A 60,948-nucleotide genomic window follows, 5' to 3' on the forward strand; every position below is an offset into this window, starting at 1 on the left:
GCAATTTGTGTATTAACAAGCCTTTCAGATGATTCTGATGAATGCTACAGTTTGGGACCCATGGCTCAGATAACAAATGTCTCCCCATGTTTTCGCAAGCAGAAGAAACTCTCCTGAGAGAAGACAGAGGAGAGTGCTGCCAGATTTCCTCAGCCCTCGTTCTTCCTCATATTTCATACTTGTTGTCTGTAGAGATTTTGTCTTTCTCTCTACTTCCATGAAGGGTTTCCCAGGTGACATAGTGGTAAAGAATCCATGTCCCAGTGCAGGAGACTCAGATTCGATCCCTGGGTCTGGAAGATTGCCTGGAGGAAGAAATGACAACCCAATCCAGTTGTTCTTGCCAGGAAAATTCCATGGACAGAGGAGTCTGGCGGGCTACCAATCCACGGGGTTGCAAAGAGTCAGAGCGACTGAGCATGCACACACGCCTAACCTTCGTGAGTCATTCTATGAGAACACGATGGTATCAGGGGCTGCAGCCCAGACCCCTTTTCAACCAGAAGCTCTCTTTGCAATCTCATGGCGACTTTGTGGGATGGATCATGTGATCCCCACTTTCCAGCTGAGGAAACTAAGTTTCAAAGAAGTTAACTGCCTTTTGAAAGTCCCCCTCCCTCCCTTCTGCAGTGCCATCCAGCACCAGAACACCTGGGCATGTGTCTCAGCCCTGCCACCAGCTCTGAGCCAGGGGCCCCGAACTTCACTGGTCTGAGCCTCTGTCTCCTCCTCTGTAAGGTAGGAGTACAGCTGACCTGCCCAGCCCATCTGCCTCACAGGGTCATTTGCAGAGCCAAGTGGGGGAGAAGACATTAATACAGTAGTTACCTCTTAATTATCCTCGACTGTATGTGTAGGTGGGGTAGGGGGAGGTGGACAAAAGACGGTGGCCCGAGGAGTTTGGGGTGGGGAGGGGGGCAGGGAGAGAAACCACCAAGGATGTAAGTTGCTGTGATGGAGTGTGAATGCAGGGGTTCTGAAGGGATGTCTTACGAGGACTCTGCTGACTGAAAAGAACAAAACAAAAAGTAGCTTCAGAGGGGGAAAAACCTCGTATCACTAGAGGACACAGAGAAATGCCAAGACTCAAAAGATATCACCTGTTTTCTAGATGATGGATCCACTGATGCCCTGTCTCTGTTAGGAAATCCCATTCTCCCCTGCCTAGGAGGACTTCCTCCATGAGAAGACAGACAGCTTTTATCACACACGTGTTGCACAGAGAAAGAGAGCTTTCTTCCTCTAGCATCCGTCCCCCGGGAAAGGACCCCGATTGACCCAGTTTGGGTCACATGACTTAAAAGACTTGCTCCTTGGAAGAAGAGCCACAACAAATCCAGACAGCGTATTAAAAAGCAGAGACGTCACTTTGCCAGCAAAGGTCCGTCTGGTCAAGGCTATGGTTTTTCCAGTGGTCACATCTGGGTGTGAGAGTTGACCATGAAGACTGAGCGCCAAGGAATTGATGCTTTTGAACTGTGGTGTTGGAGGGGCTCAAACCATTCAATCCTAAAGGGCATCAACCCTGAACATTCGCTGGAAGGATTAGTGCTGAAGCTGAAGCTCCAATACTTAGGCCACCTGATGGGAAGACCCAACTCACTGAAAAAGACCATGATGCAGGGAAAGATTGAAAGCAGGAGGAGAAGGGGTTACAGAGGAGATGGTTTGATGGCATCACCGACTCAATGGACATGAGTCTGAGCAAACGCCAGGAGATAGTAAAGGACAGGGAAGCCTGGTGTGCTGCAGTCCACGGGGTTGCAAAGAGTCAGACGCAAATAATAATAATAATAAATTTAACAAAAAAGAAGAGTCAGACACAAATAATAATGATAATAAATTTAACAAAAAAAGGAGAGTCGGACACAACAGAGCAACTGAACAACAAGGTCACGTGACCACCCTTCAATAGTCCTGTGGCCAGGCTGACATCATCCACAAGAGCTGGATTTGAGGCTTGAAGCAAAGCGCATTTGGACACCTCATTCGTGTAGTTTGTTTTTATTGCAAAAGACCCCAAAAATTCCATCCCACAAGACATTCCAGAGGATCTCAGGCTGGAAGCTGTTCTCTGAAGTTTTCCAGTTCTCCCTCATGTTTTCAGCTTGGTCACACTGAAACTCCAGAGTGACAAGATCAAAAACCGACCTTCAGAAAACCACGTCACCTGGATCCAACCCCTGGTTTCAGGCACAAGTCCCTCTTGGCTCTGACCCCATCTTGCTGCATCACTCCTGTGGCAAAGCCACATGGCATCCAGGCCAGGGTGGTCGTCGACCCTCATCCACCAGGTGTCTCCTCCGTTCCAGGGCCTGGAGGGACTGGGCACAGCAGGCCAGCCAGGGCCCGCAGCGCCAGGGGACAAGGCTTTCACACCAGCCAACCTGCGCTCACACACCCACTGTGGCTTGGAGGAGTAAAGTGGTATAACTGGGAGCACAGCCAGAATGCAGTGAGAGAGGGGAAGGAAAGCTCCTCAAAAGGGGAAGAGATGGTGGTCAGAAAATGCATGCACGCATGAAAATGAAAGCAGCAAGCACACCAAGGGCCAACTGGCCTCCACGGGCCTTCGTGGCGCATCTGACCTTACTGAGCCCTTCTCGCCGGTCATGTGGTCCAGTTTGACTCGCCAGCTCTGCGCAGCTGGCTTCCTACACCAGCTCCATGAAGAAGAGTTTCCATTTCCAAGACCAGAGAGAGGAGGCTGTGGAATTTTTGGCCAGAGAACCCCAAGAGCGCATGAGTCAGCCATGAAGGCCCTCCTGGGGCAGGGAGGAGGGGCTGACCCAGCAGAGGAAGGGGGAGGGGAGAACCTGGACTGGGGCTCGGAGGGGACAGGACCGTCTCTCCTGCCCACCAGGGCCACTCTCCAGGGACCCAGCTCAGGGCTGAGTCGGTCCTCCCCACGCAGGAGGGAGCGCAGATTGCCTACAACCAGGCTGAGTGAGCTGGGGAGAGGGGAAGCTGGCTAGGGAGGTGGGGATTCATCTCTGACTTTCTCCTCCAACAGCTGCCCAGTCCAGGAGCTGGAAACTGGCTTCCCCTCTGAACTGAATTCCTCACTCCCTGTCTCTTCTCCTCCTGCTGCTTCCTGCCAAGCCTGAGCCCCGACCCCACCCTTAGCCTGCTGACGAAGCCACCCCTGGCCTCTGAGGAGCAATAACCCCAACACCTGTATTACCACCAGAGTGCAGACTCTCCTGCAGGCTTCATCATCTATTAATCTGTGTGCTAAGCGGCTCGGTCATGCCCAACTCTTTGCAACCCTGTGGACTGTTGCCCGCCAGGCTCCTCTGTCCATGGAATTCTCCAGGCAAGAATTCTGGAGTGGGTTGCCATTTCCTCCTCCAGGGGATCTTCCTGACCCAGGGATTGAACCCACATTTCCTGAACTGGCCGGTAGATTCTTTACCACTGTGCCCCTTGGGTTCTCGTTAGTCTGCGTCATCTCATTAGTCCTAACCCTACATGGTGGCTTCTATAATTATCCCTACTTAGAGGTGAGCCAGTTGTAGAGAGAATATGCAGCTGTCCCCAGAACACACAACCAAGAAACGAGAGCGCCAGTGTTCAGGTTCCCGTCTACTATGGGGGTCCAAGCCGGGCCCCCTCGCTGCTCTCCTGCCACCTCACGGCTGACCCAGGAAGCTTCCTGGTCATCCCTTTATCCATTCCACAAACCCTGGAGTCAGTGTTGCTAAGAGAGCTCCCTAAAACGGAGCCAAGAGGCCACTGAGGGAGTGAGACCTACGCACGTCTCAGCCCATATGGAAACTGACCTTTCGACCTCTCATTGTCTTCACAAAGACATCCAGAGCATCTGCTCCACGTTCCAAGATGCTTATCAGACACTTACCCTAAAATAACTCAGGACAGCCTATCCCTTAAGGACAGTACTTCCTTCCTCGTGTCAGAGGACAGACCTGTGGCTTTTGTCTATGTGAGCCCCTGACTGTCTCTTCCTCAGAACACTCTTTCTGGTTGACCCCAATCTGTGCCTCCAGACTGCAGGTCTTAAGAGCCCAAATGAAGTTCTTTGTTCTTTGAGGCCTTGATACTGATTGTTTTCCGACAACCTTGACGTAACAGGATGTTAAAAAAAAAATGGAACTTTTTCAACTGTCTTCTTTTTGACTGAGGATGCAGGCTGAGGTCAAAGGGTTAAGTTTCTACACATTCTAAAGAGAGGCTCTTGACCAACTATAGAGAACTTCCTAGGAAGGAGGTGAAGCAAAAAGGCAATGTCTTTACCTATCCCTCAACGCGGGGGAAGGAAAGGCTGGGGTCAGTCAGAGACAGGAGGGCAGCAGGGTGGTGTGGCAAGGCTATTATCTGTGCGCTCCCACACCCCAAAGAGGCAGAGGGTGAGGCGCTTCTCCTTCACCTTAACCCAAGTGAGAGCCACGCAGGGCATGGGCTGTGTCCTGCGGACACCCAAACCCTCCAGGCAAGAGGCCGGCTGCTCCAACAGCAGGTATGGAAAGATGCCTGCCAAGGGGTGAGATTGCCCTCCTGCAACTATGGGGCAATTGCCAGACCCCCAGCAAAGGGGGCCTGCCTCCAGGATGGAGGGACCCCAAATGAGGGCCTGCGTGGAAACTTCTGCTGGAAGTCAGAGCAGAGTAGAGAGAGGCGAGATGCTATAAAGGATCAATGAAGGGGGGTTCTGACAAACCCACAAAAGTTACCCTCTCCCTGAGAGAGTCAGCATTTGAGCCCCATCCATGAGGACTCCAAGGCCAGCTGATGCGTGCCCTGGCCACTAAGACCTCTGTGACCCCTTGTCTCTCCTGTCTCCATCCCCCTAGAAGGGCCAGAGGTGACGTGGTGAGCAGGGAAGGAGGGTGAAAGGGTAGGTGTGACCAGTGAAGGGGCCACAACCCCCACCCCCACCCCTCTTCAGCCCCCACCAGGCAGGCCAAGTGCTCTCACTGGGATGAGAGATGGATCTCTGGACTCAACGTTTCACTTCCTGAAAATTAAGAGCTGCAAGATTTCCTCCACAGATAGAGAAGAATGAGAAATCAGGTATAACGGAGAGCATTTGGAGGGAATAGAGGTTCGGTTTTGTCTATACTTCACTGAGCGCAGTGCATTCAGTAAGCTGGTTATGTTTCGTGAATCACCTGCTGTACACCCCATACGGTGCTGGGAATGAGGGACGCAGCAGTGAACACATCCAGGGTTCCTCGTGGTCCTTCTGGCATTTCCATGAGAGTGGAATTCCAGGTCTATGCCCACCACTGCTGTGTTTCCCCACCACCCCTCAGCCATGTTTCTCAAAGGGTAACTCATGGATACCCTCTGCTTGGTATGCGCAGACTCAGGACCCACATGTTGAGCCTGATCTTGACTAATCAATTCCTCCATCCCCCTGCCTCAGAGCTGAACTTTTTCTCCAGCTTCGAGATGTGTGGCTCTGAGTTCTGTGTAAAAATTCTTGTGCAGTCCCCCATTCCTAGCCCTTTATCCCACAGCCTTCCTGAGTGTGGAAGTGTGTTCATCCATCCGACAAAGATGCACGGGACACTTATTAGGTGGCGGGCTCTGTGCTAAAATAAAGACGAGGATGGCACGGTCCCTCGTTCTGAGTAGCTCCAAGTGTGAGCACCAGGAGAGGGGATGGAAGGAAGGGGAAATGAAGGAGAGGAGGCTTATAGGCAGGTGTCTACACTAAGGTGTAGCAGGACTAATACAGACAGGTGTAAGAGGTGCTATAGGAGTTAAGAGCAGAGACCTAACATGTCACAAAGCAGGTGACACTTGAGCCTGGAGTGGGTTTCCCGAGAGACGGAAGAAATTGCCTGGACAAATCATGGGAAGGACATGGCAAGATCTAGGGACCAGGGCAGGTGTCCAGCGTGTGTGCAGTGCTCCCTTCTACCAGCAGAGGGTACTTATAAGGGCACCAATCCCATCCTCAGGGCTCCACCCCCATGACCTCATCCAAACCCAATTATTTCCCAAAGGCCCCAGCCTCCAGGTATCATCATGTTGGGGATTAACATATGAATTGAGGGGAAAGGAACATTCAGTCCATAGCAGAAGTCAATATAGGACTTTAAGCTACAGAATCAGCTTTATTAGCCAGAAAGACAAATTTGACAGCAATGTGGAAGACAAACCGGGTCTAACTCAATTTTTCCTTATACTGTAAGGCTGCCCATTAGCAGAGCAGTGTGACTCAACACTAAAGAGGAAGGGTCTGGCTTCTGATCAAGACATCTGGCCGTCAGGTTCTCCCAGGCAATCTGCTGGCCTCTCGGGCTTCCCCATATACAGGACCACGCTGCGTGGAGACTGAATGGTCGGTCAGCAGGGGGCACCAGAGGACTGGTGATTGGACTGTCTCAAGGCTGGTCAGAGCCTTCCCACCACATGGTGAAAAGGAAAACCTTCCAGGTTCCAGACTCTGGCACAGCCTGATCCCTTGGGTTCCATCATTGCCAGCCTCTCCCACCCCTCACCCCAACCCCACTCTGACCTCAAATAAGAGATCAGAAAAAGAAGGAGGTGGGATTTTTTTTTCCCCAAAATTCAGGGCAAACATGCACACTTACTTTTTTTTTTTTTAAGGCTCTTCCCAGTTTCTTAGGGAGGTTTTCACCCACCAAACTCAGTAATTTCCTGATCAAGTTTTGGGTCATACTTCTGTGCATTCCTAAACTAATGCTCTGAGCTTTGAGCAAGGACCCTCCTCAGAACATAAAATCACAAGCTAGAGCTGGGTGTGAGCCTCAGAACTAATTACAATCTGGTAATAATTCACACAACTGAAGCGACTTAGCATCAGCAATAATTCACACTCTTGAGAGTAACTCACAATTTAAATCTACATTTATTAATATATTTACCATAGGTGATCTGTAACTGGGAGGAGGAAAGGACCATCTAAATGTCCAAAATTAAGGGACACCTGGAGAAGGAACTGGCAACCCACTCCAGTATTCTTGCCTAGAGAATCCCCATGGACAGAGAAGGCTGGCAGGCTACAGTCCACGGGGTCGCAAGAGTCGGACACGACTTAGCGACTAAACCACCACCACCAGCAAATGTGGAACATCAACAGGAAGGAACTGTGTGTCACCAGTAAAATGGAAATTATGTACTTGTAGGAAAATTTGGTGAGAGAGTAGAAATGCTTATCTTTTCTTTTTATAGGGGAAGGGGTATGCACTAAAAGAATTTTGACTCAAATAGCTATCATCAAAAAAATCCACACATAATAAATGCTGGAGAGGAAGTGGAGAGAAGGGAGCCCTTCTACACTGTTCATGGAAATGTAAATTGGTACAGCCACTATGGAGAACGGTATAGTGAAGTGAAGTCGCTCAGTCGTGTCTGACTCTTTGCGACCCCACAGACATCAGGCTCCTCTGTCCTTGGGATTTTCTAGCCAAGAGTACTGGAGTGGGTTGCCATTTCCTTCTTCAGGGAACTTCCCAACCCAGGGATTGAACCCAGGTCTCCCACATTGTAGACAGACGCTTTACTGAGAACAGTATGGAGGTTCCTTTAAAAACTAAAAATAGAACTCCCCTGTGATCCTGCAATCCCACTCCTGGGCATATATCCAGAGAAAAACATAATCTGAAAGGATACGGGCACCCAAGTGTTCACTGCAGCTCTGTTGACCAAGACGTAAAAGCAACCTAAATATTCTGCGACAGAGGAACAGACAAAGAAGACACAGTACAGATATACCATGGTATATTACTCAGCAGCCATTAAAAATAATGAAATAATGCCATGTGCAGCAATATGGATAGATCTAGAGATTATCATATTGAGTGAAGTCAGACAGAGGAAAAGAACTATCCTATGAGCAGAATCTGGAAAGAAATAATACAAATGAGGTTATTTACAAAACAGAAATAGACTCAGACTTAAAGAAGGAATTTGTGGTTACCAGGGGGGTAGGGATAGTTCGGGAATTGGGGGCTGACATGTATACACTGCTGCATTTAAAATGAAGGACCAACAAGAACCTACTGTATAACAGGGGAACTCTGCTCAGAATTATGTAACAACCTAAATGGGGAAAGAATTTGAAAAAGAATAGATGCATGTAAATGTGTAACTGAATCACTTGGCTGTACACACGAAACTATCACAGCATTCTTAATCAACTATTCTCCAATATAAAATTAAAAGATTTTTTTTTGTTGTTAAGTTTTTACTCATTCCTGGAGGCAAATGTAGTCTTCCTTCCCGGAGAGAGTGAAGGCAGGCAGAGGAGTATCCTGCTTGGTTGGGAATTTGATCGCTTGCTCGTTTATTTTAAAGAATAAGTGATTATAATGCCTGTCTTATACATTTCCGTATTCTGGTACATTGTGTAATTCTTAGGTACCAAACTATTAACATTTCGTCAATATAGCAACATTAATTCAATATTTTTTAAAACCTGAAACCCTAACCATTTTCATATTGAGGTACACCTAAGAATTATAGGTTACATTAAAATTTCAACTCAAACAAAAGTTAATTCTATTAGAAAATATTTTTCTATACCTCCATAATCTGCAAAAGGTGACAGAAAATGGCAATCAAGATAGTAAAAAATAATTCTTCTTATCCCTGAGCAAAGGATGATGGACATTTTAGTACCAAAATTGATACCAGTTCCTCCAAATTATCATCCATATTCATATATGAAGTCAATAAGGAAGACAAGGGCTTCCCTGGTGGCTCAGATGGTAAAGAATCTGCCTGCAATGCAGGAGACCTGGGTTCAGTCCCTGGGTTGGGAAGATCCCCTGGAGGAGGGCATGGCAACCCACTCCAGCACTCTTGCCTGGAGAATCCCATGGACGGAGGAGTCCGGTGGGCTACAATCCATGGGGTCGCAGAGTCAGACACGACTGAGCGACTAAGCACAGCACAAGGAAGGCAAAGCAAACTGAATGTATATTCTTTAAAATGGGAACTGTACCTTACAACAAACAACCAAGACAGGAGGCCCCGAAAACAAATCCAAAAGCATCTCAAATTAAGCAAGAAATGAGGACTTCCCTGGTGGTACAGGGGTTGAGAATCTACCTGCCAATGCAGGGGACACGCGTTTGATCCCTGGTCCAGGAAGATTCCACATGCCTTGGAACAACTAAATCTGTCTGCCACAACTACTGAGCTCTGGAGCCCCCTCCTGCCTCCCCAAGCCGCAGCTGCTGACGCCTGCACGCCTAGAGGCTGTGCTCCACAGCAAGAGAGGCCACAGCAATGAGAAGCCTGCGCAGGGCAACAAAGAATGGTGCCCTCCCCCACCACCACAACTCGAGAGGGCCCACACAAAGCAATGAAAACTCAGTACAGACAAAAAATAAATAAAATTATTTTTTTTAAAGAAATGAGGTCATTAGGAGATGGAATCAGCTGCCCCTCACCCCTCGATGAAGTCTCGATGAAGATGACAGTACCTTCTGTAACTGTCAAACTGTCCACAAAATTACATTCCCAGCTCAAGGACAGCACCGTTGATGATGACTGCTTTTTTAAATTGTGTTCTTTTCTAAATTAAAGTATAACTGGTTTACAATATTAGTTTCAGGTGTCTAACGTAGTAATTCAATGTTACATTATAAAACGATTACCACAATTACTCTAATTATCGTCTATCACCATACAGAGTTATTACAATATTAGTGACTATGTCCTCTATACTGTATATATATCCCATGGGGATATAATTTCACATTTGCTTTTCACATTTATTTTCACATTATTTCTTTCACATTTTATTTTATTTATAATTTTCACATTTTATTTCACAACTAGAAGTTTCTACCTCTGAATCTCCCTTACCTATTTCATTCATTCTCTCCTGATCTCCCTCCCCTGGAAATCACCAGTTTATTCTGTCAGAGAGGAAGAAAATGTTCCCTGACCTTTTCCGTTCTTCTGGCTGGTATGAGAATTAAATTGACATGAGGCAGATTAATGGGAAAACATCAAACAGAAGTTTAATAACATGCATATGCAGGAAAGTCCAGCCTCCTGGTGTGGCCAAAATTAATTAATTAATTCATGAAAACCTACACGTATTTACTATAGTTTCTACTGAAATAATTTTTTTTCTAAAATTACCCTCATTTCTAAATAAGATAGCCAAATTAAGACTAATGTATTTGCAAAATAAATTAACTTTCATTAAAATTGGTCTGACTATTTAACATAAATCCAGCAAGAATAGCTATTGACCAATAAGCTCTTTTAAATCAGTTTGTTGGGAACTTTTCATAAGAAATCTCCAGATTGAACTTTTAAATGCCTCTGAGGTCAGGAAACCATGCCAACAACCTGCCATCAGACTTGCCTGTGATCCCTACAAATTTGGGTGAATTCCTCTCTGTCTGAGGTCCCCCAAATATCCTGAGGTTCTTGTGCTTGCCAGGAAGTGACCATTCTCACTCACCTGGTAAGACTGCTGGGAATCCTGTAAGGAAGATTCCAAACTATTTTTCCAAGGGGCTTTAAGACTCAATAACATCAATCTTAGCTCCTTAAAGCTGTCACATCTGATTCTATGCTTGTCTCCTTCAAATACGATATTCCAGTCAAAGTCTTCATAAAATAACCAATGTTTCCAATTGTGTTCTATTACAAGGAGAACAGATTCTTAGCAAATATATGAAATAATTATATTGCCAGGGCTTCCCAGGTGGCGCTAGTGGTAAAGAACCCACCGGCCAATGCGGAGGGGAGACAAGATCCCTGGCTCAGGAAGATCCCCTGGAGAAGGCCATGGCAACCCACTGCAGTATTCTTGCCTAGAGAATCCCATGGACAGAGGAGTCTAGCACGCTACAGTCCATAGGGTCTCACAGAGCTGGACACGACTAAGGCAACTTAGCACACGCACACATATTACTGTGAAAATAAGAACACCCTCTAAGAGTTGCCGACTTCTGAAAGGACCAGGGAGAGAGAAAAAAAATAAATGTTTCAATTGTCCTTACAAAGGTATAATTTACCAAATCGTTGTAAGTCATAGTTAGCATAAAAGGAAAGGTATCCTTATAACTGGAAAACAAAGATTAAAAAATCAATAATATCCCAGCTATGGTTTTTCCAGTCGTCATGTATGTGAGAGTTGGACTATTCAAGAAAGCTGAGCACCGACAAATTAATGCTTTTGAACTCTGGTGTTGGAGAAGACTCTTGAGAGTCCCTTGGACTGCAAGGAGATCCAACCAGTCCATCCTAAAGGAAATCAGTTCTGAGTGTTCTTTGGAAGGACTGATGTTGAAGCTGAAACTGCAATACTTTGGCCACTGAATGAGAAGAACTGACTCACTGGAAAAGACCCTGATGCTGGGAAAGATTGAGGGCAGGAGAAGGGGATGACAGAGGATGAGATGGTTGGATGGCGTCATCGACTTGATGGACATGAGTTTGAGTTAGTTCTGGGAGTTGGTGATGGACAAGGGAGGCCTGGCATGCTGCAATTCATGGGGTCAAAAAGAGTTGGACACGATTGAGCGACTGAACTGAAACTAAACTGAATATTCCAGACAAAAAGTTATACAAATTAGAATTGTACTCTTCAGTTCATTTTAGTCCCATGTAATTTCCATCAGCGTTTTCATTAGAGTTCTGTAATTTCTTACCTAGTTTCACTGGTATTATTTAAAAGTTATCAGTAACTTGTCCGTTTTTTTAAAAAATGTCCTATCAATGAAGCTTGAAGCATTTCCCCAAAAACATTAGAGTAAGATAATAACTGTCTATAAATGCCGAAAGACTTTAAATGTCACATTAAAGATTTGATTACAATGCAATTGAAAAAGATATTTGGTCATTTCTGTGACATACAACATTTTAACATAATAACTAGAAATATAACTGATGACATAACAGGACATATCCAACTTTTAGGGATTTTATACAATTTCTAGCATATTTATGTTAATGACATTTATCCATACAATATAACCTGAGAAGATTTATCATTATTTGTTTGATAATGTGCCACAAGTAATTTAATATGATGAATGAGACTAATTAGTTTAATATCTCTTTTGGAGATGTTTCAGGGGCCCTTTGATTCTCTAAGTTAGCTAGCGGTCAAAAGGGCTTTATTTAGAATTTGATTTGGGGAATTTTATCAAAGATTTTCTAAACACTTGGTCAAATAGGATCATAAGTCACTGTAAAACAATACTTATCCATTTAACCAAAGTTTCAATAAAAGATTTCAAAGACAAATACAGGAAGTTATAACATATTATTAATACTTAAAAGATGAAGAAATTTGTACAATTTGTTACCAAAAACAAATCGGTAGGGAATTCCCTGGTGTTTAAGTGGTTAGGACTCAGCACTTTAACTGCCGTGGCCCAAGTTCAAAATAGATCAATATTTCAAGAAAATGCTCTCCTGTTATTAGAGAGAGAAAGCCAAATTCCAATTTTGTATCAGCTTACTTCTATATTAAAACTCATTCACTTAATTAAATTCATTTTAATCTTAGCCATCTTGACCATATATAAAACTCTTTTCTCCAAGGTTCCTTTTCCACAAATCTTCTATAATTTAATTCTTTACATTCAGAATTTTGTCCCATTCTCCTCCCTCTCTCAACCTCTCTTTAGCATAAAATTACTTTCTTTTCCCTTAACAAAATGCACTTCCATAACTTTATACTTTTAAAATTTCTTTGCATATGAGAATGTTTTCCTTCTTAATTTTAGTAACTTTAATTACACATGTTGATTAGAATTATTAACCTTTAGAAATCTTAATTTCTATTTAAAAGTAGGAAGCAACCAATTGAATACTGTTTGTTATACCAGTATTTTTTCTTTGGCAAACTTATACATGTTATAATTTCTAAAAATATACATTTCCTCATAGCATAACTTTTTTTTCAGTGGTACATGACATTTTTCTAATAGACCCAAACATCTTTAGTTTTTCAATAACAAGAAAAAAGTAAGTAAATTTAGGCTTATTTAGCAATTAGTGTTTCAGCATTTTATCTTATCTGGAAATAATCTAGGCATCTAATGAATTTCCATCATTCAACTTAGCAAAACTAAAGAGTTAAGTTCCTGAACGATCTTGGAAACTATCTTTAGACCTTTAGATAGATTTACATCTTTCTAAGTCAATAAACTGTGGAAAATTCTGAAAGAAATGGGAATACCAGACCACCTGACCTGCCTCTTGAGAAACCTATATGCAGGTCAGGAAGCAACAGTTAGAACTGGACATGGAACAACAGACTGGTTCCAAATAGGAAAAGGAGTACGTCAAGGCTGTATATTGTCACCCTGCTTATTTAACTTAGATGCAGAGTACATTATGAGAAATGCTGGGCTGGAAGAAGCACAAGCTGGAATCAAGATTGCTGGGAGAAATATCAATAACCTCAGATATGCAGATGACACCACCCTTATGGCAGAAAGTGAAGAGGAACTCAAAAGCCTCTTGATGAAAGTGAAAGAGGAGAGTGAAAAAGTTAGCTTACAGCTCAACATTCAGAAAACTAAGATCATGGCATCTGGTCTCATCACTTCATGGCAAATAGATGGGGAAACAGTGGCAGACTTCATTTTTGGAGGCTCCAAAATCACTGCGGATAGTGATTGCAGCCATGAAATTAAAAGACGCTTACTCCTTGGAAGGAAAGTTATGACCAACCTAGATAGCATATTCAAAAGCAGAGACATTACTTTGCCAACAAATGTCCGTCTAGTCAAGGCTATAGTTTTTCCAGTAGTCATGTATAGATGTGAGAGTTGGACTGTGAAGAAAGCTGAGCACCGAAGAATTGATGCTTTTGAACTGTGGTGTTGGAGAAGACTCTTGAGAGTCCCTTGGACTGCAAGGAGATCCAACCAGTCCATTCTGAAGGAGATCAGCCCTGGGATTTCTTTGGAAGGAATGATGCTAGAGCTGAAACTCCAGTACTTTGGCCACCTCATGAGAAGAGTTGACTCATTGGAAAAGACTCTGATGCTGGGAGGGATTGGGGGCAGGAGGAGAAGAGGGTGACAGAGGATGAGATGGCTGGATGGCATCGCTGACTCGATGGACGTGAGTTTGAGTGAACTCCGGGAGTTGGTGATGGACAGGGAGGCCTGGCGTGCTGCAGTTCATGGGGTCACAAAGAGTCGGACATGACTGAGCGACTGAACTGAACTGAACTGAAATCACTTATTCCCGACAATTATGTTTGGCTACCCATGGAAATTTTGTGAACCATTAGACAAAGTCAGCCATCATCGCAACTATTTTTCTTGCTAACAAATTTCGTAATGGAGATAACGAATTTTATTTGACTTTTGGCAAGTCTATATATTATAAAATTTTACATTTAATGCTAATAACTCTAAAGACACTTTTATTTTAATCAAACCAATACCTTTAAACTTGCTTTTATTTACTTACCAATGATTAATCCTATATCACATGAACTTGAAAACATTTGCGATAGTTTCTATTATACTTTTGAGCTTTGGAAATATTTAATCTATAGGTGGTTGCATTGATTTACTTAGGCCATGCCACATGGCTTGATGTGCCACATGCAGGATCCTGCATGCCACATGCAGGATCTCAGTTGCCCAACCAGAGACTGAACCCAGGCCACAGCATTGAAAGCCCAAGATGCTAACTATTAGGTCACCAGGAAACTCCTGTGACTACTTACTTTTAAACCAATTAAATAGAGTACTTTTTCAAATTAATTTTGGCAATATGATTCTGAGATAGAAAAATATCATATCTATAATGTATATACCCTCTACCTGCCTAACATTCTTCTGTCTGGTCTAAGAATTAAATTGATCTGAGACAGACTAAAAGGAGAAAATCAAAAGTTTGATAACATGGATACATGGGAGAGACCCAGAAAAACTGAGGAACTCACCAAAACGGCCAAAACACTCATCTTAAACACCGTCTTCAGAGAAAGACAAAATAAGATGTTGGGGGTAGTGGTTTTGGACTTCAAAGGGGAAGAAGGTAATTCCCATGGAGACAGAAAAGCAATGTTTGGTAAACAAATATTTGCTGGGTCATTTAAAGATTAAGAGACACAGAGAGAAATTTTATCAGACTGTGCTAGGTTCCTCCCTGTCTACGCACCTAGTCCAGTGTTCCCAGCACCATTCATTACAAAGGCTGTCTTTCCCCTTTTGTATATTCTTGCTTCCTTTGTTGCCAATTAACTGACCACATAAGTGTGAATTTATTTCTGGACTCTATTGTGTTCCACTGATGCATGTGTTAACGCCCTCCAGGTCCATCCAGGTGGTCACAAATGGCAGGCTCTCCTTTCCTCTCATAGTAGAATAATACTCCGTTGTGTAAGTATATACACCGCATCTTGATCCATTGAAATTCACTCGGATAGTTTCCAGATGTTGACTATTGTGGGTAATGCTGCAAAGAACATGGGAGCACAGATGTCTCTGAGAGAGTCTAATTTCAATTCCTCAATAAATCTGTTTAAAAAAAGAGAGACACGGCTAATTTTTCTTGTAATGAAAACAGTCCCTGGGTGAGGTGCTAGCCTCTGGATAGGGGCACCTATTAAATACAAAAGTCACTGTGCTGAGGGCCTTGAAAACATATTCATTTAATTTGAAAGTATGAGAAATCTGAATATACAAATAATGCATGTATAATAATGAATCCATTTTGGTTCACATTCATCTTTACGCCAGTACAGTAGTAAAAGATGGTTTTTATTATGCTCCTGTGGAGGAAAGAGTTCACAGAGGCAAAAGTACTTAGAGCTCATGAAGTCAAAAGCAGTCCCACTTAGAGGTAATTTGTGAGGAAATCGGTCACAGCCTTCAAGTGCTGCAGGGAAAGAACCAGGATTGGCGACCCTACTCCTCGGTCTGGAACTCTATTGCCCCCCTCAACCCTGAACCCTCCAGAGAAGGCAGAGCCTGGGCAAAAGCTCTGTTAGCTCCCGAAGCACCAAGGGCCTGAATGCTGGGACACCCTTAAATAAGGAGAGCAGAGGGGTGTGCTGAGGGAGGGGTGTGACAACTCAGAGTCTGGAGGCTTAAAGAACTGTGTGAGGAGAAGAGCTCCAGGGAGGGAGCTTCCATGTAGGACTCCCCACCTGAGAGCCGTACCGTTGACCTAGAAAGTGAAAGTCGTGTCAGACTCTGCGCAACCCCACGGACTGTAGCCAGGCTCCTCTGTCCATGGGATTCTCCAGGCAAGAATACTGGAGTGTGTAGCCATTCTGTTCTCAGGGGATCTTCCCAACCCAGAGACTGAACTCAGGTCTCCTTCATTGCAGATGGATTCTTTACCATCTGAGCCACGAGAGAAGCCTGGAGGCCGGAGAATAGCCTCCTGAGCCTGTGAGTGTAGCCTTCCCAAGGAGAGATGTGAGGGAGTGCCTCCGGACCTTCCCCACCATTCCCTCTCCCTTTGAACAGAGGCCTGGGTGGCTTTCCCCTGGACTCTGGGAGGACACAGGCAGGGCCCTCAGAGGACAGGGAAAGGGTCTGCTTGGACATCCCATTGAGCAATGACCGGTGGCTGACTGGGGTTTCCCTTTCTCCCCTTCTCCCCTCCTGCTCTCCCACCACACCCTTCCTACAAGCCAGAAGAGCCACAATCAGCCCCAGCCCTGACCCTACACACTCCCCGCCACCCCTTACCCAGCTCCTTTTTCAGCCTCCTCCCGGTCTGTCCCTACTAACCACCTCGGCTAGGTTTATAAATTAATTTCCAAAGTGCCAGGAAGACTGGTGTGCTCACTCCAGGAGCGTCATCACAGGCCTCCTAGCCAACCACTGGGTGCCAACCTGGGGCATCCTAGCTTGTCTACAACTCCATCCTCACCATATATCCAGGAGATCCTACAGGATCATCTTTGGGTAACTGCCTGCCCTCTTCCTGCCACCCCACCCCACTCCAGGTCAGATCCTCATTGTCCCACTCGCAGGATTTACCAGCTTCCTGGCCTCTTTCACGGGCTCCAGATCTCTCTGAAGTCCAGGCTTTCATCAAATCACCACCTCATTCGAAACCTTCAATACCAATTGCATACCCATAGTTGAGAGGCAGGGCTTTCAAACATTCCTTTATCCCTGGAAAGTGTTAGTGGCTCAGTAGTGTCTGACTTTTTGTGACCTTATGGACTGTAGCCCTCCATCCATGGGATTTTCCAAGCAAGAATCCTAGAGTGGGTAGCCATTATCTTCCAGAGGATCTTCCCAACCCAAGGATCAAACCCGAGTCTCCTGTATTGCAGGCAAATTCTTTACTGTCTGAGCCCACCAGGGAAGCCCTTTATTCTTGGAACCCTTTCTTAAAAGGAAACATTATGGAGGAGGCTGGTCTATGAAAAATACCAAAAATAGGGCTTCCCGGGTGGCTCAGTGGGTAAAGAATCTGCCTGCAATGCAGGAGACACAGGAGATGTGGGTTCAACCCCTGGGTTGGGAAGATCCCCTAGAGAAGGAAATGGCAACCCACTCCAGTACTCTTGCCTGGAGAATCCCATGGACAGAGGAGCCTGGCGGGCTACAGCCCACATGACTGCAAAGAGTCGGACACCGCTGAAGCGACTCAGCACACAGCACTGGCTGAAATGGTAAGTGGTCAGAAGCTGCACCAAATGAGAATCACCCCACCATGGACAAGCGCCTAAATCACCTCTGAGGACCCACAAGAGCTCTTGTAGTTCAAAATCCACTAGATCCTATTAGAATAGCTAAAACTTTTTAAAATGATACTACCCAAGGCTGTCCAGGATGCTGAATCATTTACCAGTAGTGGGAAGTGGGAACTGTGACTGTCATTTTGAAAAGTCATATAGTAATAGGTATTTAAATTAAATATGTATAACCCCTTTAACCCAGCAATTTCACTCCTAAGATTCTGTACTAAATAAATAAAACCATCAGTTCTTGAAAATGTGTATACAGAGATGTTTATTCATCAATATTATTATTGGTTATAGTGAAAAAAATTGGAGGTAGAAAATGCCCACCTCTAGGGAAATAGGAAATAGGAAGCAGCAAGCACCACTTGGTGCTTCTGCACTATGGGATAATACACAGCCATTAAAAAGAAGGATTTAGACCTCTACAGACTGACTTGAAAGGATTTTCATGATATACTGATAAATGGAGAAAAATAAAATGAGAAAAACATATACAGATCATGATGCTATTTTTATAATGCAATTATACAAAATGTCTCTTATATTTGGGACTGCATTTATATATAGTAACACGGTCATAAACACGCTATGGAAAAATGCATTCTAGTTTATTAACAGTAGTTGTTTGTGTGCGAGAAAATAAAACTTCAGTGAATATCTCAGTTCCCCAGCACAAGCCCTAGCCTCCTGGTGTTGCAGGAAGCAGGACCCCTTCCAGGGCCTAAAAGTGGGCTCTTGTCTAACACTCAGAAATGAACTGTCCAAGGAGACACACGTGCTGACAAAGAGGTTTTATTGGGAGGAGGTGCCCAGGCGGAGAGCAGTAGGGTCAGGGAACCCAGAAGGACTGCTCTGCCATGTGGCTCTCAGGCTTGGATTTTATAGTGTTGGGATTAGTTCTGGGGTTGTCTTTAGACAATCATTCTGACTCAGAGTCCTTGCTGGTGGTGCACGCCTTGTTCAGCCACGATGGATGCCAGCAAGAAGGATTCTGGGAGGTGGTCGGACACGTGGTGTATCCTTCCGCCCTTTCCTGAACTCTTCCGGTTGGAGATGGCTTATTAGTTTTGTGTTCCTTACCAGGACCTGCTGTGGAAAACAACTCATGCAATGGTTACTATGGTGCCTGGCCGGGGTGGGCGGTTTCAATCAGCGTGCTTCCCCTAACACTGGGACTCTTCACATACCTTGAGAATTAAACTTGCAGGCATTCTGTACTTAATTGTTTTGCTCCAGAGCTTCCCTGGTGGCCCAGATGGTAAAGAATCTGCCCACAATGCAGGAGACCTGGGTTTGATCCCTGGGTTGGGAAGATCCCGTGGAGTAGGAAATAGCAACCCATTCCAGTATACTTGCCTGGAGAATTCCATGGACAGAGGAGCCTGGCCAGGCTACAGTCCATGGGGTCACAAAGAGTCGGACCCGACTGAGCAACTAAGACTTTCACTTTTCTTTCACTTGTCTCCCAAGTCAAATGCTTACTGTCTGTGGTAGGTCCCAAGGTTAAGCTCCAAGAAGCTCAAGAAAACAAAGCTATCTCTCTAGGTATTTATACTTCAAAAGAGGTGAAGACTCGGAATTTAGAGATCTCTAGGATCTAAAAACTGGAGACTCCCGAAGCTATCTTCTTCCTAGAGAAATTTTATTTACATTCCAAAGGGTGGTGTTAGGATTCAGGCCAGTGACATTCCCAAGGAGACCATTCCAGAAGAAGAGAACAGGTTCCCTTTCCCTCCTTACAAGTAGTGAAAAATCATCTTTCCTTGTCACTAGTCTTTGAATGTCTGGTCCTTGAATGCAACCCAGCCCAGGATAAGATCCAGGCCCAGGCAACTCTGACTCACTGATTGTTTCTGTAAATCACTTTGTACACTCTCAATACGTAATGAAAACATTTAAGAGAAAAACATGAAAAAGAAATAGCCAAAATATGTCATGATGTGATAAGCACTGAGGAACTGGCAAAGAGAATGGAGCGGCTCCAGTTCTGAACTTAAGTTTGCCCAGGGCGGAGGCACTTACTGCTTTACTGGTCTTTTCACTTGTCAAACGAGGTTAATAATTCATACTGCCCATGAATCTTGTGAGCATCACAAAAGACAATGGTAAGAAAGCGCCTTGTTAAACTAAAACGCTATACAAATGCACAGCGGCTTTATTCTCCACTGTACTGGATACGCTTGGCAGAGAACAAAGAGTTACAAGCTGTGACTCAGTCCTGAACTCCTTTGATTGGGGCCCGCCCCAGCTTACAGACATGGGCTGTGATGTTGCTGTTTCAGCTTCCTGGGAGTCAGGCTGACTAGGTTGTAGGATTAATGCCAGTTTATACATCGCAAGGGAAAAGGGAGCCTCATCAAGGGGCATGGGGGAACACACAGCCACTTCCACCAGAGGCCCAGATCAGCCTCAGCAAAGGGACACGGTATGAAGCCCCCAGCTCACATCTGAACATTTCCTTCGGCTCTAAGCCCAGACCCCTGTTCCACAGCATGAGCTAAAGGCTTCACGTCCAACCTTACACCAGTTGGAAGCAAACGCAAAAAAACATGACCAGTCTGTGCCTCCCCTCCACACCCAATCCCACCCCTCTGAGTAGAGCACCTGCCAAATTTCATTGTAAATCCTGCTGCCTCCCACTGCCCCCCACAAAAAAAAAACTTAAAAACCGTTAACTTCAAAGCTAACAGAAGACTTGCTATTTGTTTGCGGTTTTATTTTTTAAATCTGTGTTCCTATTCCCCTCCACTACTATGGAAAGACAGCTGATAAAGGACACGCCTGTTAAGGTTCGGGTGAACTGTGCGTGTATACTGATTTCCTTCAGCCTCACGGCCTGCCCACCCACCAGAGCTCCCTGAAGACGCAGGGCTGCAGGCCTTGTCTGCGCAGCCCCTCCGCCTGCAGTGGGTCTTCACCCGCTGAAATGACCCCTCCTCCCTCTTTGTATGGTCTTCTTGGCCCTGAAACTGAGGGAGGGGAGGCGAAGGGTTCAGATTCTATTTGTCTTTGCAAACGGCCTTCCTTTCTTCGACTTGCTGGTGGTAGGCGTGTCTTAGCTGAAGCTGAATTGCTTTATTCGAGGGCTGAGTTAGGTTTGCGTTTGTTCAGCCTCTGAGCCATGCCCGACTCTGCAACGCCATGGACTGCAGCACACTCCTCTGTCCTCCACTATCTCCCAGAGTTTGCTCAAACTCGTATGTTGAGTTGGTGACACTATCCAACCATTCTCATCCTCTGCCGCCCCCTTCTCCTTTTGCCTCCTTTCCCAGTATCAGGGTCTTTTTCAAAGAGTCGGCTCTTCGCGTCAGGTGGCCAAAGTACTGAAGCTTCAGCTTCAGCAACTGTCCTTCCAGTGAACTTTCAGGGTTGATTTCCTTTAAGACTTGACTGGTCTGATCTTGCTGTCCAGAGGTTAGGTTTCAGGAGCCAAAAGATCACCCGGCTGGCATTCCCTGAGCGCCAAGTGGCGTGTTCTTCTTCACTGGAAGGGCTCCACCAACCACCATCGGCCCCTCCCCAGGGGCTGGAGAAAGCCAACCCCGCCGGTCTGCAGCGTCCTGCTCTCTGCCCACAAGAGGGCGCTCGCTCCACGCCCCAATATGCTGGCCTCTGGGGTTCTGGGAAGGTACCTTTCCAGGTGGTGTTGGATGCAACCAAGGCCTGGGACCTCAGGCCCTGGGCCCCTTCCTGGTTCCCAACTGTGCAAGCCACTACACCCTGCAGGGAAGGAGAGGCCACTAGAGAAGGAGGGACACCAAAAGGTAAGGCTTCCAGTCCTCTTGAGACGGTCCACTCATCCCCACCCCAAGGAGGAAGAAGACAATGCCTCAAACCTGGGCCCCAGGGAAGTGCGGAGGTAAGAGGAAAAGGAGGATATGGTTTCCCCTTGAGGTCCCCAGAGCCTACAGGGGAACTTGCCTGGGGCCCACCAGGCCTGGAGGGGACAGAACTATGACACCTGCCCCATCACCCTGAGACACAACGTACCCCCTTGCCCCCACCCTCACCCACCACGTGAAAACACTAACGCAAACAATGAACTCAGGCAGTAATTCAGACAGTTACTCACCTTCCCTGATGGGGGCTGAGAATGAGGCTTGGCTCTGATGGAATAACCGGGGTGATTCATTCTGCTAAGGCTGTAGGGATTGGCTGGATCAATATTGACAGAAAAGCTTGAAGCCATGGTTGCCCAGCCCTGGGATCCCCACCCCATCCTGGGGACCCCCCACTCCACCCCTTTCACAAACACCCCATGATTCACATATTGACACAGCTGCCAGCTTCTCAGACCACCACCCCTAGTACAAAGAACCCTGTCCCCTGAATGCACGGACAGACTCCTGAAGCGTGCTTCCCAACTTCGACCACCCAGGGCATAGGCATCAGAACGGAACTCAAGCATCCAGTGTCCTGTCTGTCTGTGGTGGTCTCAACAGAATGGCAGAACACTCCTTGACCAGGCGCTGGGCATGTCAGTGGCACCTCCTCTGCCCCCACTTCACTGTGGTGAAAACGTGGACCAGCCCCACCTCCCAGTGCTTGTGACTTTTCCGCTCTGACCATACCCAGAGCAAAAATAAGTCTTCATCATCAGGGACCTTGCTAGGACTATCTCTGCTCCACTCTGGGCTCAACACAGCCTGACTCAAGCACCGTTTCCTCCAAGCCCATCCCAGAACCCACTCTACTGGGGACCACTTGTGTGTGTGTGTGAGTGTGCTAAGTCACTTCAGCCGTGTTCGACTCTTTGCAACTCCATGGACCATAGCCCACCAGGCTCCTCTGTCCATGGGATTCTCCAGGCAAGAATACTGGAGTGGGTTGCCATGCCCTCCTCCAGAGGATCTTCCTGACCCAGGGATCAAACCCCCATCTCTCCTGCCTCCTGCATTGGCAGGCGGTTCTTTACCACTAGCACCACCAGGAAGCCTGGGGCCCCCTTGAACCTTTCCTTAAGGCGGCTTCACCCAGAGTAGACATCTTTTCTAATCCACATCGAAGCCAGCTTATGAGCTCACAGCCACTCTGTTAGGGTACATCCACCATCCTGTGCGCCTTCCCACCAGTTTTCCTGGCCTGGTGAGTCACTGAGTCACTCCCAGAGGTAACTGTAACCTTCTGATGGTTGATGCGGCATCAAGCAGAGGAGGAGACAGAAATCACTGGGAAGCCAGGACACAGGAGTAGATTTAAACAAAAAATAATCATAATTTTATCGTACAATTACCACCATTAGACAGACAGATCAGATAGAGGGCGTCTCCACCTCCCAATTTATTTTCAGTCCCGGAGAAGTTCATTGTAGATTATAGCCAAGGCCCCCAGGAAGGTGACATATTCTTGGAAGTTCACCACCTGGTCCTTGTTCTGGTCCATTTCGTCCATTAGCTCTGCGGTTTCCGCATCCTGCATCTTTTAATGTGTCAGAATGGGAAAGCCAGACTCAATGGTGACGAGACCTTGAGTTCTCTGCATTTCCCCCTCCCAGGCAGCCCTGTCTCATACAAGTGTCTCTGTTCTCACTCGTCACCAAAGATCCAGTTCCACCTTGAGTTCACTTGGCTTTACCCCTCCTCTGTCCCTCACTCAAGGGCAGGGAATACCAGGCTGAGAGTAGCCCCAGCCCTGCAGGAGTGTGAACCAACGGTAAGGCATGAGGTCTAGGGCCCTGGAATGTGGACAAGGGTTAGTCAGATGCACCTGGCACCCCGTCCTCTCCCAATCCTGCTGCTAAAGAGTGGGAGGTGGGGAGAGGGGGCCTGGGAGGTTCACTCATCTCCCCAAGGGTGAGCTCCTTCTGGACAAGCTCTTTCAGCTCCTTCTTGCTCAGGGTGTTCTCGTCACCATCAAGGCCAGAGTACTTGTGGCAGATGACCACCAGGAGGCTAATGGCCAGATCCAGGGGGTGTTCCCATAGCTGAAGACTGGGCTCAGAGCTGCAGGCAGCGGGGCAGGTCAGCAGCCTGGGAAGCAAGGTTTTCTCACTCTCCCACACACCTCAAGACCACCGTCAAGCAATCCCTTCGACTCCCTTTGACTAGGGTGAGGTGAACCTTGGTGGAGAAAGCCCAGGGCTGGAAGGGGAGAGGAGGGCAGACTCTAGGGCCAAGAGATGAGTGTCCTGCAGAGAAGGGAACCAGAGCAGACGTGGTTCGAGGATCCTAAGAAATAAATAGGACCACAGTTGAGAACTCTCCTCTAGGGGTTCCAAGAAAGTTGGGGAGTATACTGGGAGTGCTGGGAGTGTGGGCTGGAGGCTGCACACCCAGCCGCCAACCGACCCCCCCCCTCCCCGCCACACACACACGCACACATCCTCACAGGACTACATACCGTGGCACTGACTCACCCCACGCCCGGAACGCACCCTCCTGCAGCCTCCCAGGCCCGCTGTGAGAGCTGCCCCATAGGATGCCTTAGCCTGGGGCCAGCCTGACACGGCCTGCGTCTCCCCGCCACCGGCCTACGGACCAACCCGGGAGCGCCGGCGGCTGCCCTGGTGAGAACTCACCGCCGGTTGCAGCGAAATGAGAAGGGAGCGACCGAGTGGAAGGCTGAGTGGTCGGCCAGCCCGCCCTATAGTTGCGCCGCAGGGAAGCCGGTCAGCGAAAGCGCCCCCGCCGCCCATGTCCCCCCCACGCCCCACCCTGCCGGCTCTTTACACAGTACCCAGGCCGAACTTTGCATGTCCCCTGCCCCGGCTTTTCGGGGCTCCGTGGGGTGGGTGTGAGGGGCTTAAGGAAGACCTCCTAATCTCCCAACCTCATTTTGTCCCCCATGTCTTGATGTGACAGGGCAAGGGGAGGAGGCGGAGAACCGGGCAGCGACTGTGTGTGTGTGTGTGTCTGTCTGTCTGTCTGTCTGTCTGTCTGTCCGTGTAGAAGTAAGAGGGTGGCTATGCTGGGAAAACCCTCGATGAAGGATAGAAGTGACAGGGCCTCTGGAACACCCATCCCACCAGGGAAAATAAATTCCTGCCGCCACCACCCCCTCCCTTCCCCCACCCCACCCCCCTCCCGAATTCCACTCGGAACCTCTTGCCCTTTAAAGTGCACGCACACCCAAGGGAGCAGAGCCCTGTGTCATTAGTTATTTACCCTCCACTGCAAAGTTTTTCAGATCCTCTCCTAAGAAAGGATTTTGCTATGGAGAAGTGGGGAGAGCAGAAATCTCTGGACCCCAGAGATGATGGGGGATGGGGCTCCTTGCAAAGGGGGAAATGGAGGAGAAGGAGCTGTCCTGGAGGTCAAGGCCAGACTCTGTTTTCTTAGTGTGTTGGGGTTGGGGGGGGAGGGAGAGCCTCCTGTGAGCCAGGGACAAGTCATTCTGGCCTGCCCACCACTGCCCTCAGGAACCAAATCCCAGCTGCCCCCAGTGAAAGGGACAGAATAAAGGGGCAAAGTAGTGGTATAGTTAATCCCACTAGGGGACTATAGGTAGAAAAAGTATAAGAGACCCCTATGAATTGATGATTACTCAAGAAAGTGGGTTTGCTTAGCCACAAAACCAGGCAGGCTTGCTTAGCAACGAAACAATGCGTCAGAAACATAAGACATAGCCCCAAACAACAAAACAGTGATGGTATGAGCCCCACATACTGCCCAGTAAGCTCAGTAAGTTAATGATCCCAAGGTCATGCTCTCTGTACACATAAAAAACAGTAATTTGTGGACCTAACTTGACCATGTAGAGACAAGAAAACTCCCTGCTCAACCCAGAGGAGGAGTTAACGATGGAAGCATGATGTCTTCTAAGAAAGACAAAGGTCTTCTCCCCCTCCCCACTTTCCTCTGATTGTAAAATTGTAACCCAGTAAGTTCTTAGGGCCCAGTATCTCTCACTCACCCACTTGTAAACCTCACAATCGTCCTCTTCCAATAAATCACTTCTTTTCTATCACTTAGCCTCTTGCTGAATTCTTTGCTATGCTGAGACATAAAGGGCTATGGTACCAGAGCTCTTTGGAGCTCCTGAAAAAGCACCTAAGGATTTCACACACACACACACACACACACCCCACCCCCCTCCAGCACTTTGCCTCAGCAGCTTTCTCTGCGTCCTTGCAGCATTCCCTCGAGACAAGCAAAAGCCTGGCCCCACTTCCCCATTTGTGTGTGTGTGTGTGTGTGTGGAGGGCAAGACTACGCCTGGATAAGATTAGTCACACCCACTCTGAAAGACTCAGAACCCTAATTCCCAGAGGCTGTCCATCTGCCTGGCCCCACCCCACCCCAGCGAAGGTGGAACAGAATCTACCAAACCAGCCCTGGACACCTGGAATGGAAAACCTTTATTCCTCTGCCGGAGGGGAAGGCTGAAGCAGGGTCTGTCTGGGAGGGAGGGGAAGGTGAGGGGCCATGCAGGGTTTGTGAACAGAGCTGCAGGGGCCAGGGACCAGGCCCCGGTCATTGGTTCTCCTCCAGAAAGAAGCCGTTGTAGGCCATGCACAGCGTGGTCAGGAACCCCGAGTACTCCCTGAAGTCAATCTCCTGGTCGCTGTTCTTGTCCAGGCTCTTCATCAGGTCGTCAATGCTGCTCTCCCTCATCTTCTTCGAGGGCCCAGATAGAGAGACAGGTCAGCCAGCCACCTCTCCCAGCCCTGCGGTGGCCCCTGGGAAGGTGGCCTCAGGCTGATCCCCAGCTGAGTCAGCAACACGGAGCATCTCAACCCCCAGAGGCTCCCCTCAGGCCACAGCCAGCATGGGATCTGACACCTAGCAGAGCTTCCGTGCCCTGACTCCTCAACCTGAGCAAATGACTAGAGTACAGCTACTGCAGGCACCCCTCTTCCTCTCAACAATTTCTACCATTCAAAGAAACAGCTAGATTTCCTACAACACCTCATAGAAACAGCTTGGTGACTATACTGGCCCTGAGCAGCGTCCAAGTCTTACTCTGTCCCTGCTGGGGATCGTTCAGAACGCAAGCAGATCACACATCCCTCCACGAGAGCAGTGGTTAGAGCTCTGTGTTCCCTAGCTAGGAGAGCCTGCAGGACAGCTGTATGGAATGAGTGCATGGCACCCAGGCCTGCTCTCTGTCTGGTCCCCTGCCCTCCCAGCTCAGCTCTACAAGAGGAGGGAGACAGGGCACTTGGGGGGAACAGGAAGAAAATACGGGCACGTCCTGCCCGCTTCTCTGCGCTGCCCTCCACTCCAGCTTTGCCACAGGAGACAGGACGTCGGGACATACGGAGATGGAAACAGCCTCTCTGTGACGCCGTGCTTGTCCCCAGTCTGGGCTCCTGTTAAAGCCAGGCCCTCCCCAGGGCCTCCGTCTCCCTGTAATTAACCCTGCCGGACCCACGGCCCCTCCCTCTGCCCTCATTAACTCCAAGATGCAGAGAAGTAGGCAGGAAGGCCAGAGGGGAAGCCTGGTGACACCCACACCTGTTTTGGTCCCCTGTCCACAGAGACGCATTCCCACTTTTCTCTAGGGAGGTCCACTAAGGTTCAGGATGCCACCTGAATCAGGAGAGCCCCCTGCCCCAGGCTGATTTTAAAGGAAAGAGGGAGAGTGATGCGTGGAGCTGGCCTGGAATTCCAGCCTCTCACTAGCTGGAGATTATATAATGTATCTGAGCCTCAATTTTTTTTTTAAGTGTAACAATAATGTGATGACTACCACATAGGCCTCTCCCTCTTCAGTTGCCTCCCTCCCACCATCTCCATCTGGTAAGAATCAGTTCTGCTTCCTTCCAACCTGTGTTCACAAACTAGCAGAATGGTCCTTTTGGGTCCCCCGTCAGCATCAGCTGAAAGCCCCAGCAGTGGTGGACGCACAGAGCAGGACCAGGTGGGAGCCCTGCCTGTGAGTTTTGCATAGCTGACCTGGACTGCTGAACCCCCTCACCCACCACCCACCCCATTCCTCTCACAGATTCCACAGCTGCAGGAACCCAGCCTCAACCTGGAAGTCTCCTTGATCTCCTTCTCTGAATCCCTCACCCGGGCTGAGGTCCACCCTGCAAACACTGCCCTTCTCTGTTCCCAGTGATACCTGATTCATCCCTCCCCGCTAGGTCTAGAGTTGTGCACGCCCAAGAGGTCCACCGTCTTCCTTGGGTCTCCGCCCCTACTTTTGGCCATCCTGTCCTGGCTGAGACTAGTGTATCTTGCAGACAGACATGCGTCCCCTCTGGAGGGGCCTCCCTCCCTCGTGCTGGGGAGCCCCTGACAGTGGCATCCGTGTTCCCCTTCTTTTCCCTCCCTTCCCCCAACTGCCCAGGGAGCACTGGGACTCTGGGGTGCAGGGGAGGGACCAGAACCTACCTCACCAAGACACAGCTCCTTCTTGATCAGTTCCTTTAGCTCCTTCTTGCTCAGAGTCAGTTTACTGCCCTCTCTCCCAGAATATTTATGGAAAGTGGTGACCATAGTGGTCAGGGCCTTCTCCAGGGGGGTCTCCATCACGGTGTGCAGTTCCAGAAGCTGAAGGGAGAGGGAAAGATCACATTCCCCAGGAAGCCGGACCCCATCACTGGCCCCTCTCCAAGCTTCTCCTTCAAGGACCAGTGACTGGAATGCATGGTGAGACCAAAATCTAGCACGTGGACCCCAATGTCTCAGGATAGGCTGTAGTGAGACCCACAGCAAACTTGGAACAGCCAGAGCCTGACCAGCCCTGGAAGGAGACTGCACACTCTCCTGCTTAGAAGATGTTGTAAAAAGGGTCTAGGGGCAAGCTGACCTCCCCAGAAGAACTGGTGGCAGATGGTGGAGCCAGTGAAGGGTCAGGATTTTCTTCCGGCCTGACCCAGCTTGGGCACTCATTTTCCAGAGGTCATCCTCCTTGCCCTAGTCACCCTCCTTACCCTAGTCACCCTCCTTGCCCCAGGAGCCTGAACCATCCACTATCAGGGAGTGTCCCATTACAGAAGTGGGGGACAGGGCAAAGAGAGAGTCCGGGGGTTGGAGGAACCTGGGGCTGAAACTGGAAGATAAGATCTCAACAGGAAGCCAGGAGGGGTGACAGGACTTGTCCGGCTGGTCCCCAGGCTCCCGCCCAGAGAACTGTACACACGGACCAGTCATGAGTCAGGGAAGGAAGTGGGCCTCCTCTCCGGGGTCATTGTGAGGGCTGGATCCAGAGACTGGGTCTGATGGGGCCCTCCAGTCACCAGCACAGCCACACACCCCTCCAAAGGAAGAAGCTCTTGGAGCTCCTGTGACTCAGACTTGAAAACCACTTCCCCCTTAGGCAGGAAGGAGCCAACACCCAAGGAACTTGGGGGCTGCAGGTAAATCTGTGCAGGGTCCTGAGCCAGGAAACGAGGAAGAAGCTGCTGTCTCCTACCCTCAGCCGGAAGCCCACCTGGCTATTCCAGAACCGGACCTGTCATTCAACTCCTACCTCCCCAAAACTTCAGCTTCTCCCCACCACCGGGAGACTCAGCCAGGACCACGGTGGAAGGCAAGGGTCTCGGCAGTTGCAGCAGCCTCCTGGCTGGTTCCAATCCCCACCTCCACCTCCAGGGCCACTTCTCAGGAAATTCTCATAGCCATGATGCCAAATACCTGGCCCTCTTCCTCCCTGAGCACATGCCCACTCATCAGACCCAGCCTTTCTTGGGGGAGGTCACCAGAGCTTGTCAGCCTCTGGCCTCATCGCCCAGCTTGCCCTACCATATAAATAAGCAGGGAGATCAGAAGGAAGGACTCACCCAGGAAAGAGAGAGCCAGAGAACTCACGCGGCAGACTCGGGCTGTCTGCCACTGCTCTCTGCCTTTATTCCCTTGTTCCAATCCCCAGGAAACCAGGGGAAAGAAAGGGCCAATAAGAAGGGGCCAGGGACCAAAGAAGCTTAGGTCAGAGCCTCCTGGGACATGGCTGCAAAGAAACCCCCTTTTGCGAATCTCACCTCACTTGTTTCTAAACAGAGGGGATGGGAGCATACTGAGTTTACCATGGTACATACATTTTCAATCCCAGAAGCTTTGTCTTTCCAACCAAAACCCAGAACTCACAATCTGATGGGACGACAGCCAGGCTCCCTGGAAAGAAGAATCAGGAGGTATTCAGGGTATCCACCCATACCTTAGGCTGCTCTTTGTGTTGGAGCCCTCCCACCCACCCCAAGAGCAGAACAGATGCAGCTCAAGATGGGAATCAGCAGGGAAAGATGTTTCCTGCCAAGGGCATGGTCAAGGCCATTAGCGAGTATGTAGGCTAAGATTTTTAAAGGATTCTTCGACACCTCACTGGTCACCATGGGAAAGAATTGTCAGAGACTCCTGGGGAACTGAGAATCAGGGAGACCAAGGCAGAAATCGGGGACGGGTAGGGCTGGATGATGGGGTAGAGGCTGCGGACTCTGGGGAGCAGGTTCAAGGTGCAGTAATGACCAGGGTGTGAGTCAAGGAGATTTGCCTATATCCTAGGGGAGACTCAGACATTGTTCTGTGATTAGTTGCTCAGGCGTGTCTGACTCTTTGCAGCCCCATGGACTGTAGCCCGCCAGGCTCCTCTGTCCATTAGATTCTCCAGGCAAGAATACTGGAGTGGGTTGCCATGCCCTCCTCCAGGGGATCTTCCCAAACCAGGGATTGAAACCAGGTCTCCCACATTGCACATGGAATCTTTACCATCTGAGCCACCAGGGAAGCCCAAGAACACTGGAGTGGGTAGGCTATCCCTTCTCCAGGGGATCTTCCCAACCCAGGAACCCTGTCGGGGTCTCCTGCATTGCAGGCAGATTTTTAATCAGCTGAGCTACCAGGGAAGCTCAGACATTGTTCTACCACCAACCAGTTCAAGAATGAGAAGAGAACAGAGTTAGGGGCTTAGCACCTGTGGCTGATGCCGCCAAACCGTAGCCTGCCTAGATGCTCCCGGCTGCCCCCAATTCCACTCCCACCCCCAGCTGCCAAAGGTAAAGAGGCAGCAGGGACTGGTCGCTAAGCAACAGGAGTTTCCAAAGTAGAGAGTGATGCAGAAGGGAGACTCAGGGGAGGGCACTCCGATGGAAGATGGGCAGACCGGGGCGAGGGATGAGGGGGGGAAGGAAGAAGCGGCAAACTTTTTCCTGGATCAAAATTCTATCCGAGTCTCTGTAGTCACACTCTGAAGGAACATCTGAGTCACCTACCCCACTCCTCTGCCACTTGAGAGAAAAACACAACGTGATGGAAGAAAAGGGGAAAGCTTGAAAGGTCACGGGAACCAGACCTTCTCTGCCTCTGGACCTGCCTTCTACTCACCTCTTCATTGAAGGTCCCTGTACCACCCAAGCAAGGCCTGGAAATCTAACCCCCACCCGCTGCAGGGTGGAGCTGCTGGTCTTTAACCTAAAGAGAAGCACTATCGTGCCTGATATTTTCAGGAGGGATGGGGAGGAGGGGAGGGGAGTCTCAATTCACTTATCAGATCTCATGCCTAGAATTTTGTCTCTAAAACTCTGGTCGCCTCCCTCTAACTCCCTCCCTCCCAATCCAGTTACTGTCCTACACTCATCAGTTCCAAGGTCCTTTGTCCTCCTCTGATGGAGCATGACTGTTAACTGGTAACGAACCTCATCCCAGGCCCTGCGGGAGAGATAGGCTTAGAGAAGGATGATATGCTCACGCTGTGGCCATCAAGCTGCCCTTCCTCCATGTCCCCTCCCTGATCTGACCCTGGACAGGAAGGATTCATCTTCCCTGGGGTCTGAAGCCAGGCCACTGGAACAGGTGGCAGGCAGGGCCCGAGCTGTAAGTGTCAGGACTGAGCCTTCCTCCCCATCCCACTCTGGCCTCACTACTTCCTCCCCATGACTCAGCCCTTTCCCCACCACCCCAGGGCACCCACACTCCATTCCAGACCCCAACCAGGAGCAGATGTGACCTCCGAATCCATCCCAGCCTCAGTCAGAGATCCTGCCAGAGGCAAGGCTGGGGAGGTGGGATGGGTGAGAACACTGGCTAAGATCCTACAGCTGGGATGTTCCAAGCCTCTGGGGTCCCTTTCCCTGCCTTTGACCCCATCCAGAGTCAACTCTGTCCTCCACATACATGCACAGCCCCCCTCTCCACTTTCACTAATCTGCTCTCCACTCTCCAGAAGACTACAGCTCAACTCCCAGCATCCTCCATTACCCCCTCCCCACTGCCCCCACCAGGCATCCCTCAGGCCCCACCCCACGCCCCCGGAGTTTCTCAGACCATCAGCCTCATAGCTTTCAAGAATCTTTATTGAACTTGTTCAGTATTGTGCTCACATCTGGAGGAGCCAGGGTAGGTGATGTGCCCACCGCCAACAGGGAAGACCCCAGCAGGCAGCCCACCACCACCCACACCTGAGGAGCCTTCATTTTTTCCGGGGCTGCTTATCAGGGAACCCTTCGAAGAACTCATTGCACATCATGGCGATGCAGGACAGGAAGACGCAGTACTCCTGGAAGTCCACCTCGTTGTCCTTGTTGCAGTCCAGGTTGCTCATCAGTTTCTGGAACGCAGCTTCATCTGTCCTTTTCTGCAGGAGGAAGAGGCTACAGGTGGAAACCGGAAGCGAGGTCGGGGTCGGGGAGTGGAGCAGAGCTAGCACCAGGTGAGGTCTGAGCTCCAGACGGGAGCTCAGGAAGGCACAGGCACCCCTGTGGGGCCTGGCTTTGGACCTCCAGCCCTAGGGGCTAAGCTACCCCTCAGATGAAGTCTGAGGACCTGGGTACAACTGCGTAAAGGAGACCACAGCCTCTTCTGCCAAGGTCATTTTAAGAGTCCAATCATACAGTGGTCATGAAAGCAATATATAAACAGCGTAAAGGTTGATACAGACGGCATCTGGGATTGCTCAAGAGAATTCTGTGTGTGAGTGTCTCCAGAGAACTGTATCTTCACGTCTACAAGCCAAATAGAAACTCAAAAATGGTTTATGGGGCGGGGGGGATGGTGATAAAATAGGAATATAAGGTTAACAGATATACACTACTGTATATAAAAGAGATAAGCAACAAGGATTTACTGTATCATACAGGGAACTGTATTCAATATTGTGTAATACCTAATAATGGGAAAGAATCTGAAAAAATAGATATGTGCATATATAGCTGAATCACTTTGCTGTACACCTGAAATAAACATACTGTAAATCAAAGATATTTCAACTAAAAAAAAAAAAGAAGACATATAACTTTCACAGAATCTTAAAAGAAAAAAAACAAGTTTCATTGCTGGAGTGATGGCAAGAGTTCGACCATCGCAGTTCATGATCTCAGCTTTAAACACGGACTTCCTTGAGAAGTTACTTAGCCTCTCTGAGCATCAGTTTCCCTCCAGGGAAGTTGTACAGAGCACCATACCCTATCTGCTCACTCTGCCCTCTTTCTGAGGGTGCTAGGAAGTGAGCTGTGGGTGCTCACCGTGCTTTGGCCCCAGGCAGCCAGGGTAAGCTCTCTGCCTGGAAATTGCCCATGTCAGCAGCAGATGCCAGCTGTAGGTAATGCTTCACAGAGGACGGGTGCCTCCCAGGCAGAATCACTCACCCCTAAGAAGCTGGGCAGCTCCCGGGTCAGCAGCTCCTTTAGCTCAGACTTGTTGAGCTTGAACTTGTCACCCTCCTTGCCCGAGTACTTGTGGAAGGTGGACACCATCACATCGAGGGCCTTCTCCAGGGGGTATGCCATGGCAGCAATTAGGAGCTGGGGGGAGGGTCACAGAGACAACCTTATTTTCCCCACCCCACCCCCAGCTATGTATTTGTAAATGCCCCCCACTCCCATCCCTCAGGGAGCACATTGGTGACACTGCTCCCATCCAGAAAGGGGTTCAGCTCCTAGCAGGAGAGGGAAATGTATGCTTGGGGCAGCGAACCCCTGCAGGGCCTGGTGCTCAGGCTCCGGGTTCCAGGCAGCCAGCTCCCCAGGAGCACTTTCTCCACCCTCACTTGGTCCATTCACCCACTGGTACGCTCAGCCCACAGCAGCCCCACCCCAGCCCATTCTTTCCCCCTCCCAGCACTGGGCTGGGCGAGGCTGCTGGAGGCTTGCCCAGGGGCCTAGCGGAAAAAACCAGTGCATAGGGAGGGGCAGGGTGAGGTGGCAGAGGCACGGATGCAGGGGAGGGACGGGGAGGCCACCCTCCCTTGGGCTGGGTTGCTGGTGCAGGACCGAGGCTCCTAGGACATAACCAGCCAGAGCCCACAGGCGCCTTCTGCTTTCACTGTGCTTTCCACATCCAAGTGTGCCACCCAGCAGACACCAGCCAACACACCCACCAGTGTGTACAGCAGCAACAACGCACACAAGCCCCGGCATCACAGAACCCCTCAGACAGTTCCCACCAGCCACCTCACACTTGTTGCTCTTTCCTGAATGCACACGCACTTGCACACACGCACACCACCCACCCCAGAGCCTCCGCATCGGAATCTCACATCTGGACCCGTTTAGTGCCTCTGGCCCGCACCCACCTCCCTTTCTCCTGCACCCAGCCTCGGCCTGACACCTCTTGCATGCCAGTCAGGCGACCACAACTCACCAAGAGAGAGGAAGTGCCTGGGAGAGATGATGGGGAGAGAGGAAGAATGGGGAGAACCCAGCAGTCTGACCTATTTATACCAGGGCCAGGCCCTGCCCATGGCAGGGGATGCGGGAGAACAGGACCCAGCCCTCCTATCGTGGGCTGATGTGGTGAACGCCGCGGCCCCCCTCCACCCCCCTCCACCCGCCCAGCCTGGAAAGCTAGCTTCCTGCCCCAGCAGGCACAGACGGACATGGGAGAGCCCCAGGGGCACAGGCAGGGGCCTGGAGGGTGGGTGTGCACAGCTCAGCTCGAGTTTTAGGGAGCTGGGGGGAGGGACAGGTTGTGCCTGGGGCATGAGGGACAAGGAGGACGTGGTCCCACCAGGCAGCCAGCATAGAGGGGTGGAAGGTGGCAGGTGGGAAACTGCCCTGGGATGTGGCAGCCTGAGAAGACAGGGAGGGCCCCTCAGGTTCGGTGCGGGGGATGGCTCACGCTGCCCTGCGCCCCTCCCCAAAGAGCTTCCTACCATGTGGAGTGAGCCCCGGGACAGCTGGAGCTGGGGGTCTGGGAGGAGGAACAGGCTAACACCCAAAGGAGGCTTGGGGACCCCCCCGCAGGCACATCCTTGCAGAAAGGCGCTGGATGCAGGAGTGATGGAATGGGGAAGGAGAGGCATGCCTTGGGGCTCAGGGATGGACTGAAGGGACCAAGAGTGGTGGGGTGGCAGAGGGCGTTGGGAGGGGGCTTAGATTTGGGCTGGGTGTCAGGGATGAAGAGGGCAGAGAGCGGAGGAAAGTTAGAGGTAATGCAGCACAAAATGAGGGGAGGCAGGGATCAGGGGAACCTCCCAGGGTAAGGTATGAGCTCAGGGGTTGAGGGAGGGTCAGTAGTCGGGGGTTAACCCCTCAGGTGGCTGTGGCTTCAAGGAGAGGGGTCTACCTGAAGGTCTCTCTCCTTCCCCCTTCAGCAGCAGAGCACCCCTCCCCAAATGATCAGGGAGCAACACCCTAGTCCAACCCCTGATCGGATTAGTGCTGCACTCTGGGCTCTCATAGCCCAGGGCGGGGAACAGACCCACCCTCTCCCCTACGGCCCCACCCTCCTCCCAGAACATCTGGTCTGGGGGACTGAGTTTGACCCCCCTCTCACCTCCTTCACAGCCCAAGGGAGCTTCTTCTTCAGAGACCTGCCCGATACAGACAGACAGACAGACAGAGAGCACCCCCCCAAACCATCCTCCCATGGGCATTGTCCCCGAGTTGCCCCCATGCCTTCCTGCTGGACATTAGGGCCATTTCATTTCTACAGGGTCTGAAACTGCCCTCAACCTCCTGTCCTCCCGTGGAAAAGTCCAGGGAGGGGTGACGCCCCAGTGGGACTCTGTCCCCAGGCCGTTCTCTCAGAAGAACCAAACGGAGCCAAGTGATGCCAGTTCTTTATTAGGAACAAAAGAGGCCTTTGCCGCCACAATCTCTCTCCCAGACATGCTCTTCTGGGCCTTGATAGCCACCACCGCTGTAGCTGGTGGGGGGAGGCAGCGGCTGGCTAGATCACTAGCTGTGATTCTGGGGATGGTCCCCTCGTGTCTCCTGGACCCATGGGTTGACACACCAGGGGCAAACCTGGGAGATTCTAGAAGGAGGAGCCTGGGGGGCTGGGAAGGGGAGAGCTGACGTGCCCAGAATGACCTTGGGGCAGAGTCAGAGCGGTCGAGAGGACCCCAACCTCCGCCCTCTGACAGCAGCCTTGCCCGACTGGGAGCAGGAGGGCTTCAGGGGGCTGTCCTCCTCTGCCCTCTGACAGCAGCCCTGCGCGTTACTGGGAGCAGGAGGGCTTCAGGGGGCTGTCCTTCAAGTACTCATGGCAGCAGATGCAGAGGCAGGCGAGCAGGCGCATGTACTCCACAAAATCCACCTGGCCATCCTTGTCGGTGTCCAGGGCACTGATGAACTGCTTGTAGTCACACTCCCGGAGCGTCGTCTGTGCGGGGTGGGGCGGGGAGGGATGAGGAGGCAGGCTGAGGAGGGCAGAGCAGCCTGGTGCTCACATCCATCTCCCCTCCCCTCCACGCCTCCTCCCCGCCATCAGCAACCCACGCCCCTCAGCCTCAGCCTCCCTGTTCTGAGGATTCACCGCGTCAGTTCCCCTCCCAAACCCTCTTTCTCAGCTCATTTACGGACCTCCGGCTGCGTGTCAGGCGTTCTTCACAGAGCTCTCCCTCAGTCCTCCCAACCGCCCTGCCACAGTCTGGGAGGCGATTTTCCTCCACTTTACAGATGAAGAAACTGAGATTCCGGTTGTGCGCATTTCCCTCCCAGCACCCCTTCCCACAGTCAAACCTCCACCCCGCTGTGCCCCAGACTCGGAGCAGGGTCTTTTCCCAGAATTCAAGCAGTGCTTCCCCTGGGGGCTCGGCCCAGGTGCTCACCGGGGCCCAGGTAGGCAGCTCCTTCTCCAGGAGTTCCTTGAACTTCGCCTGGCAGAGGGAGTTTCCAGAGAACTGTGAATATTCCTGAAAGGTGTTCACGAGAGTAGCCAACGCCTGCTCCAGAAGACTGGCCATATTGACTGTCATGGAACAAAGGTGGGACTCATGGCAGAGGCCGAGTCAGCCCCTCTTCTCACCACTGCACTTCAAGTGTCCCAGGGACTGAGCCCAGACGGGATTGACCCCATACACGCTTCCGACCCCACAAGCTCCCCCTCCTCTGAGCAGCCCTCCTTGACTATACCAGCTCCTCATTTATTTTCCGACCGCCCCCACCCTCTCCCACCACCACCACTTGTTCCATTTCTGGACAGAGGCCTTAATTGCCCGACATCACTGCAAACCCCTCAGGGAGCGTGGCCCACTTGTCACCTCACTCCCTCACAGTGGTGGTAGTTTAGTTGCTAAGTCACGTTGGACTCTTCCGTGGCCCCATGAACTGTAGCCAGCCAGGCTCCTCTGTCCATGGGATTCTCCAGGCAAGAATACTGGAGTAGTTTGCCACTTCCTTCTCCAGAGGATCTTCCCGATCCAGGGATCAAAACCTGGGTCTCCTGCCTTGCAGGGGTTCTTTACCATCTGAGCCACCAGAGAAGCCCCCACTATTGTCTCCATCTTTTCTCATCTGACACCCAACAGTGGCTCGGTCCGGCTCTGCATCACCCTCTGAGACACAGCCCCCTGTGCCCAGAATCTTCCTCCCCTTCAGGACCCCAGAGCCAGGAACCTGCACAGAGATCCTTGCTCTGGGCTCCCAGCCTCAGGTCCTTGGCAAAGCTGAGCATCCTTGGAGGGAGTCAGGTCTCAGAGGAACCCCTACAGTCTCACCACCACCCCCTCACCATCCCATCTGTCCTGAACTCAGGGAAGCTGCATCCAAAGATCTACTATGCCTCTGACTAGCTGTGCAGGCGAGGATGAGCCATTTAAGGTCTCAGGTGTCTTATCTGTGAAATGGGGTTAATCCCACCTCACAGACCTAATCAGGGACCTGAATCAGATGGTCTCTGGAGACTACCAGCTCCGGTCCGGACCAGTCTGTGATCTACCCCAACTATAGCCATCCGCCTGACCCATGAGGGTCTTGAGACAGAAGGCTCTGCAGACAGGTACCCCGCTCTGTTAGAGGGGAAGCCCTTCCCAGAATTGCCCACCCACCCCATTACATTGGCCCCTCCCACCGTCCTCCTGGGAGATGCCTCCAGCCTGGGGAAACCCTAAGGCAGCCAGGAAGGCATGTGTTGTTTCCACGTGAGCCTGAGCCGAGTGACTCACTCCTGGTTCCCCCAGGGGACAGGAGTCCTGCAGCATGTGGCAGCCTGGGCCAAGGCTCTCTCCCTGCCTAATGATTTGTCCTCTGCTGGGCGCGGTGGATGGTCAAGAGTAGGCAGAGACAATGGGGTTAAGTACTGCCTGGGGTTTAACGCTTTGTGACAGCCCAGGATTGGAGCAGAGTTCCGAGTTCCCAGGAGAGGAAAGGGCCATGATGGCAGGGAATGGGGAAATGCAGAGAGGCTGAACTGCCCCTCTGGGTTCCTGCCAGCCTGCCTGGCGCCACCACTGTGGCTTTTTCAGGAGCTCAGTGCCTGGAGACTAGAGGGAATCCTCTCTTGCCTGCCTCCCTGGCCCATCTTGCCTCCTGGGCAGGAATGAAGGGAGTGGGTAAGGGGGGAATTAACTGTGGGCAACAGCAGTGTGTTAAGCCCATCATCCCCATCCCTCGGCCAGACCTCAGCTCTGCACACCCCCTAAACCCAAGCTCCCCAGCATCCCCTTACTGTGCCAGGGAACCCCTGGGTCTATCACCAGACTCCCTTCACCTCATCAGTCCCTGCTGTGGTCATCCCTCTGCCCCCAAGCTCAGACCCTGAGCCAGGAGACAGAACTCGGGCTGACCAACACCCAACCCAGGGCAGGACCCAAGCAGCTGGCACTCACCACTGATGCTGGAGTTTCAAGTGGAGGAACCCAGAGACAGGACATCCCTATTTGTAGCCTCCCGATGAAGGAAGGGAGTAATTATGGGGAGACCCAAGTAGGTCAAGCTCAGGATGCCCCCCAGGGGCTCCCCTGCCTCCCTCCCTGGCAACCTCTACTACAAGCCACACTCACGCACCTAGCCATGTGTACATCAAAGGCTGCAGACACCACCACCTTTTCATTTTCCCTCTGCCCTCCCCCAGCATTGGGAACAGGGCGTGGCCTCCTGTCCATCTCCTTCCTGCATGGTTAGAGGAGACAGGTCATTCGTCACAGCCGCCCTCTATCTCTTCATGCTGAAGAGGCATCCCGAAAGAGGGATGGACACATTTTTGCCCAGAGAATCCCCGTGCCAGAGAGGGTCTTGGTGAGCCTCTGGTTCAGCCCCCCATTTATCGTGAGACCACTGAGCCCACAGACACTCTCCCTGCTTGATCCCCAGACCAACAGTCTTTGTGATGGGGGCATAGTCCTGGTGGCTCAGATGGTAAAGGATCTACTTGCAGTGCAGGAGACTGGGGTTCAATCCCTGGGTGGGGAAGATCCCCTGGAGCAGGGAATGGCTACCCACTGCAGTATTCTTGCCTGGAGAATTCCATAGACAGAGGAGCCTGGGGGACTACAGTCCATGGGCTCACAAAGACTCAGATACAACTGAGCTATTAACATTTTCACTTTCAAAGGGACAAAATGGGTGATTAAATAGGTAATCCCATTAGGGGATGGTAAGCAGAAAAATATGGAAGCCCCTGAATGTTAATGATTTCTCAAGAAAGCAGGCTTGTTGTTGCTGTTTAGTTGCTAAGTCATGTCCGACTCTTTGCAACCCCGTGGACTGTACCCTGCCAGGCTCCTCTATCCGTGGGATTTCCCGGGCAAGAATACTGGAATGGGTTGCCAGTTCCTTCTCCAGGAGATCTCCCCTACCCAGAGATCAAACCTACATCATTGGCAGGTGTATTTTTTACCACTGAGTCACCAAGGAAGCCTGAAAGCAGGTTTGCTTAACCCCAAAACCAAGCAGGCTTCCTTAGCAACAAAACCACACAACAGAAGCTCAGGACATCCCCCCAGAACAGTGAAACAACGGCAGCGTGAGCCCCACACACTGCGCAGTAAGCTCACAAAGCTGACATGCTGTCTGTACACATTAGGAAAACAATAATTTTTGAACCTAGCTTGACTATGTAGAGACAAGAAAACTCCCCTGCTCAGCCCGGAGGAGGAGCTAATGATAGAGGCATTGATGTCTACTAGGAAGACAAAGAAGGTCTTCTCATCCTCCCTACTTTTCCTCTGATTATAAAACCGTAGCCCAGTAAGTTCTCACGGTGTGTCATCTCTCGTCCTCCCGCGTGTTAAGTCTCACAAGCGTCCTATTCCAGTAAATCACTTCTTCACTATATCACTTCACCTCTCCCTGAATTCTTTTCTGTGCTGAGACATAAAGAACTACGGCACTGGAGCTCTTTGGAGCCCCTGAAACAGCACCTAAGGGTTTCGCTTGGACACCTTGGGCAGAAAACTGCTTGCTTCCCTGGGGGGACCATCAGTAGAAAGCCTTGAGACCCGGGAGGAAGGCGTGCTGTTCCAAGGGGCCCTCCCGGAAGTCTAGGCTGTGTTTCCCTGGTGCCCCCTCACCCCACCCCACCAAGCACAGACTCTCGCCAGGGCAGCCTGGAGCTAGAGCTCTTGTGCCCTGTCCTCCTGGCTCCACATGGCACCAAGGCCGAGTTCCCTGCAGTCCCTTGGGGTGGGGGTAGGTTTCCTCTGGTGTGGGGCTTAAGGGTATAGCCCTCTGGGGTCCCAGCATTACATGGGGTGTCCCCTTTGCCTCCACTCCTCAAATGAACCCTTCCTCTTTCCACAAACAAAGCCAAAGGTCACTTTGGCTCAGTTTAGTGATGTCCTCAGGATACGAGGGGCCCGGTACCTGGCTCTCTTCCTGGAATCTGCTTTCACTTAGATTTTGATCTCATTCCTTACCGCCTTGTGAGCTCTTTAATGCTTTGAAAAGCTGTTTTTATTCTCTCCAGCACTTTTTGTTGTTTTTAGCTGGAACCAGCACAGATCACCATATTACCAGAAATGGAAATTCCTTTATATCAATTCTCTCCTCCTACCCCTCATCCCTGGGCCCGAGAGACCCCTCCTCGTTTCTCAGAAAGAGAACTCAAGATCCAGAAGAGTGTGGAATGGGGAAGAAACCCTAATGCTTATGGGGCAGCCAGAGAGTTCATGACACCTTGGCCTCCCTTGAGTCCCCCTGCACCTGAAGCTCAACCTTGCCATTAGCTCCCTGAAGACTCAGCCCCTTTAGATGAGGGAAGCAAGCAGTGGGAGGGTAGGGAAGGGAGGGCTGTGATTATCTCTGTTTTATAGGCAAGGAATTATGGGGAGTAGGGGACAGAAGCAGGGGACTAATGTGGACCAGTGATTGATTCAGTTCTGGGTCAAGTGCTTGTTCCCACCTGTGCCATCCTAGGAATGCCACGAGCAGCCACCTTCCTTAAGCAGATCACCTCACCTCTCTGGGCCTCATTTTCATCATCTGTGGATGACCAAGGAAAATAATGGTCACCGTTTCATAGGACTGCTGTGAGGCATAAATGAGTTAATATGCACACAGCTCATAGACAAATAGCGCTGGCACCTGGTGAGCGTGTGAATGTTGGCTGAGAGGCAGGTAACTTGCCCAAGTCACACAGCTAATTGGCGACGGGGTAAGAGCCATTCGTGACTCATGTCAGTATTTATTTTATTTTTTTTAAGTGTACTTACTTTCAGCTGCGCTGGGTCTTCGCTGCTGCGCAATGGGCTTTCTCTGGTTGTGAGGACCGAGGGCTGCTCTTCATTGCAGTGTGAGGCCTTCGCATTGCGCCAGCTCTTCTTGTTGCAAAGTACGGGCTCTAGGCACACGCAGGCTGGGCTGCTCCATAGCACGTGGAATCTGCCCAGACCAGGGATCAAACCTGTGTCCCCTGCATTGGCAGGTGGATTCCTGCCACTGCACCACCGAGAAGTCCTCCTGTGAATATTTAGAAGCACCTCTTCTAGGCATTGGAGGTATAGCCATAAACAAAACAGACAAAATCCAAGTTATGCGGAAAGGACCCTCTAACGCAGGCAACAAACGGTAACAAATGTACTATGAGAGATGGGTAACATAAATGCAAGGAAGAGCAGAAAGCAGGGCTACAGTGGCGGGGCCTGAGGTACTTTACGTGAGTGGTCAAGGGAGAGCCGGGCAACCTGCTCCCAGTCTGAGTCCTTATCCCCCAGCCCTCCCTGTTTCTCAGCCTGGCTGCACCTCCCCGGGACTCCTCCTTTTTGTTTGCCCAGACTGAGGCAGGCAGGTGCTCACCCTAGGAGGTGACAGCTGAGGGGAGGGTGGGTGGACTGGAGAGTCTGGGAGGAGGTGCTCTGGGGCTGGAGGACGGTCATGAGAAGACCCCTTCACTGAGCCCTCACTCTTAGCTACACCACCCTCCTCTCTCCACCTTGAGCATGTCCTTTACCTTGTCTGGGTCTTGATTTTTTTTTTTTTTTGAATCTGGAAGATTCCTGCCCTGAGACTTCAGTGTGAAAGTTCTTCATATCATTTGACAGTCCTGTGGAGCGTGTGAGAGTGGAGGGCCCCGCGTGTAACTCAGCAACCACACGCAAAAGCCCCCACTCAGTGTGGGTGGCAGGAAGAGAAGCAGATGCTCTCTGACCTGGCAGGACTGCCCTCCTCTCCATCTCCCCTCCCTCCTTGCCTCGGTTCCCCGCTATCACCACCTTCACCTTACAAAGGCCTCTGGGAAACCCCTTTGCCCCCTTGAAGGTCAGTGTCTGGTTCTGCATCTCAGGGAGAAATCAGATGAAATGTCCTGGAGGGTCCGAACATTCTTGTGCTTGTACCACAAGGACCTGGGCCCAAGAGACAGGGTGACCCCACCCCCAGTCTCATAGCCCCGTGGGAGTCAATGAACCTCCTCAAACTGACTTATCTCCTCTCTCTCATCATCTGAGCCCAGTGTGGAGAGAGTGTGGGAAGGGGTATTTGATTTACCGAGGCTGGAGCCAGGGAGGCCTTTGCTACAGAATTAGGGAATGGGGGTGGGGAGAGAATCTGAACTGGGATCAAAGAGAATCTGTAGAGCTTAGACCTACCACCTCTTTTGAGTGCCTAGTCAATGCCTGACTGTGCCCATTTCCCGGATGGGAGCCCTGAGTTGGTGAGGAGTTCAAATGACCTAAATGTGGGAGCATGGGGAGCCTCATTGGGGTCACTCCTATTGAAGGCAGAAGAAGGGGACAACAGAAGATGAGATGGTTGGTTGGCATCACCAACTCGATGGACATGAGTCTGAGCAAGCTCTGGGAACCGGTGATGGACAGGGAAGCCTGGAGTACTGCAGTCCATGGGGTCGCAAAGAGTCAGACACAACTAGGAGACTGAACTGAATTGAACTGTCTCAGAATCCACCTTTGCCTCTGTCCCTCTTTTCTTGCAGGACAGACCTTGAAGAGCAAATAGCAGAGTCGCAATGGGACACAATGGAAGGGGAGGTATATTTCCCTGAGGTTCTGCTCCCTGCCCTAACTCCAGGAGAAAGTGAGACAGAATCTGGCCAGCAGGCCCCTGAACAGCAAAAACCACTTTCCAGACCCTCCTGCTCTCTGCCTTGGCACGGAGATTTGCAGGGAGCAGTGGGATGAGGGAAGATTACTGAGACCAGCTAGGAAACTCATGTGTTTGTTAGTTTGTCCAATACACAGAAAGAAATTTGTCCCATTAGGTGCCTAGCCAGTCGGGGAACAGTTCCAGAGGCAGCCAATCGTGACCAGCCTCCACCAGCCCAAACAGCCCCAGAATCTGGGACAGAGGGCCAACAGAAGCCAGGATCCACTGCAAGCAGTCACACTATGGCCTTGCGATCACCAAGTGGACCCATTTCCCCATGTCTTCAGGGTTGAGAGACCAAGGGCATCTGGACTCTGCCCAGCCAGGTGCCCTTCATCTCACACAAAGCCCCAGGGGAAGGAGAGGAAGGCCCAGGCTATCGCCTGCATGTTAAGCAGGAGCCCCTTTCTCGCAGACCTGGGGCAAATTCCAGCGCCGCTCCCTGTATGACTTCTGCTGCTGCTGTCCAGTGGCTAAGTCATGCCAGACTCTTTTGCAATCCCAAGACTCTTTTGCATGCCCCTCTGTCCATGACATTTCCCAGGCAAGAATACTGGAGTGGGCAGCCATTCCAGACTCCAGGGAATCCTCCTGGCACAGGGATCAAGCCCACGTCTCCTGAATTGCAGGCAGATCCTTTACCACTGGGCCACCGGGGAAGCCCGTACTTAACCTCTCCCAGGCCCTGTGTCCTCCTCTGTGAAATGTGGAAACTAGTGATACGGCCCTGACACAACCGCTATGAAGAGTCAGTGGGATGTTGCTCAAACAGGCCTATGAGAGAGCCTGGCCAAAAACGAGAGCGCCTCGAACGGCAGACGCTTCCTCCTCTTGATTTCCTTATCTGTAAAAGGGGCCTAATGATCGTTCTCTGGGGGGTTACCATGGGGCTGAAGAAACAGTGTTCGTGAAAGCAGCTTTGGGAACTGCTGTGGAAATGTTAATTACCATTATCATACATCCCTGACCTGTATTCACTGGTTCCTTTCCCTACACGGTATTATATTAGGAAATAGGCTCCTCTCTTTTCATTGCTCAGCCTGCCCAACCTCGCCCAGCACCAGCCCCAGATGTGCAGTTAAAGAGAAACAGTGAGAACAAGCAGGGTGTCTCACCCCTTATTTGGGGGGAGCTTTTGTCTGAGCTAATCTGTAAGCAGTTCCCAAGCAGCAGAGCTTCCCAGGGAAGTGAGAAAAGTAAGAAAGTAATTCACAGAAATATTGTCTATTACGTGTCTACTATCCATCCCCCCTTTCCTTTTCGTTAAAACTCTTTTTCACTCCTCGCTTCCACTGCAGGGGGCATGGGTTGGATCCCTGGTGGAGGAACTAAGATCCTGCATGCTTCATGGTTCAACCAAAAAACAGGAGCTCTTCCATTCGAGTAGAATTTAGAGAAAATATAGAGGGCCCAGGACAGTCGGAGAACAAGGCCATGTTACTTGCTCAGTTGTGTCTGACTCTGCGACGGCACAGACTATAGCCCACCAGGCTCCCCTGTCCGTAGGAATCTCCAGGCAAGAATACTGCAGTGGGTGTCCATTCCTTTCTTCCAGGGATCTTCCTGACCCAGGGATTGAACCCGGGTCTCCCACACTACAGGCAGATTCTTTACTGTCTGAGCCACCAGGGGAGCCCCAGGCAGTCTTCCCAGACAACAAATGGCTCTCAAAGTAATAAATGGCCTTGGGGCCAAGATCAAATCCTTGGCCCTGCCCAGGAAAAGGGCCTCAGGGTAAGACAAAGTCAAAGAGGAGAAATTTCATGTGGACTTCAAAAAGATTTAAGGGCAAGTCTCAGATTTCACATACGTATTATGTCTTCTAATAATTTTAACGTGTGTCTTCTTGAGCCTTTCAGACAAGAGGGTCTGTAAGAATCATAAGGACATTTTCTCCCAGCACCCTGACTCTAAGGTGGAAAGGGCCAGTCTCAAAGAGATTTATAAATGTGGCTTTTGTCTAACTGAATTTGTAAGTTGATACACAGGAAGCCCACAACATTTTTGAAGGAATTGTATCATCTTGCACTGAAAGGGATAAAGACAGCTCACAACAAAAAGCAGCTTTGGGTCTTAAACTTTCAGCACAGCAACAGGGCCAGCCAGATGACAGGGCAACTCTGAGCAATGAAAATACTGTCAACCAGCAAAAGGAGTTTATTGAGTAAAATTTAAAAAGATAGAGAGTCCTCCTGGGCCAAAGAGACCCATAGCAGGGAGCCACGAGCTCTGCGTCAGGACCGCGCCGGGGAACCCTGGAAGAAATCGTTGCACATGATCGTGATGAGGGCCAGGAAGACGGCGTACTCCTGGAAGTCCACCTGCTGGTCACTGTTCTCATCCAGATCACCCATCAGCTTCTTCAGGCCCTCCTCATCCACCTTCTCCTGAAAGCAAGAGACAGTCAGGCCATCCGCTCTCGGGGCAGAACCCAGCTTTCCCCTCCTCCCTGGGCAGCAGGTAAGTGGTGAGCAGGTAGCACCTGGAGTGATGCACTAGGGTGCCCTGTGAGTGGGGACACAGGGGAGTCATGAGCCAGAGCTTCCAGCTCTCCCTGCTGGGGGACCCCAGACCCTCCCTTCAGAGGATCAGCTCTGCTCCCTACAAGGGCCCAGTGAGATGGGCATCACCCACATCCTGCTGATGAGGAAACTCAAGCTCTCTGAAGCTACCACCACGCCTCATCACCAGAAAAGTGAATTCCAAAAAGGCAGGCTCTTTCCCATACCAGATAGAACGAAACCAAATTAGAAAAGTATGATCAAAAATATTTTTTTACGAAAAAAGGACATGCCTCGTATGTTCAAAGCCTGAGATGTGACCTTGGGATTTGTTCCAGCAGCTAAGACTCCGCTGGGATTTGGTCCAATGGCTCCACACTCCCAGTGCAGACTCCTAGATTCGATCCCTGGTCGGGAAACTAGATCCCACATGCTGCAACTAAAGACTCCCGCCCATGCACTCTCAAGGAACCTCGTACCCCTGGATGGTACCCAAGGCCGCTGCCAGAGCCCAGTGAGCCCCACTAACCAGCCCCGGGAGATGCGCATCTCCACAGCCCTGGCATAGAGCCCACTGGCCTGTGGAAGGAGGTGGAGAGCCGGAGCTTCCTGCCCATGTACCCCGCTCTGTCCTCACTCCACTGTAGCCAAATGAATAACCGTTTTTTTGGTGGGGTGGAGGGGGAGTGGTGCACTTCTCAGGAGGCGCTGCTGCTGCTGCTGCTGCTAAGTTGCTTCAGTCGTGTCTGCCTCTGTGCGGCCCCATAGACAGCAGCCCACCAGGCTCCCCCGTCCCTGGGATTCTCCAGGCAAGAACACTGGAGTGGGTTGCCATTTCCTTCTCCAATGCATAAAAGTGAAAAGTGAAAGTGAAGTCGTTCAGTCGTGTCTGACCCTCAGCAACTCCATGGACTGCAGCCCACCAGACTCCTCTGTCCGTGGGATTTTCCAGGCAAGAGTACTGGAGTGGGGTGCCATTGCCTCCTCTATCAGGTGGTGCTAGTGGTAAATAATCCATCTGCCGGTGCAGGAGACACAAGAGACTCAGGTGTGACCCCTGGGTCAGGCAGATGCCCTGGAGGAGGAAATGGCAACCCGCCCCAGTATTCTGGCCTGGACAGTTCCATGGACAAAGGAGCCTGGCAGACTACAAGAGTTGGACATGACTGACCAAGGGAGCACGTGAGCACACACGAGGGAGGCACTGATTAAAGGCAGGGCAAGGGGATTTCTCTCCAAAACATCTCAGGGTGTGCCTTAGCTGAGCTTTCCTCTCCCTAGACACCTTCTTAGTTTGGCAAGCAAATATGGAAAACAAAAAGGGAGAGGAGAGGATGGAGGGAGGAAGAGAGGAGGAGATCACAAATGAGAGCTGTGTGATCCTGAGCGAGTCACGTCCCCTCTCTGGGCTCCGGCAGCACAGCCGTTCTCCGGAACGCTGCAGGGAGGGGCCAGCAGCAGAGTGCCCACTCACGCATTCACACAAAGGCCTCCCTCTCACTCCGGTGAGGTCATAAAAGGCTTGACTCCACCCTGGTGTCTGCATCCCCAGGCCCGCCCACCCCCAGCCAGGGAGGGAGAAGAGATTCATCCTGTGCCCCCACACCATACACCAGGACCCTCTCACCCCCCGGTCAGCCCCACTCACCCCCACAAAGCTGGGCAGCTCCTTGTGCAGAAGTTCCTTCATCTCCCCCTTACTCAGCTTGAACTTGTCTCCCTCTTGGCCAGAGTACTTGTGGAAGGTGGCGACCATCACAGCCAGCGCCTGCTCCAGGGGACTGGACATCTTGGATCTGAGGCTACAGGGGTGGCAAGCGAGGGAGAGGCCTCAGCCCAGCCTGCAGGACCGTCTGCTGCCCTTGTGCCCTAAGCTGCCTCTCCAAGTGCCTCTCTGAATGGGCAGGCAGGGCTGTGTCTCCGCCTCAGCCGGTGGCTCCCTGGCCAGAAGCCATACCTCCGTCTCACACTAGGTGGGTGAGGCAGAGGCTAGACCTTCCCCTGTATTTGGAAGGGCCTCATGTCTCCTCCCATCATATTTGGGGCCCAGAGCGTCTATAGGGAAAAAAAAAAGGCAGGGTGGCCAGAGTCCCACTGGGGATCCTTTCTGTCAGCTTCTATCATAGGGCAGTGGGCTCTGTGCCAGGGCTGCGGAGACAGGCGTCTCATGCACAGTTGGTGGGGCTCACTGGGCTCTGGCAGCGGCCTTGGCTACAGCCCAGGGGTATGAGGTTCCCTGAGGAGTGACCTCCCCCCTCAGCCAGAGGGCGGCGTTCTCCCATCTAACTGGAAGCTCCCTTGGGTAGGTTGTATCCTCCGTCAGACCAGGGGCTCTCACTCTGTAGGGAATGTGTCTCCCCTCACACTGGAGGCACCGGAGCAGGGGTGCTGGTAACTAACACTCTCCCTAATAGCAAGGATTCTTCTGGGACTGGAATTCAAGAAATTAAAAGCCCAGTACCCCAGGATCAGGACAGAATCTGAGACCAAGGACAGAATCTGAGACCAAGGACAGAATTTGGAGGTCATCCTTTCCAAGGCCCAGCCTCTCAGTGCGGTCACACCACCCTGGGGGGATTAGGCAGGCCCCAGGGTGAGGCCAGAGGAGCAGGCGCCAGAGGCAAGAAGCACCCTGGGCCCATCCTGCCAGCCCTGCCTTCAGGAGGCGGGAGAAGACAGGAAGTGGCAGGGCTATCCCGCTGCTCAGGGCAGGGGCCAGGCAGGCCCGCTCGCTTGAGATCCCTGGCTCTTAGTCCTGCTGGAACCCAGGACTTTTGAAAAACAAACAAACCCAGGATTCTCCTTAAAGCACCCCTCCAACCCTCCCACCACCACACACACTTCATATGCCTGGACCCAAACCCCCAAGAAGCAGCAACACTCAGAGTGAGAGATGCAAGACAGACCCCAAGAGTAACCCCTAAACCTCACAGAGGAACTGGGAAAAAGCCTCTATCTGACACTTCACAGGAGGTGCCCCCAAATGCAGAGACACACAGAGGCCCTGGACCTTCCACCAAGGAAACCGGGAGACAAAGAGCAGCATAAGGGGACATGCCGCAGAAGCTAACACAACACTGTAAACCAGCTCTGCTCCGACAAAAACCCATTAAAGAAAAAGCCAGCGGGACAAAGGCAGAGACCCATGGGGGTCTTGCCCACCCAGCCCTGCCCAGGACAGAGGTACTCACCAGACCAGAGGGCAGAGAGAGACTCAGGAAGGAAAGCAAAGGGCCAGGTGCAGAGTTGGAATTTATATGCTAGCCCCACTGGCCCCCAACTTTGCATTTTAAGGAAACCAAACCTGCCCCAACCTGATCCCGCCAAAGCCTGGCCTCCTGCCACCCCCACACACCCCCTCCCAGTCCCTCCCTTCCCGACAATACCGGCTGCTGGGCAGCCAAGGGCAGCCCCTCCCCCGGCCCCGCCCTGGCCACAGCGGGAGCAGGGGTGTCACCGGGAAAAGGTATTCTGGGCCCTGGGCAAGGGGAGGCAGCCCCTGTTCACGGGGGCCTGGAGATTCAGGCCCAGTCTTGCTCTCATGACAAATGCCTGCGAGTCACAGTTCATTGGCGTGCCCGAAGCTGCAGGTGCGTGCTGGGACTTCATGGGCCTGTGTGTGTTCTGGGAACCAGGAGGCAGCTGGGGGCTATCAGGAAGAAGAGGGCAGGGGTGACCGCAGGGAAACAAAGTGGCTTTTAATAGCTGGCCCCAGAATAACTGTCAGTGATGTACTGAGGCAAGTGGGTGTGCTTTAAAAGACCTGGAAAGGCCCCCTTCGGGTAGGAAGAGGTCTGGCAGGAGACAGGGAGGCAGCGACAGGTGGAGTGGCTCTGCTATCGTCAGCTGGGGTGAGCAGCAGTCTGTGTGTGTGAGGAAGGCCCAGGAGAATTGAAGGGAGGAGAAAACGGGAGTCTCCTCCAGCTTGGGAGGTGGGCACGTGAGGAGGAGGCCCACACAGCTTCCCAAGCCAGGAGGCCAGGCTGGGGATGAGGCCACAGCCTCGGCCTCTCTCACCCACTCGTCCAGGCCCCTCCCCAGAGAAAGGCAAACACTGAGGCCTGTTAGGACCCAGCCCAGGGGAGGGCCTTTCAGAGAAGAGCAGACTTCACTCGGCCCCTTCCCAGGCCCCCCCTCGCCTATTGCCTCAGTCCAGTCTGGGCACCGCCCTTCCTGTGTGCCAGCTCCCCTCCCAGCTCCAGATGTCCACCAGCTTCTTTCCCTTCCTCCGGCGCCCCTAGTCCTGGGTGACTCACCCGAGGTTCCAGGCCCAGAGGCTCAGGCAGTGACTCAGCGGCACCGCCCTCCTCCCCCAGGGCTAGGGCAGCCGAAGTTACGAAGTTACGGGGCAGCAGGCAGAAACCACAATCCAGCTCCAGCAGACAGGGCACTGGAACAGAGACCCCCTCAATCAGGCCCACTCTGGGGAGTTTGGGGTCATGACACTACAGAGAAACTCAGACTGAGAACCCCCAGAGATCAGACATCAAGCCAGGCTGCTCTTTCCCCGGCGGTCACTCGCAGTGGGACTTGGGGGCGGCCTGAGCAGCACAGATGAAACCAGGCCTCAGGGGCCCCCGGTGCCCACTCCTACACCTCTGCAAAGCCACCCAGTGTCCTTCCTCCCCAAGGCACTTGACCCCCTTGTGCTACTGCTCTTCCCTGTCAAAACCTATTTCAGGTAGAGCTTGGAATAAAAATTGTTCTCCCCGAGGGTAAGGATCAGCGGGGTGCAATGCATTGGTTTTTACAGCACTTCTTCCATTTTAACTGAGGACTTCAGCAGATGGCACTTCTGCTCAGAAACTGCAGTGGCGTCCCCATGGCCCTTGCTGGAAGTGAGGTGCTGGGGCTCTGGCCCCTACCTGCATATCCAACCTCTCCTGCATGTCTCCTAATTGCCTGCTCACTGTGCCTGAGCACTTGGAGTGGCCAAGACTGCCTGTGCCCATCCTGCTGCTCAGAATGTGCCCACTCACCACCTCCCTGCCTCCCGAAGTCCCACATATCCTTCAAAGGCCAGTTCAATGCCCCCACCTCACGGAGCCGCCCCAGGGCTAACCAGAGTCTGTCTCCACCTGCTCTGTCCCACAGCAAACGCTCCTTTTGTACTCGGAGCATTCTGATCTCAATTGAATCACTCGCGTGCCTGTCTTCTCTCGTCCTCACTCCCACATGGTGAGCTCACCGGGCAGGGACCGCATGAGCAAAGGGTCTTGCCCACACCAGGTGCCATCCTAAGTTTACGGTTGGCACCGTGGTGGGTAGGGTGCTGGGGACAGTACCAGGGGGCTTTCCCACCTCCCAAAATCACATCACTGATGATGCTACCAAATCATAACTTCTCTGCCTGCTCCCAGGAGTGGAACTGAAACCCTGGGTTGGAAAACAGAGCTTCAGAGAGCTATGAGTCCCTGAGGAGTGGCTGCAGGAAATATCTTGCTCTGGGGACCCACTGAGGGAAGGAGCACCACAGAGTTCCCAGAGGGCAGAGATGGAGACAGGAGGCAGACAGAGGAAGAGACGAAGAGGCAGTCAGACAGAAACTGGGAGAGAAAGTCAGAGAAAAACAGAGTCACGGAAAGTGAGAGGAAAAAGGGAAGACCAGAGAGATGAGAGAGCACGCCTCTGATGCTAGGGGCAGCATCTGGACCCCTGTTCCCAAACTGAGACCAGGGCTGTGCCCATCAAGGAGCCATATTCCGGAACTGATGAAAATCACAGTAATTTGCCGCTAACTTGCTGTGTTATCTAGAGTAATTCCTTCCCCCTTGCAGAACAGGAGGGTTGGATAGGCTGACCCCTCAAAGTCCAATTCCATTCTGTGCTCTCCACTTCTTCGTGAAGGCAGAGAAGCCAGGATGCAGGCAGGCAGTGGACACATCCTGGCAGTGACTGTGCCCAGGCCCAGCTGGGAAACGGGGTGTCCTCTTTCTCCTAGGCCTGGTTCCAGGTGCCAAAGGTTTCCCATCAGCCACTCCTGGGTTTTCCCCGTCTTGTTCATGCCCCCTGGTGGTTGAGATGTGTCATTGCAGGCTGGTCTCCCTTTTCTTTCCCTCCCTCCTGTCTGGGTCGGCCAGCCCTTGCCCAGCCCTGCTCCTGACTCAGGCAGGAGAAGACAGTGCCGATTCATCTCCAGCAAGCCTTCCCACGCCCACACCTCTCACACCTGCATGACGTATGAAGTGTTTCCAGGACAGTTCCTGCTGAGACGCCCAGATGGACTTCTGAAATGGAAATTGGATGCCTGTAAAGGGTTTAAAAGCCATAGGGAGGAAGCAGGAAGGAACTAGGTGGCAGAAGTGAGGGGCTGAACACTGTCAAGCTCTGTCAACCTCCCCACCATCTCTGGGGCAGTTCCAGGGAAAGAGAAATGGTCTCGCTGTTGGGGCGTGGGGCCCTTGCTTTCCCCTGACTTAAGCATGCGGCTTGAGGAAGTTGCACCAACCTCTGAACTCAAAATTTTTCACCACAAGGATCCTTTTTATTATTCCTCTGCCTCCCCAAATCTGCTTTGAGATATTTTCTCTCAACAAACCGCACAAAATAATTTCTCTAGCTATTCCCTGATGCGTGCCCCGGTGGCTTGGTGGTAAAGAAGCCATCTGCCAGTGCAGGAGACACAGGGGACGAGGGTTCCATCCCTGGGTCAGGACGATCCCCTGGAGGAGAAAATGGCAACCCACTCCAGTATTATTGCCTGGAAAACCCCACGGACAGAGGAGCCTGGTGGGCCACAGTCCATGAGGTCACAAAGAGCTGGACACAACTGAGTGACTGGGCCCAGCACAGCACATCCCCTGACAGCCCCTCGGCATGAGAGAGCCTGCATTATCACACTGGGTTTGGGTCATTCTGGATCTTCCATGTGTAATGGATTTGTCATACCCTTTGCTGGAAGAGTCCAGACTGACATTATGAGCCACCTTCTGTTTGCTGAGTGATGTCCATATATCATCCCATTTAATTTACACAGAAATCCCAGAAAGTTGGTACAGTCTTACCACCACTTTGCAGAGAAGAAAATTGAGGCTCAGAGAAGTTTTCCCAAGTTCACACAATTAATGAGGCATGGCTTAAACACAGGTGGCCACAATGGTAAACCTCCCTACAAGAGCCAGTCATCAAGAATCCCCTAGGGACTTCCGTCATTGGTTAAGACCTCACCTTCCAGTGTGGGGGATGTGGGTTCAATCCCTGGTCAGGGAGCTAAGATTCTATATGCTTTGTGGCCAAAATGCCAAAACATGAAACCAAAGCATTTTTGTAACAAATTCTATATAGACTTTTTTTTCAAATGGTCTGCATCAAAAAAAAAAAAAGTCCCCTAGAATCCTAACCTTCTGATTCCTACACAGACCAACCAGCCATCCCCTCACATTATACCCAACCTTTGAGTCTTATTTCTGGACCTCATCCAGTACCCAGGAGCCCATCTCTTGCCTGCTTTGGTCTGACATCTTCAGTTGACCCCTCTTCCTTTCCCTCCAAATGCACTCTGGCTTGAATCTAAAATAAGCTTTAAAAAAAAATAAAAACAAACTTCCTCAGCTCTGCCACCTCCCTTGACTCTTACTGTTGCAACAAATAATACCTCTTCACACAATGACCCAAATCAAAACCTTGGCTGTCTTCCTATCCTCCCCTTACTGCCCTCCAGTTACACAGGTCAGGTGACCTGCCCTTCTAAATACTGCTCAGTTCTGTCTACACTGCCTGAGATCCTGCGGTATCACCTTGCTCCTAGGCTATTCTAAGCACATCTGTCCTCTTCCCCCACCACTAACCTTGTCCCCCACTCTGAGCCATTCTCAGCTCTGCCACCAGGGTGATCTTCCTAAAATTCAGACCTGACCATGTCACTCCGCAGGTGAAAACACTGCATCATCTCCCTTAACTTTAGGAGAAGGCTACCCCACGTGGCACACCTTCCTAGGTACCCAGCTGTGCTGAGGCACATGCCATGCCCTTCCGGGCCTCTGAGCCCTTGCCCAAGCCATTCATTCTCGCAGGAAGAAGCCTCTTCTTGCTTTGTCCCCCTGTCGACCTGCTGTTGTTGTTTTCAGTTGCTCAGTTACATCAGACTCTTTGCAACCCCATGGGCTGCTGCACGCCAGGCTTCCCTGTCCTTCACTGTCTCCCAGAGTTTGCTTAAACTCATGTCCATCAGGTCGATGATGCCATCCAACCCTCTCATCCTCTGTTGCCCCCTTCTCCTCTTGCCCTCAATCTTTCCCAGCATCAAGGTCTTTTCCAATGAGTTGGCTCTTCACAGCAGGTGGCCAAAGTATTGGAACTTCAGCTTCAGTATCAGTCCTTCCAATGAATATTTTCAGGACTGATTTCCTTTAGGATTGACTGGTTTGATCTCCTTGCAGGCCAAGGGACTCTCAAGAATCTTCTCCAGGACCACAGCTCTAACGCATCAATTCTTTGGCAATCAGCCTTCTTTTCAGTCCAGTTCTCACATCCATACATGACTACTGGAAAACCATAGCTTTGACTATAGGGACCTTTGTCATCAATCTCCTACTCATTATTTATATATTTTTTTAGCCACACTGCGAAGTATTTGGGACTTTAGTTCCCTGACCAGGAATCAAACAAGTGCCCCTGAATTGGAAGCTCAGAATCTTAAAACACTGGACCGCCAGGGAAATTCCTCCTCAGTTCAGTCGTTCAATCATGTCCCACTCTGGGATCCCATGGATTGCAGCACACCAGGCTTCCCTGTCCATCACCAACTCCTGGAGCTTCCTCAAACTCATGTCCATCAAGTCGATAATGCCATCCAACCATCTCATCCTCTGTCATCTCCTTCTCCTCCTGCCTTCAATCTTTCCCAGCATCAGGGTCTTTTCAAATGAGTCAGTTCTTCACATCAGGTGGCCAAAGTATTGGAGTTTCACTTCAGCATCAGTCCTTCCAATGAATATTCAGGACTGATCTCCTTTAGGATTGACTGGTTGGATCTCTTTGCAATCCAAGGGACTCTCAAGAGTCTTCTCCAACACCACAGTTCAGAAACATCAATTCTTCGGCGCTCAGCTTTCTTTATAGTCCAACTCTCACATCCATACATGACTACTGGAAAAACCATGGTTTCAACTAGATAGACTTATGTTGGCAAAGTAATGTCTCTGCTTTTTAATATGCTGTCTAGGTTGGTCATAGCTTTCCTTCCAAGGAGTAAGCGTCTGTTAATTTCATGGCTACAGTCACCATCTGCAGTGATTTTGGAGCCCAAAAAAATAAAGTCTAACACTGCTTCCACTGTTTCCCCATCTATTTGCCATGAAGTGATGGGACCAGATGTCATGATCCTAGTTTTCTGAATGTTGAGTTTTAAGCCAACTTTTTCACTCTCCTCTTTCACTTTTATCAAGAGGCTCTTTAGTTCTTCTTCGCTTTCTGCATAAGGGTGGTGTCATCTGCATATCTGAGGTTATTGATATTTCTCCTGGCCATCTTGATTCCAGCTTGTGCTTCTTCCAGCCCAGCATTTCGCATGATGTATTCTGCATATAAATTCAATAAACAGGGTGACAATATACAGCCTTGACATACTCCTTTCCAGACTTGGAACCAGTCTGTTGTTTCATATCCAGTTCTAACTGTGGCTTCTTGACCTGCATACAGATTTCTCAGGCGGCAATTAAGGTGATCTGGTACTCCTGTTTCTTGAACAATTTTCCAGTTTGTTGTGATCCACCCAGTCAAAGGCTTTGGCATAGTCAATAAAGCAGAAGTAGGTATTTTTCTGCAACTGTCTTTCGATAATCCAACAGATGTTGGCAGTTTGATCTCTGGTTCCTCTGCCTTTTATAAATCCAGCTTGAACATCTGCAAGTTCACAGTTCATGTACTGTTGAACCCTGGCTGGAGAATTTTGAGTATTTCTTTGCTAGCATGTGAGATGAGTGCAACTGTGCGGTAGCTTGAACATTCTTTGGCATTGCCTTTGTTTGGGACTGGAATGAAAACCTTTTCCAGTCCTGTGGCCACCGCTGAGTTTTCCAAATTTGCTGACATATTGAGTGCAGCATTTTCACAGCATCATCTTTTTGGATTTGAAATAGCCCAACTGGAATTCTATCACCTCCACTAGCTTTGTTTGTAGTGATGCTTTCTAAGGCCCACTTGACTTCACACTCCAGGATGTCTGGCTGTGGGTGAGTGATCACACCATCGTGGTTATCTGGGTCATGAAGATCTTTTTTGTGTAGTTCTTCCTACTCACCTTTAAATTTAGCTCAAAGATCAACTCCTCTGTGCAGCATCCCTGGATCTACTCCCCAGCCTCCTCACATACTAGAGCACATGAATGTACATGTGTGTTCATGTGCACACAAGCCGAGTGGGGTGTTGTTAAGTCAGGTGTCCCTCCTACGTACTTCTGCAGCCCGTTGCCAATCGCCCTGTAACTGCACATTTTATGTGTCGTCGTGGCCATTTATTTATGTGTCTTCCCCAGCTCGATCAGGCTGCTGGGACCTGGATGCTGAGTATGGCCGACTCCTGGGACCCCCGGTGTTTGACACGGAGTGAGTGTCCCATGAATGGCCAGAAGGAGGCACAAGCACAGTCCCTCGTTGCTGCCACCCTTTCTCCTCCCTTTGACCCCACATTTCTAAGACTCTAAATCCCCTACCCCCATTCCTGAACCTTCTCAGAGCTGACTTGCAGGAATTCCCTGGGGGTCCACTGTTTAGGACTCAGCACTCTTGCTGCCAGGGGCCTGGGTTTGATCCCTGGTCAGGGAACTAAGATACTATAAGCTGCAAGGTGCAGGCAAATAAACAAATAAAAGCTGACTTTCTACCATCCTACAAATCCAGCTGTCTCCAGTGTCACAGGAAGCAGCCCTCTTACCAACGCCAGTTTGAGGGAGGGGGCGACTTAACAACCCCACTCCTCAGAAGGGCTCTTCAGAGGGAGGGGCCCGTCCACACCTCCCGGCTCTGATAGAAGAGGCCACGCTCCTAGCCTGCTGCTCTCTTTCTCCACCAGCCAGCCCTATCCTGTCCTCACCTCCCTGGTGACCACACTAACCCCATGGGCAGGGGCAGGAGGGCAGCTGCCCTCTGTGATGAGATGGGGAAGGTCAAGTCAAGAAGCAGCAGGAAAGGAACTTAAAGGGCTTCGGGCTCCCGTTCTACATTATATTCTCTGGTCCATTTTCTCCAAACTCGAAAAGGAGAGGAGTGTGAACAATTAGTACCCTCAGAAACCCCAATACTTAGGTCTCCTCCTTCTTGGCCCTTCTACTGCCGTCTACATCTTTTAACCAGGGTCATTCCTCAGGTGTCTGGCCAGGAACAAACCACTCTTTGCACCCACCCACCTCCAGCCGCCCTCACCCTCATTTGTGTCCTCATGAGAGAGGGCTCCCAGGGGCACGGGCGCCTTCTGGGCCATTCCCCCGCACTGCTGGACTTGCCTCTCTGGCCCGCAGCTCCTTACAAGGTCAGAGTACAGGGGCCTGTAAGTTGCTACGGTCCGATGCCTGACTCAGGGGCCTAGGTTCTGGCTGTCCTGCTGGCAAGCACTCAGGCCTGGGTGTCAGAGAGACCGAGGTCTGAAGTGGAGTTCTGCCATTTGCTAGAAGATGGGGCCACAGATGGAAAATATCACTTGGTGAAACTGGTGCCAACCGGAATCAACACAAAGGGGAGTGATTAACATTCTTCCCAGAAACACTCAGCTTGAGAGATGCGTTCTGCCGTCCTCTGATAAATCTAGGAAATTCCCAACTCTCAGAAAGGAGCTAAAGGCAGTTTCAGAAAAAGAAAGGTAACTCAGGAAGGTGAGTAGTGATTTTTAAAACCATAGGGTATTGCTCATGAGGAAGTGGTTTAAAGAGAGATGTTCTAAGAGACCAACGTATAATACTAGGAAATGGTTGTAGCAAAGAAGTTAAGACGTTGGAGTCTGAGACTGAATCTTAACGCCACTGTATTCTAGCTCCATTGATCAAGATCTTTCAGCCAGAAGAGATGGCAGTTCAAGGCAAGCTCACTGAAGAAAAAGGGGGATATACTGTGTTACGTAACTGGTAAGGTCACTGTGATAATTCACAGGTCAATGAACCACAGCCCCAGGACGCAGAACTCAAGACCATCCCTCTATTTATCCATTCCTTCCTCTCATGTCACTCTAGTGTCATTTTCATATGACAATGCATGTGTTTTATTTTTTTTATTTATCTTATTCTACATGCGTCCACTGACCCTCACTCTCACAACTGGTCTCTATATATCAAGGAATGTAGCCACAGACTGTTCCAGCTTCGTAAACCCAGGGCTCACACATCCCAGGAGGAGCCTTGATTGGCCCCACTTGGCTCACGTACTCAGCTGTTGACCAATCCCTGCTTCCAGGGACGCAGGGTGTTATAAATGGCCAGCGTGGGTAAGGTACCCAGCCTACCATCAAGGATCTCTTTCCAAATGGAGGAAGCAAGTTACCGCAGTCACTACATTCACGACTTAACCCCCGATGGGAGACAGGAGGTTCCCATCACTCCTGTAAAATGAGGACACTATCATCTACCACACAGATCAAATGAGATAACACAGGTAGAGACCTAGTGAGCACTCAGTGAATGCTATTACATACAGCAGTAGAAGCAGAAACCAGGATATACAGTGAGACACAACGTCATTGCCCAGGTAGGGTCGTCTGACACGTCAGCAGCATGAAGCTAGGATCAAGCCCCACACATCCACTGAAACTCAAGGACCGTAGTCTGCTTCTAGTTTCCCCGTCAACATTCATACATTTTTTTTTTAGCCCTTATCTTGTCTTCTGCTAATCTCAGGGATTTCCTAGGTGGCTCAACAGTCAAGGACGTGGGTTTGATTCCTGGGTCAGAAAGATCCCCTGGAGAAGGAAATGGCAACCCACTCCAGTATTCTTGCCTGGAGAATCCCCACGGACAGAGGAGCCTGGCAGGAAGAGTCAGACATGACTGAGCATGCACCCACAGTTTCAGATATTAACACTTTTTAATATAAAACTAAGATCATGGCATCCGGTCCCATCACTTCATGGCAAATAGATGGGGAAACAGTGGAAACAGTGGCTGACTTTATTTTTTGGGGATCCAAAATCACTGCAGATGGTGATTGCAGCCATGAAATTAAAAGACACTTACTTCTTGGAAAGAAAGTTATGACCAGCCTAGATAGCATATTCAAAAGCAGAGACATTACTTTGCCAACAAAGGTCTGTCTAGTCAAGGCTATGGTTTTTCCAGTGGTCATGTATGGATGTGAGAGTTGGACTGTGAAGAAAGCTGAGTGCCGAAGAATTGATGCTTTTGGACTGTGGTGTTGCAGAAGACTCTTGAGAGTCCCTTGGACTGCAAGGAGATCCAACCAGTCCATTCTAAAGGAGATTAGCCCTGGGTGTTCTTTGGAAGGAATGATGCTAAAGCTGAAACTCCAATACTTTGGCCACCTCATGCAAAGAGTTGACTCATTGGAAAAGACCCTGATGCTGGGAGGGACTAGGGGCAGGAAGAGAAGGGGACAACAGAGGATGAGATGGCTGGATGGCATCACCGACTCGATGGACATGAATTTGGGTGAACTCCAGGAGTTGGTGATGGACGGGGATGCTGTCCATCTGGCATGCTGCGATTCATGGGGTTGCAAAAAGTTGGACACGATTGAGCAACTGAACTGAAAGTGAACTGAACTGAATATAAAAATAATAAAGAAAATCTTAAAATTGAGGAAAGTCTGCTCATTTCCTTCATTCATTCTCCTAGCTTGGAAATGAACATATTTTGTCCAAATAATTGGTAAAACATCTAGGACCAGCTTCACGTATAGCAGCTTGGTGACAACCGAGGCTGATCTGGTTCAGTGCCTCCCCAACCCCATGTCATGGGTAAGGAAATTGATTCCCTACATGAGGGGAGACACAGACGTCATCATCCCAGGTTACTCAGGATGTTAAGATCATCCACCTCTAGTTCTCCCGGCTGTTTATTCAACAACCAACCTCTGGTCTTTATTTGGATTCTCACAGAAACCTTCCTTCTGGTAAGAAATTGAGCTGGTTTCTGGAATGTTTGTGTTCATCACACAGTCATAAGAATTCACAAGAATTTGTGTCTCGGAACAAGCTCATCCTTGAGTTAAATAATAAAGACTTTTTAAACCTGCCCAGCTTCTGGCTTGATAAACATCTGCTTCTAAAGCAGAAAGAGGGCAGCAGTCAAGCAGGAGGGGAGAAACTCGAACGTACTGAGTGTTTACTCTGTGTAAGCATTGTTTCAAGCACTCTACCTACATTATCTAATTTAATCCTCCCAACCACCCTGTAATGTGGGGAATGTCTGTGATTAATAGATCAGGAAACAGAAGCTCAGGGGATTAAGCATAGAGCCAGGACTGAAACACAGGTTGGCCTGGCTGCAGAGCACCACTCCTCAATCACCCGCACTCCCTGCCTCCCCTTCACCCGAAGGTTCGTCTCTAGCCACTTCCCTGGTTGCTCTTCTCCCTCTCTCTGCTGGTGGCTGACATTAGTGTTCGACCCTTTCCCCCTTTCTTGCTTCCCTCCATCTCCTTTCTTTCTCCCCCTCTTTCTCACAGCATCATCATCCTTTCACTTTGGTGATTTAGGCACTCAGTCGTGTCCGACTCTTGTGACCCCCATGGACTGTAGCCCGCCAGGCTCCTCTGTCCATGGGATTCTCCAGGCAAGAATACTGGAGTGGGTGGCTATTTCCTTCTCCAGGGTATCTTCCTGACCCAGGAATCAAACCCGGGTCTCCTGCACGGCAGGCAGATCCTTTACCAACTTGAAAGAGTGTGAATCTGCATTCAAGCTGCCCCACCCTCCCCTGAGAGTCTCAGGCTGTCACCAATCCCCTGGTCATCTAATGGGCATCACCCTGCCTTCTTCTGTAGAAACCCCAGACCCAGCCAGGCAGCCTCACCAGCCCAGGTCCTCACTGAGCACAGAGCGAGTGCTGCCGGGTATTCCTGGGAACCTCACCTGGCCACCTCTTCCTCTCTGTGCCTGTAGCTACAGCCTCACCCCAGCTGCCCTGGGAGAGCAACCTCCTGACCTGTCTCTTCCTGGATCACAGCCCCTCCCTTCATTCATTCTGATCATAGCTATTCATTCTATCCCTCACTTATTCAAGAAACTTCTAGATCTCTGACCACCACATCATTTAAACTCTTCAGTGTGTTTGAAGAATC

The 60,948-nt window shown here is 50.7% G+C and overlaps 5 protein-coding genes across 12 annotated transcripts; all 5 read right to left on the minus strand.

Annotated features, from left to right (window-relative positions):
- Positions 22,887 to 24,281, minus strand: S100A6 (S100 calcium binding protein A6). Its single transcript, XM_018046522.1, has 3 exons — positions 24,242 to 24,281; positions 23,432 to 23,650; positions 22,887 to 23,070 (listed from the first exon to the last, which is right to left on the minus strand). The coding sequence occupies exons 1-3, from the start codon at positions 24,279 to 24,281 to the stop codon at positions 22,934 to 22,936; spliced, it is 396 nt and encodes a 131-aa protein (XP_017902011.1). The 3' UTR covers positions 22,887 to 22,933.
- On the minus strand, positions 25,925 to 29,593 carry S100A5 (S100 calcium binding protein A5). Of its 8 annotated transcripts, none has more exons than XM_018046136.1 (3): positions 29,571 to 29,593; positions 27,925 to 28,083; positions 25,925 to 26,202 (listed from the first exon to the last, which is right to left on the minus strand). In XM_018046136.1, the coding sequence occupies exons 2-3, from the start codon at positions 28,060 to 28,062 to the stop codon at positions 26,059 to 26,061; spliced, it is 282 nt and encodes a 93-aa protein (XP_017901625.1). In that variant the 5' UTR covers positions 28,063 to 28,083; positions 29,571 to 29,593; the 3' UTR covers positions 25,925 to 26,058. The 8 variants fall into 8 exon arrangements, with proteins under 8 accessions (XP_017901625.1, XP_005677560.2, XP_005677564.2 ...); XM_005677503.3 differs by lacking the exon at positions 29,571 to 29,593 and adding an exon at positions 29,316 to 29,402; XM_005677507.3 differs by lacking the exon at positions 29,571 to 29,593 and adding an exon at positions 29,006 to 29,157.
- S100A4 (S100 calcium binding protein A4) lies at positions 31,803 to 34,212 on the minus strand. Its single transcript, XM_005677502.3, has 3 exons — positions 34,105 to 34,212; positions 33,111 to 33,266; positions 31,803 to 32,101 (listed from the first exon to the last, which is right to left on the minus strand). The coding sequence occupies exons 2-3, from the start codon at positions 33,249 to 33,251 to the stop codon at positions 31,937 to 31,939; spliced, it is 306 nt and encodes a 101-aa protein (XP_005677559.1). The 5' UTR covers positions 33,252 to 33,266; positions 34,105 to 34,212; the 3' UTR covers positions 31,803 to 31,936.
- On the minus strand, positions 35,508 to 38,617 carry S100A3 (S100 calcium binding protein A3). Its single transcript, XM_005677501.2, has 3 exons — positions 38,516 to 38,617; positions 36,518 to 36,657; positions 35,508 to 36,069 (listed from the first exon to the last, which is right to left on the minus strand). Exons 2-3 carry the CDS (start codon positions 36,650 to 36,652, stop codon positions 35,905 to 35,907), a joined length of 300 nt encoding a protein of 99 aa, XP_005677558.1. The 5' UTR covers positions 36,653 to 36,657; positions 38,516 to 38,617; the 3' UTR covers positions 35,508 to 35,904.
- Positions 45,361 to 49,099, minus strand: S100A2 (S100 calcium binding protein A2). The gene is made up of 3 exons (XM_005677500.3): positions 48,919 to 49,099; positions 47,376 to 47,529; positions 45,361 to 45,613 (listed from the first exon to the last, which is right to left on the minus strand). The coding sequence occupies exons 2-3, from the start codon at positions 47,514 to 47,516 to the stop codon at positions 45,461 to 45,463; spliced, it is 294 nt and encodes a 97-aa protein (XP_005677557.1). The 5' UTR covers positions 47,517 to 47,529; positions 48,919 to 49,099; the 3' UTR covers positions 45,361 to 45,460.

Source organism: Capra hircus, chromosome 3 (assembly GCF_001704415.2).
Source record: "Capra hircus breed San Clemente chromosome 3, ASM170441v1, whole genome shotgun sequence".
Classification (NCBI taxonomy): Eukaryota; Metazoa; Chordata; class Mammalia; order Artiodactyla; family Bovidae; genus Capra; species Capra hircus.

Coding starts and splice junctions, on each gene's coding strand:
- S100A5 (XM_013976439.2), bottom strand. CDS start 28,502: ATGGTTCAGGCTCCTGGGGCAAGGAGGGTGACTAGG. Junction 28,084..28,466: donor GGGCAAGGAGGGTGACTAGG/GTAAGGAGGGTG, acceptor CTCTCCCTTCAG/CTTCTGGAACTGCACACCGT. Junction 26,203..27,924: donor AGGAGCTGTGTCTTGGTGAG/GTAGGTTCTGGT, acceptor GGGCCCTCGAAG/AAGATGAGGGAGAGCAGCAT.
- S100A6 (XM_018046522.1), bottom strand. CDS start 24,281: ATGGGCGGCGGGGGCGCTTTCGCTGACCGGCTTCCCTGCG. Junction 23,651..24,241: donor CGCTGACCGGCTTCCCTGCG/GCGCAACTATAG, acceptor GGTGGTCTTGAG/GTGTGTGGGAGAGTGAGAAA. Junction 23,071..23,431: donor GAAGGAGCTCACCCTTGGGG/AGATGAGTGAAC, acceptor TTCTGACACATT/AAAAGATGCAGGATGCGGAA.
- S100A2 (XM_005677500.3), bottom strand. CDS start 47,516: ATGTCCAGTCCCCTGGAGCAGGCGCTGGCTGTGATGGTCGCCACCTTC. Junction 45,614..47,375: donor AGCTGCCCAGCTTTGTGGGG/GTGAGTGGGGCT, acceptor TCTTGCTTTCAG/GAGAAGGTGGATGAGGAGGG.
- S100A4 (XM_005677502.3), bottom strand. CDS start 33,251: ATGGCATACCCCCTGGAGAAGGCCCTCGATGTGATGGTGTCCACCTTC. Junction 32,102..33,110: donor AGCTGCCCAGCTTCTTAGGG/GTGAGTGATTCT, acceptor TTCCTCCTGCAG/AAAAGGACAGATGAAGCTGC.
- S100A3 (XM_005677501.2), bottom strand. CDS start 36,652: ATGGCCAGTCTTCTGGAGCAGGCGTTGGCTACTCTCGTGAACACCTTT. Junction 36,070..36,517: donor AGCTGCCTACCTGGGCCCCG/GTGAGCACCTGG, acceptor CACCCCGCACAG/ACGACGCTCCGGGAGTGTGA.